Source organism: Coregonus clupeaformis, unplaced genomic scaffold (assembly GCF_020615455.1).
Source record: "Coregonus clupeaformis isolate EN_2021a unplaced genomic scaffold, ASM2061545v1 scaf0052, whole genome shotgun sequence".
Lineage (NCBI taxonomy): Eukaryota > Metazoa > Chordata > Actinopteri > Salmoniformes > Salmonidae > Coregonus > Coregonus clupeaformis.
This window is the reverse complement of record NW_025533507.1, coordinates 403832-475920: the sequence shown is the minus strand read 5'-3', so window position 1 is coordinate 475920 and position 72089 is coordinate 403832. Positions and strand designations below refer to the sequence as shown.

At 40.7% G+C, this 72089-nt stretch overlaps 3 protein-coding genes across 7 annotated transcripts in view; 2 read left to right on the top strand and 1 right to left on the bottom strand.

The window, feature by feature from the left end:
- LOC121567799 (glutamate receptor 4-like) overlaps positions 1-33864 on the top strand; it is a 135459-nt gene extending 101595 nt beyond the window's left edge. Inside the window, exons 15-18 of one of the 5 annotated variants that reach the window (XM_041878087.2) lie at positions 24314-24561; positions 28630-28744; positions 29723-29860; positions 32567-33864. In XM_041878087.2, coding sequence (XP_041734021.2) covers positions 24314-24561; positions 28630-28744; positions 29723-29860; positions 32567-32725 — 660 coding nt within the window. In that variant the 3' untranslated portion in view covers positions 32726-33864. Of the gene's footprint in view, positions 1-24313; positions 24562-26992; positions 27108-28629; positions 28745-29722; positions 29994-32566 lie in introns of all 5 variants that reach the window. The other 4 variants (XM_041878088.2, XM_041878091.2, XM_041878089.2 and 1 more) reach the window with 4 other exon arrangements.
- Positions 33865-41805: 7941 nt separating this feature from the next.
- On the bottom strand, positions 41806-53939 carry LOC121567798 (myb/SANT-like DNA-binding domain-containing protein 4). Its single transcript, XM_041878086.2, has 4 exons — positions 53852-53939; positions 52711-53338; positions 51694-51969; positions 41806-43936 (listed from the first exon to the last, which is right to left on the bottom strand). Exons 2-4 carry the CDS (start codon positions 53044-53046, stop codon positions 43196-43198), a joined length of 1353 nt encoding a protein of 450 aa, XP_041734020.2. The 5' UTR covers positions 53047-53338; positions 53852-53939; the 3' UTR covers positions 41806-43195.
- Positions 53940-55194: 1255 nt separating this feature from the next.
- On the top strand, positions 55195-70039 carry aasdhppt (aminoadipate-semialdehyde dehydrogenase-phosphopantetheinyl transferase). Its single transcript, XM_041878085.2, has 6 exons — positions 55195-55607; positions 56237-56468; positions 61448-61569; positions 65231-65392; positions 69328-69396; positions 69492-70039. Exons 1-6 carry the CDS (start codon positions 55464-55466, stop codon positions 69654-69656), a joined length of 894 nt encoding a protein of 297 aa, XP_041734019.1. The 5' UTR covers positions 55195-55463; the 3' UTR covers positions 69657-70039.
- The last annotated feature ends 2050 nt before the right edge of the window (positions 70040-72089 follow it).

Here is a 72089-nt window from a genome sequence, read left to right as displayed (position 1 = left end):
GAGAGAGAATAACACTTCATAACGTAGAGAGAGAATAACACTTCATAACGGAGAGAGGGAATAACACTTCATAATGGAGAGAGAGAATACCATTTCATAACAGAGAGAGTATAACATTTCATAACGGAGAGAGATAATAACACTTCAAAACGGAGAGAGAGAATAACACTTCATAACGTAAGAGAGAATAACACTTCATAACGGAGAGAGGGAATAACACTTCATAACAGAGAGAGAGAATACCATTTCATAACAGAGAGAGTATAACATTTCATAACGGAGAGAGAGAATAACACTTCATAACGGAGAGAGATAATAACACTTCAAAACGGAGAGAGAGAATAACACTTTATAACGTAGAGAGAGAATAACACTTCATAACGGAGAGAGGGAATAACACTTCATAATGGAGAGAGAGAATAACACTTCATAACGGAGAGAGAGAGAGAAAACACTTCATAACGGAGAGAGAGAATAACACTTCATAACGGAGAGAGAGAATAACACTTCATAATGGAGAGAGGGAATAACACTTCATAATGGAGAGAGAGAATAACACTTCATATCAGAGAGAGAGAATAACACTTCATAATGGAGAGAGGGAATAACACTTCATAATGGAGAGAGAGAATAACACTTCATAACGGAGAGAGAGAGAGAAAACACTTCATAACGGAGAGAGAGAATAACAATTCATAACGGAGAGAGAGGGAATAACACTTCATAATGGAGAGAGAGAATAACACTTCATAACAGAGAGAGGGAATAACACTTCATAACGGAGAGAGAGAATAACATTTCATAATGGAGAGAGAGAATAACACTTCATAACGGAGAGAGGGAATAACACTTCATAATGGAGAGAGGGAATAATACTTCATAATGGAGAGAAAGAATAACACTTCATATCAGAGAGAGAGAATAACACTTCATAATGGAGAGAGGGAATAACACTTCATAATGGAGAGAGAGAATAACACTTCATAACGGAGAGAGAGAGAAAAACACTTCATAACGGAGAGAGAGAATAACAATTCATAACGGAGAGAGAGGGAATAACACTTCATAATGGAGAGAGAGAATAACACTTCATAACAGAGAGAGGGAATAACACTTCATAACGGAGAGAGAGAATAACATTTCATAATGGAGAGAGAGAATAACACTTCATAACGGAGAGAGGGAATAACACTTCATAATGGAGAGAGGGAATAACACTTCATAACGGAGAGAGATAATAACAGTTCATAACGGAGAGAGAGGGAATAATATTTCATAACGGAGAGAGAGAATAACACTTCAAAACGGAGAGAGAGAATAACACTTCATAACAGAGAGAGAGAATACCATTTCATAACAGAGAGAGAATAACATTTCATAATGGAGAGAGAGAATAACACTTCATAATGGAGAGAGGGAATAACACTTTATAACGGAGAGAGATAATAACACTTCAAAACTGAGAGAGAGAATAACACTTCATAACGTAGAGAGAGAATAACACTTCATAACGGAGAGAGGGAATAACACTTCATAATGGAGAGAGAGGGAATAACACTTCATAACGGAGAGAGAGAATAACACTTCATATCAGAGAGAGAGAATAACACTTCATAACGGAGAGAGAGAATAACATTTCATAATGGAGAGAGAGAATAACACTTCATAACGGAGAGAGGGAATAACACTTCATAATGGAGAGAGGGAATAACACTTCATAACGGAGAGAGATAATAACACTTCAAAACGGAGAGAGAGAATAACACTTCATAACGTAGATAGAGAATAACACTTCATAACGGAGAGAGGGAATAACACTTCATAATGGAGAGAGAGAATAACACTTCATAACGGAGAGAGAGAGAGAAAACACTTCATAACGGAGAGAGAGAATAACACTTCATAACGGAGAGAGAGAATAACACTTCATAATGGAGAGAGGGAATAACACTTCATAATGGAGAGAGAGAATAACACTTCATATCAGAGAGAGAGAATAACACTTGATAATGGAGAGAGGGAATAACACTTCATAACGGAGAGAGAGAGAATAACACTTCATAACGGAGAGAGAGAATAACACTTCATAACGGAGAGAGAGAGGGAATAACATTTCATAATTTATAGAGGGAATAACACTTCATAACGGAGAGAGAGAATAACACTTCATAACGGATAGAGGGAATAACAGTTCATAACGGAGAGAGAGAGTATAAAACTTCATAATGGAGAGAGAGGGAATAACACTTCATAATGGAGAGAGAGAATAACACTTCATAACAGATAGATAGGGAAAAACACTTCATAACTGATAGAGGGAATAACAGTTCATAACGGAGAGAGAGAATAACATTTCATAATGGAGAGAGAGAATAACACTTCATAACGGAGAGAGGGAATAACACTTCATAATGGAGAGAGGGAATAATACTTCATAATGGAGAGAAAGAATAACACTTCATATCAGAGAGAGAGAATAACACATCATAATGGAGAGAGGGAATAACACTGCATAATGGAGAGAGAGAATAACACTTCATAACGGAGAGAGAGAGAGAAAACACTTCATAACGGAGAGAGAGAATAACAATTCATAAAGGAGAGAGAGGGAATAACACTTCATAATGGAGAGAGAGAATAACACTTCATAACGGAGAGAGGGAATAACACTTCATAATGGAGAGAGGGAATAACACTTCATAACGGAGAGAGATAATAACAGTTCATAACGGAGAGAGAGGGAATAATATTTCATAACGGAGAGAGAGAATAACACTTCAAAACGGAGAGAGAGAATAACACTTCATAACAGAGAGAGAGAATACCATTTCATAACAGAGAGAGAATAACATTTCATAATGGAGAGAGAGAATAACACTTCATAATGGAGAGAGGGAATAACACTTCATAACGGAGAGAGAGAATAACATTTCATAATGGAGAGAGAGAATAACACTTCATAACGGAGAGAGGGAATAACACTTCATAATGGAGAGAGGGAATAACACTTCATAACGGAGAGAGATAATAACACTTCAAAACGGAGAGAGAGAATAACACTTCATAACGTAGAGAGAGAATAACACTTCATAACGGAGAGAGGGAATAACACTTCATAACGGAGAGAGAGAAAATAACACTTCATAATGGAGAGAGAGAATAACACTTCATAACAGAAAGAGAGAATACCATTTCATAACGGAGAGAGAATAAAACTTCACAACGGAGAGAGAGAATAACACTTAATAACGGAGACAGAATAACACTTCATAACGGAGAGAGAGGGAATAACATTTCATAACAGATAGACGGAATAACACTTCATACCGGAGAGAGAGAGAATAATATTTCACAAACGGAGAGAGGGAATAACACTTCATACCGGAGAGAGAGAGAATAATATTTCACAACGGAGAGAGGGAATAACATTTCATAACGGAGAGAGACAGAATAACACTTCATAACGGAGAGTGGGAATAACATTTCATAACGGAGAGAGAAAATAACACTTCTTAATGGAGAGAGGGAATAACACTTCATAACGGAGAGAGAGAGAATAACACTTCATAACGGAGAGAGAGAATAACACTTCATAACAGAGAGAGAGAATACCATATCATAACGGAGAGAGAGAATAACACTTCATAAAGGAGAGAGAGAATAAGACTTCATAACGGAGAGAGAGAATACCACTTCATAAAGGAGAGAGGGAATAACACTTATTAACGGAGAGAGAATAACACTTCATAATGGAGAGAGGGAATAACATTTCATAACAAATAGAGGGAATAACACTTATTAACGGAGAGAGAATAACACTTCATAATGGAGAGAGGGAATAACACTTCATAATGGAGAGAGAGGGAATAACAATTCATAACGGAGAGAGAGAATAACACTTCATATCAGAGAGAGAGAATAACACTTCATAACGGAGAGAGAGAATAACATTTCATAATGGAGAGAGAGAATAACACTTCATAACGGAGAGAGGGAATAACACTTCATAATGGAGAGAGGGAATAACACTTCATAACGGAGAGAGATAATAACACTTCAAAACGGAGAGAGAGAATAACACTTCATAACGTAGATAGAGAATAACACTTCATAACGGAGAGAGGGAATAACACTTCATAATGGAGAGAGAGAATAACACTTCATAACGGAGAGAGAGAGAGAAAACACTTCATAACGGAGAGAGAGAATAACACTTCATAACGGAGAGAGAGAATAACACTTCATAATGGAGAGAGGGAATAACACTTCATAATGGAGAGAGAGAATAACACTTCATATCAGAGAGAGAGAATAACACTTTATAATGTAGAGAGAGAATAACACTTCATAACGGAGAGAGAGAATAACACTTCATAACGGAGAGAGAGAATAACACTTCATAACGGAGAGAGAGGGAATAACATTTCATAATTTATAGAGGGAATAACACTTCATAACGGAGAGAGAGAATAACACTTCATAACGGATAGAGGGAATAACAGTTCATAACGGAGAGAGAGAGTATAAAACTTCATAATGGAGAGAGAGGGAATAACACTTCATAATGGAGAGAGAGAATAACACTTCATAACAGATAGATAGGGAAAAACACTTCATAACTGATAGAGGGAATAACAGTTCATAACGGAGAGAGAGAATAACATTTCATAATGGAGAGAGAGAATAACACTTCATAACGGAGAGAGGGAATAACACTTCATAATGGAGAGAGGGAATAATACTTCATAATGGAGAGAAAGAATAACACTTCATATCAGAGAGAGAGAATAACACATCATAATGGAGAGAGGGAATAACACTGCATAATGGAGAGAGAGAATAACACTTCATAACGGAGAGAGAGAGAGAAAACACTTCATAACGGAGAGAGAGAATAACAATTCATAAAGGAGAGAGAGGAATAACACTTCATAATGGAGAGAGAGAATAACACTTCATAACGGAGAGAGGGAATAACACTTCATAATGGAGAGAGGGAATAACACTTCATAACGGAGAGAGATAATAACAGTTCATAACGGAGAGAGAGGGAATAATATTTCATAACGGAGAGAGAGAATAACACTTCAAAACGGAGAGAGAGAATAACACTTCATAACAGAGAGAGAGAATACCATTTCATAACAGAGAGAATAACATTTCATAATGGAGAGAGAGAATAACACTTCATAATGGAGAGAGAGGGAATAACACTTCATAACGGAGAGAGAGAATAACATTTCATAATGGAGAGAGAGAATAACACTTCATAACGGAGAGAGGGAATAACACTTCATAATGGAGAGAGGGAATAACACTTCATAACGGAGAGAGATAATAACACTTCAAAACGGAGAGAGAGAATAACACTTCATAACGTAGAGAGAGAATAACACTTCATAACGGAGAGAGGGAATAACACTTCATAACGGAGAGAGAGAAAATAACACTTCATAATGGAGAGAGAGAATAACACTTCATAACAGAAAGAGAGAATACCATTTCATAACGGAGAGAGAATAAAACTTCATAACGGAGAGAGAGAATAACACTTAATAACGGAGACAGAATAACACTTCATAACGGAGAGAGAGGGAATAACATTTCATAACAGATAGACGGAATAACACTTCATACCGGAGAGAGAGAGAATAATATTTCACAACGGAGAGAGGGAATAACACTTCATACCGGAGAGAGAGAATAATATTTCACAACGGAGAGAGGGAATAACATTTCATAACGGAGAGAGACAGAATAACACTTCATAACGGAGAGTGGGAATAACATTTCACAACGGAGAGAGAAAATAACACTTCTTAATGGAGAGAGGGAATAACACTTCATAACGGAGAGAGAGAGAATAACACTTCATAACGGAGAGAGAGAATAACACTTCATAACAGAGAGAGAATACCATATCATAACGGAGAGAGAGAATAACACTTCATAAAGGAGAGAGAGAATAAGACTTCATAACGGAGAGAGAGAATACCACTTCATAAAGGAGAGAGGGAATAACACTTATTAACGGAGAGAGAATAACACTTCATAATGGAGAGAGGGAATAACATTTCATAACAAATAGAGGGAATAACACTTATTAACGGAGAGAGAATAACACTTCATAATGGAGAGAGGGAATAACACTTCATAATGGAGAGAGAGGGAATAACATTTCATAACAAATAGAGGGAATAACACTTCATAATGGAGAGAGGGAATATCATTTAATAACGGAGAGAAAGGGAATAACATTTCATAACAGATAGAGGGAATAGCACTTCATAATGGAGAGAGGGAATAACATTTCATAACAAAGAGAGAGAATAACACTTCATAACGGAGAGAGAGAATAACACTTCATAACGGAGAGAGGGAATAACACTTCATAACGGAGAGAGAGAGAATAACACTTCATAACGGAGAGAGAGAATAACACTTCATAACGGAGAGAGAGAATAACACTTCATAACGGAGAGAGAGGGAATAACATTTCATAACAAATAGAGGGAATAACACTTCATAATGGAGAGAGGGAATAACATTTAATAACGGAGAGAAAGGGAATAACATTTCATAACAGATAGAGGGAATAGCACTTCATAATCGAGAGAGGGAATAACATTTCATAACAAAGAGAGAGAATAACACTTCATAACTGAGAGAGAGAATAACACTTCATAACGTAGAGAGAGAATAACACTTCATAACGGAGAGAGGGAATAACACTTCATAACGGAGAGAGAGAGAATAACACTTCATAACGGAGAGAGAGAATAACACTTCATAACGGAGAGAGGGAATAACATTTCATAATGGAGAGAGAGAATAACACTTCATAACGGAGAGAGGGAATAACACTTCATAATGGAGAGAGGGAATAACACTTCATAACGGAGAGAGATAATAACACTTCAAAACGGAGAGAGAGAATAACACTTCATAACGGAGAGAGGGAATAACACTTCATAATGGAGAGAGAGAATACCATTTCATAACAGAGAGAGTATAACATTTCATAACGGAGAGAGAGAATAACACTTCAAAACGGAGAGAGAGAATAACACTTCATAACGTAGAGAGAGAATAACACTTCATAACGGAGAGAGGGAATAACACTTCATAACAGAGAGAGAGAATAACATTTCATAACAGAGAGAGTATAACATTTCATAACGGAGAGAGAGAATAACACTTCATAATGGAGAGAGAGGGAATAACACTTCATAACGGAGAGAGAGAATAACAATTCATATCAGAGAGAGAGAATAACACTTCATAACGGAGAGAGAGAATAACATTTCATAATGGAGAGAGAGAATAACACTTCATAACGGAGAGAGGGAATAACACTTCATAATGGAGAGAGGGAATAACACTTCATAACGGAGAGAGATAATAACACTTCAAAACGGAGAGAGAGAATAACACTTCATAACGTAGAGAGAGAATAACACTTCATAACGGAGAGAGGGAATAACACTTCATAATGGAGAGAGAGAATACCATTTCATAACAGAGAGAGTATAACATTTCATAACGGAGAGAGATAATAACACTTCAAAACGGAGAGAGAGAATAACACTTCATAACGTAGAGAGAGAATAACACTTCATAACGGAGAGAGGGAATAACACTTCATAACAGAGAGAGAGAATACCATTTCATAACAGAGAGAGTATAACATTTCATAACGGAGAGAGAGAATAACACTTCATAACGGAGAGAGATAATAACACTTCAAAACGGAGAGAGAGAATAACACTTTATAACGTAGAGAGGGAATAACACTTCATAATGGAGAGAGAGAATAACACTTCATAACGGAGAGAGAGAGAGAAAACACTTCATAACGGAGAGAGAGAATAACACTTCATAACGGAGAGAGAGAATAACACTTCATAATGGAGAGAGGGAATAACACTTCATAATGGAGAGAGAGAATAACACTTCATATCAGAGAGAGAGAATAACACTTCATAATGGAGAGAGGGAATAACACTTCATAATGGAGAGAGAGAATAACACTTCATAACGGAGAGAGAGAGAGAAAACACTTCATAACGGAGAGAGAGAATAACAATTCATAACGGAGAGAGAGGGAATAACACTTCATAATGGAGAGAGAGAATAACACTTCATAACAGAGAGAGGGAATAACACTTCATAACGGAGAGAGAGAATAACATTTCATAATGGAGAGAGAGAATAACACTTCATAACGGAGAGAGGGAATAACACTTCATAATGGAGAGAGGGAATAATACTTCATAATGGAGAGAAAGAATAACACTTCATATCAGAGAGAGAGAATAACACTTCATAATGGAGAGAGGGAATAACACTTCATAATGGAGAGAGAGAATAACACTTCATAACGGAGAGAGAGAGAGAAAACACTTCATAACGGAGAGAGAGAATAACAATTCATAACGGAGAGAGAGGGAATAACACTTCATAATGGAGAGAGAGAATAACACTTCATAACAGAGAGAGGGAATAACACTTCATAACGGAGAGAGAGAATAACAGTTCATAACGGAGAGAGAGAGAATAACACTTCATAACGGAGAGAGGGAATAACACTTCATAATGGAGAGAGGGAATAACACTTCATAACGGAGAGAGATAATAACAGTTCATAACGGAGAGAGAGGGAATAATATTTCATAACGGAGAGAGAGAATAACACTTCAAAACGGAGAGAGAGAATAACACTTCATAACAGAGATAGAGAATACCATTTCATAACAGAGAGAGAATAACATTTCATAATGGAGAGAGAGAATAACACTTCATAATGGAGAGAGGGAATAACACTTCATAACGGAGAGAGATAATAACACTTCAAAACTGAGAGAGAGAATAACACTTCATAACGTAGAGAGAGAATAACACTTCATAACGGAGAGAGGGAATAACACTTCATAATGGAGAGAGAGGGAATAACACTTCATAACGGAGAGAGAGAATAACACTTCATATCAGAGAGAGAGAATAACACTTCATAACGGAGAGAGAGAATAACATTTCATAATGGAGAGAGAGAATAACACTTCATAACGGAGAGAGGGAATAACACTTCATAATGGAGAGAGGGAATAACACTTCATAACGGAGAGAGATAATAACACTTCAAAACGGAGAGAGAGAATAACACTTCATAACGTAGATAGAGAATAACACTTCATAACGGAGAGAGGGAATAACACTTCATAATGGAGAGAGAGAATAACACTTCATAACGGAGAGAGAGAGAGAAAACACTTCATAACGGAGAGAGAGAATAACACTTCATAACGGAGAGAGAGAATAACACTTCATAATGGAGAGAGGGAATAACACTTCATAATGGAGAGAGAGAATAACACTTCATAACAGAGAGAGGGAATAACACTTCATAACGGAGAGAGAGAATAACATTTCATAATGGAGAGAGAGAATAACACTTCATAACGGAGAGAGGGAATAACACTTCATAATGGAGAGAGGGAATAACACTTCATAACGGAGAGAGATAATAACAGTTCATAACGGAGAGAGAGGGAATAATATTTCATAACGGAGAGAGAGAATAACACTTCAAAACGGAGAGAGAGAATAACACTTCATAACAGAGAGAGAGAATACCATTTCATAACAGAGAGAGAATAACATTTCATAATGGAGAGAGAGAATAACACTTCATAATGGAGAGAGGGAATAACACTTCATAACGGAGAGAGATAATAACACTTCAAAACGGAGAGAGAGAATAACACTTCATAACGTAGAGAGAGAATAACACTTCATAACGGAGAGAGGGAATAACACTTCATAATGGAGAGAGAGGGAATAACAATTCATAACGGAGAGAGAGAATAACAATTCATATCAGAGAGAGAGAATAACACTTCATAACGGAGAGAGAGAATAACATTTCATAATGGAGAGAGAGAATAACACTTCATAACGGAGAGAGGGAATAACACTTCATAATGGAGAGAGGGAATAACACTTCATAACGGAGAGAGATAATAACACTTCAAAACGGAGAGAGAGAATAACACTTCATAACGTAGAGAGAGAATAACACTTCATAACGGAGAGAGGGAATAACACTTCATAATGGAGAGAGAGAATACCATTTCATAACAGAGAGAGTATAACATTTCATAACGGAGAGAGAGAATAACACTTCAAAACGGAGAGAGAGAATAACACTTCATAACGTAGAGAGAGAATAACACTTCATAACGGAGAGAGGGAATAACACTTCATAACAGAGAGAGAGAATAACATTTCATAACAGAGAGAGTATAACATTTCATAACGGAGAGAGAGAATAACACTTCATAATGGAGAGAGAGGGAATAACACTTCATAACGGAGAGAGAGAATAACAATTCATATCAGAGAGAGAGAATAACACTTCATAACGGAGAGAGAGAATAACATTTCATAATGGAGAGAGAGAATAACACTTCATAACGGAGAGAGGGAATAACACTTCATAATGGAGAGAGGGAATAACACTTCATAACGGAGAGAGATAATAACACTTCAAAACGGAGAGAGAGAATAACACTTCATAACGTAGAGAGAATAACACTTCATAACGGAGAGAGGGAATAACACTTCATAATGGAGAGAGAGAATACCATTTCATAACAGAGAGAGTATAACATTTCATAACGGAGAGAGATAATAACACTTCAAAACGGAGAGAGAGAATAACACTTCATAACGTAGAGAGAGAATAACACTTCATAACGGAGAGAGGGAATAACACTTCATAACAGAGAGAGAGAATACCATTTCATAACAGAGAGAGTATAACATTTCATAACGGAGAGAGAGAATAACACTTCATAACGGAGAGAGATAATAACACTTCAAAACGGAGAGAGAGAATAACACTTTATAACGTAGAGAGAGAATAACACTTCATAACGGAGAGAGGGAATAACACTTCATAATGGAGAGAGAGAATAACACTTCATAACGGAGAGAGAGAGAGAAAACACTTCATAACGGAGAGAGAGAATAACACTTCATAACGGAGAGAGAGAATAACACTTCATAATGGAGAGAGGGAATAACACTTCATAATGGAGAGAGAGAATAACACTTCATATCAGAGAGAGAGAATAACACTTCATAATGGAGAGAGGGAATAACACTTCATAATGGAGAGAGAGAATAACACTTCATAACGGAGAGAGAGAGAGAAAACACTTCATAACGGAGAGAGAGAATAACAATTCATAACGGAGAGAGAGGGAATAACACTTCATAATGGAGAGAGAGAATAACACTTCATAACAGAGAGAGGGAATAACACTTCATAACGGAGAGAGAGAGAATAACATTTCATAATGGAGAGAGAGAATAACACTTCATAACGGAGAGAGGGAATAACACTTCATAATGGAGAGAGGGAATAATACTTCATAATGGAGAGAAAGAATAACACTTCATATCAGAGAGAGAGAATAACACTTCATAATGGAGAGAGGGAATAACACTTCATAATGGAGAGAGAGAGAATAACACTTCATAACGGAGAGAGAGAATAACACTTCATAACGGAGAGAGAGAGAATAACACTTCATAACGGAGAGAGAGAATAACACTTCATAATGGAGAGAGAGAATAACACTTCATAACAGAGAGAGGGAATAACACTTCATAACGGAGAGAGAGAATAACATTTCATAATGGAGAGAGAGAATAACACTTCATAACGGAGAGAGGGAATAACACTTCATAATGGAGAGAGGGAATAACACTTCATAACGGAGAGAGATAATAACAGTTCATAACGGAGAGAGAGGGAATAATATTTCATAACGGAGAGAGAGAATAACACTTCAAAACGGAGAGAGAGAATAACACTTCATAACAGAGAGAGAGAATACCATTTCATAACAGAGAGAGAATAACATTTCATAATGGAGAGAGAGAATAACACTTCATAATGGAGAGAGGGAATAACACTTTATAACGGAGAGAGATAATAACACTTCAAAACTGAGAGAGAGAATAACACTTCATAACGTAGAGAGAGAATAACACTTCATAACGGAGAGAGGGAATAACACTTCATAATGGAGAGAGAGGGAATAACACTTCATAACGGAGAGAGAGAATAACACTTCATATCAGAGAGAGAGAATAACACTTCATAACGGAGAGAGAGAATAACATTTCATAATGGAGAGAGAGAATAACACTTCATAACGGAGAGAGGGAATAACACTTCATAATGGAGAGAGGGAATAACACTTCATAACGGAGAGAGATAATAACACTTCAAAACGGAGAGAGAGAATAACACTTCATAACGTAGATAGAGAATAACACTTCATAACGGAGAGAGGGAATAACACTTCATAATGGAGAGAGAGAATAACACTTCATAACGGAGAGAGAGAGAGAAAACACTTCATAACGGAGAGAGAGAATAACACTTCATAACGGAGAGAGAGAATAACACTTCATAATGGAGAGAGGGAATAACACTTCATAATGGAGAGAGAGAATAACACTTCATATCAGAGAGAGAGAATAACACTTCATAATGGAGAGAGGGAATAACACTTCATAACGGAGAGAGAGAGAATAACACTTCATAACGGAGAGAGAGAATAACACTTCATAACGGAGAGAGAGGGAATAACATTTCATAATTTATAGAGGGAATAACACTTCATAACGGAGAGAGAGAATAACACTTCATAACGGATAGAGGGAATAACACTTCATAACGGAGAGAGAGAGATAAAACTTCATAATGGAGAGAGAGGAATAACACTTCATAATGGAGAGAGAGAATAACACTTCATAACAGATAGATAGGGAAAAACACTTCATAACTGATAGAGGGAATAACAGTTCATAACGGAGAGAGAGAATAACATTTCATAATGGAGAGAGAGAATAACACTTCATAACGGAGAGAGGGAATAACACTTCATAATGGAGAGAGAGGGAATAACACTTCATAATGGAGAGAAAGAATAACACTTCATATCAGAGAGAGAGAATAACACATCATAATGGAGAGAGGGAATAACACTGCATAATGGAGAGAGAGAATAACACTTCATAACGGAGAGAGAGAGGAAAACACTTCATAACGGAGAGAGAGAATAACAATTCATAAAGGAGAGAGAGGGAATAACACTTCATAATGGAGAGAGAGAATAACACTTCATAACGGAGAGAGGGAATAACACTTCATAATGGAGAGAGGGAATAACACTTCATAACGGAGAGAGATAATAACAGTTCATAACGGAGAGAGAGGGAATAATATTTCATAACGGAGAGAGAGAATAACACTTCAAAACGGAGAGAGAGAATAACACTTCATAACAGAGAGAGAGAATACCATTTCATAACAGAGAGAGAATAACACTTCATAATGGAGAGAGAGAATAACACTTCATAATGGAGAGAGGGAATAACACTTCATAACGGAGAGAGAGAATAACACTTCATAATGGAGAGAGAGAATAACACTTCATAACGGAGAGAGGGAATAACACTTCATAACGGAGAGAGGGAATAACACTTCATAACGGAGAGAGATAATAACACTTCAAAACGGAGAGAGAGAATAACACTTCATAAACGAGAGAGAGAATAACACTTCATAACGGAGAGAGGGAATAACACTTCATAACGGAGAGAGAGAAAATAACACTTCATAATGGAGAGAGAGAATAACACTTCATAACAGAAAGAGAGAATACCACTTCATAACGGAGAGAGAATAAAACTTCATAACGGAGAGAGAGAATAACACTTAATAACGGAGAGAGAATAACACTTCATAACGGAGAGAGAGGGAATAACATTTCATAACAGATAGACGGAATAACACTTCATACCGGAGAGAGAGAATAACATTTCACAACGGAGAGAGGGAATAACACTTCATACCGGAGAGAGAGAGAATAATATTTCACAACGGAGAGAGGGAATAACATTTCATAACGGAGAGAGACAGAATAACACTTCATAACGGAGAGTGGGAATAACATTTCATAACGGAGAGAGAAAATAACACTTCTTAATGGAGAGAGGGAATAACACTTCATAACGGAGAGAGAGAGAATAACACTTCATAACGGAGAGAGAGAATAACACTTCATAACAGAGAGCGAGAATACCATATCATAACGGAGAGAGAGAATAACACTTCATAAAGGAGAGAGAGAATAAGACTTCATAACGGAGAGAGAGAATACCACTTCATAAAGGAGAGAGGGAATAACACTTATTAACGGAGAGAGAATAACACTTCATAATGGAGAGAGGGAATAACATTTCATAACAAATAGAGGGAATAACACTTATTAACGGAGAGAGAATAACACTTCATAATGGAGAGAGGGAATAACACTTCATAATGGAGAGAGAGGGAATAACACTTCATAACAAATAGAGGGAATAACACTTCATAATGGAGAGAGGGAATATCATTTAATAACGGAGAGAAAGGGAATAACACTTCATAACAGATAGAGGGAATAGCACTTCATAACGGAGAGAGGGAATAACATTTCATAACAAAGAGAGAGAATAACACTTCATAACGGAGAGAGAGAATAACACTTCATAACGGAGAGAGGGAATAACACTTCATAACGGAGAGAGAGAGAATAACACTTCATAACGGAGAGAGAGGAATAACACTTCATAACGGAGAGAGAGAATAACACTTCATAACGGAGAGAGAGGGAATAACATTTCATAACAAATAGAGGGAATAACACTTCATAATGGAGAGAGGGAATAACATTTAATAACGGAGAGAAAGGGAATAACATTTCATAACAGATAGAGGGAATAGCACTTCATAATCGAGAGAGGGAATAACATTTCATAACAAAGAGAGAGAATAACACTTCATAACTGAGAGAGAGAATAACACTTCATAACGTAGAGAGAGAATAACACTTCATAATGGAGAGAGAGAATAACACTTCATAACGGAGAGAGAGAAGATAACACTTCATAACGGAGAGAGAGAATAACACTTCATAACGGAGAGAGAATAACACTTTCATAATGGAGAGAGAGAATAACACTTCATAACGGAGAGAGGGAATAACACTTCATAATGGAGAGAGGGAATAACACTTCATAACGGAGAGAGATAATAACACTTCAAAACGGAGAGAGAGGGAATAACACTTCATAACGTAGAGAGAGAATAACACTTCATAACGGAGAGAGGGAATAACACTTCATAATGGAGAGAGAGAATACCATTTCATAACAGAGAGAGTATAACATTTCATAACGGAGAGAGAGAATAACACTTCAAAACGGAGAGAGAGAATAACACTTCATAACGTAGAGAGAATAACACTTCATAACGGAGAGAGGGAATAACACTTCATAACAGAGAGAGAGAATAACACTTCATAACAGAGAGAGTATAACATTTCATAACGGAGAGAGAGAATAACACTTCATAATGGAGAGAGAGAATAACACTTCATAACGGAGAGAGAGAATAACAATTCATATCAGAGAGAGAGAATAACACTTCATAACGGAGAGAGAGAATAACATTTCATAATGGAGAGAGAGAATAACACTTCATAACGGAGAGAGGGAATAACACTTCATAATGGAGAGAGGGAATAACACTTCATAACGGAGAGAGATAATAACACTTCAAAACGGAGAGAGAGAATAACACTTCATAACGTAGAGAGAGAATAACACTTCATAACGGAGAGAGGGAATAACACTTCATAATGGAGAGAGAGAATACCATTTCATAACAGAGAGAGTATAACATTTCATAACGGAGAGAGATAATAACACTTCAAAACGGAGAGAGAGAATAACACTTCATAACGGAGAGAGAGAATAACACTTCATAACGGAGAGAGGGAATAACACTTCATAACAGAGAGAGAGAATACCATTTCATAACAGAGAGAGTATAACATTTCATAACGGAGAGAGAGAATAACACTTCATAACGGAGAGAGATAATAACACTTCAAAACGGAGAGAGAGAATAACACTTTATAACGTGAGAGAATAACACTTCATAATGGAGAGAGAGAATAACACTTCATAACGGAGAGAGAGAGAAAAACACTTCACAACGGAGAGAGAGAATAACACTTCATAACGGAGAGAGAGAATAACACTTCATAACGGAGAGAGGGAATAACACTTCATAACGGAGAGAGACAGAATAACACTTCATAACGGAGAGTGGGAATAACATTTCATAACGGAGAGAGAAAATAACACTTCTTAATGGAGAGAGGGAATAACACTTCATAACGGAGAGAGAGAGAATAACACTTCATAACGGAGAGAGAGAATAACACTTCATAACAGAGAGCAGAATACCATATCATAACGGAGAGAGAGAATAACACTTCATAAAGGAGAGAGAGAATAAGACTTCATAACGGAGAGAGAGAATACCACTTCATAAAGGAGAGAGGGAATAACACTTATTAACGGAGAGAGAATAACACTTCATAATGGAGAGAGGGAATAACATTTCATAACAAATAGAGGGAATAACACTTATTAACGGAGAGAGAATAACACTTCATAATGGAGAGAGGGAATAACACTTCATAATGGAGAGAGAGGGAATAACATTTCATAACAAATAGAGGGAATAACACTTCATAATGGAGAGAGGGAATATCATTTAATAACGGAGAGAAAGGGAATAACATTTCATAACAGATAGAGGGAATAGCACTTCATAATGGAGAGAGGGAATAACATTTCATAACAAAGAGAGAGAATAACACTTCATAACGGAGAGAGAGAATAACACTTCATAACGGAGAGAGGGAATAACACTTCATAACGGAGAGAGAGAGAATAACACTTCATAACGGAGAGAGAGAATAACACTTCATAACGGAGAGAGAGAATAACACTTCATAACGGAGAGAGAGGGAATAACATTTCATAACAAATAGAGGGAATAACACTTCATAATGGAGAGAGGGAATAACATTTAATAACGGAGAGAAAGGGAATAACATTTCATAACAGATAGAGGGAATAGCACTTCATAATCGAGAGAGGGAATAACATTTCATAACAAAGAGAGAGAATAACACTTCATAACTGAGAGAGAGAATAACACTTCATAACGTAGAGAGAGAATAACACTTCATAACGGAGAGAGGGAATAACACTTCATAACGGAGAGAGAGAGAATAACACTTCATAACGGAGAGAGAGAATAACACTTCATAACGGAGAGAGGGAATAACATTTCATAATGGAGAGAGAGAATAACACTTCATAACGGAGAGAGGGAATAACACTTCATAATGGAGAGAGGGAATAACACTTCATAACGGAGAGAGATAATAACACTTCAAAACGGAGAGAGAGAATAACACTTCATAACGTAGAGAGAGAATAACACTTCATAACGGAGAGAGGGAATAACACTTCATAATGGAGAGAGAGAATACCATTTCATAACAGAGAGAGTATAACATTTCATAACGGAGAGAGAGAATAACACTTCAAAACGGAGAGAGAGAATAACACTTCATAACGTAGAGAGAGAATAACACTTCATAACGGAGAGAGGGAATAACACTTCATAACAGAGAGAGAGAATAACATTTCATAACAGAGAGAGTATAACATTTCATAACGGAGAGAGAGAATAACACTTCATAATGGAGAGAGAGGGAATAACACTTCATAACGGAGAGAGAGAATAACAATTCATATCAGAGAGAGAGAATAACACTTCATAACGGAGAGAGAGAATAACATTTCATAATGGAGAGAGAGAATAACACTTCATAACGGAGAGAGGGAATAACACTTCATAATGGAGAGAGGGAATAACACTTCATAACGGAGAGAGATAATAACACTTCAAAACGGAGAGAGAGAATAACACTTCATAACGTAGAGAGAGATAACACTTCATAACGGAGAGAGGGAATAACACTTCATAATGGAGAGAGAGAATACCATTTCATAACAGAGAGAGTATAACATTTCATAACGGAGAGAGATAATAACACTTCAAAACGGAGAGAGAGAATAACACTTCATAACGTAGAGAGAGAATAACACTTCATAACGGAGAGAGGGAATAACACTTCATAACAGAGAGAGAGAATACCATTTCATAACAGAGAGAGTATAACATTTCATAACGGAGAGAGAGAATAACACTTCATAACGGAGAGAGATAATAACACTTCAAAACGGAGAGAGAGAATAACACTTTATAACGTAGAGAGGGAATAACACTTCATAATGGAGAGAGAGAATAACACTTCATAACGGAGAGAGAGAGAGAAAACACTTCATAACGGAGAGAGAGAATAACACTTCATAACGGAGAGAGAGAATAACACTTCATAATGGAGAGAGGGAATAACACTTCATAATGGAGAGAGAGAATAACACTTCATATCAGAGAGAGAGAATAACACTTCATAATGGAGAGAGGGAATAACACTTCATAATGGAGAGAGAGAATAACACTTCATAACGGAGAGAGAGAGAGAAAACACTTCATAACGGAGAGAGAGAATAACAATTCATAACGGAGAGAGAGGGAATAACACTTCATAATGGAGAGAGAGAATAACACTTCATAACAGAGAGAGGGAATAACACTTCATAACGGAGAGAGAGAATAACATTTCATAATGGAGAGAGAGAATAACACTTCATAACGGAGAGAGGGAATAACACTTCATAATGGAGAGAGGGAATAATACTTCATAATGGAGAGAAAGAATAACACTTCATATCAGAGAGAGAGAATAACACTTCATAATGGAGAGAGGGAATAACACTTCATAATGGAGAGAGAGAATAACACTTCATAACGGAGAGAGAGAGAGAAAACACTTCATAACGGAGAGAGAGAATAACAATTCATAACGGAGAGAGAGGGAATAACACTTCATAATGGAGAGAGAGAATAACACTTCATAACAGAGAGAGGGAATAACACTTCATAACGGAGAGAGAGAATAACATTTCATAATGGAGAGAGAGAGAATAACACTTCATAACGGAGAGAGGGAATAACACTTCATAATGGAGAGAGGGAATAACACTTCATAACGGAGAGAGATAATAACAGTTCATAACGGAGAGAGAGGGAATAATATTTCATAACGGAGAGAGAGAATAACACTTCAAAACGGAGAGAGAGAATAACACTTCATAACAGAGATAGAGAATACCATTTCATAACAGAGAGAGAATAACATTTCATAATGGAGAGAGAGAATAACACTTCATAATGGAGAGAGGGAATAACACTTCATAACGGAGAGAGATAATAACACTTCAAAACTGAGAGAGAGAATAACACTTCATAACGTAGAGAGAGAATAACACTTCATAACGGAGAGAGGGAATAACACTTCATAATGGAGAGAGAGGGAATAACACTTCATAACGGAGAGAGAGAATAACACTTCATATCAGAGAGAGAGAATAACACTTCATAACGGAGAGAGAGAATAACATTTCATAATGGAGAGAGAGAATAACACTTCATAACGGAGAGAGGGAATAACACTTCATAATGGAGAGAGGGAATAACACTTCATAACGGAGAGAGATAATAACACTTCAAAACGGAGAGAGAGAATAACACTTCATAACGTAGATAGAGAATAACACTTCATAACGGAGAGAGGGAATAACACTTCATAATGGAGAGAGAGAATAACACTTCATAACGGAGAGAGAGAGAGAAAACACTTCATAACGGAGAGAGAGAATAACACTTCATAACGGAGAGAGAGAATAACACTTCATAATGGAGAGAGGGAATAACACTTCATAATGGAGAGAGAGAATAACACTTCATATCAGAGAGAGAGAATAACACTTCATAATGGAGAGAGGGAATAACACTTCATAACGGAGAGAGAGAGAATAACACTTCATAACGGAGAGAGAGAATAACACTTCATAACGGAGAGAGAGGGAATAACATTTCATAATTTATAGAGGGAATAACACTTCATAACGGAGAGAGAGAATAACACTTCATAACGGATAGAGGGAATAACAGTTCATAACGGAGAGAGAGAGAATAAAACTTCATAATGGAGAGAGAGGGAATAACACTTCATAATGGAGAGAGAGAATAACACTTCATAACAGATAGATAGGGAAAAACACTTCATAACTGATAGAGGGAATAACAGTTCATAACGGAGAGAGAGAATAACATTTCATAATGGAGAGAGAGAATAACACTTCATAACGGAGAGAGGGAATAACACTTCATAATGGAGAGAGGGAATAATACTTCATAATGGAGAGAAAGAATAACACTTCATATCAGAGAGAGAGAATAACACATCATAATGGAGAGAGGGAATAACACTGCATAATGGAGAGAGAGAATAACACTTCATAACGGAGAGAGAGAGAGAAAACACTTCATAACGGAGAGAGAGAATAACAATTCATAAAGGAGAGAGAGGGAATAACACTTCATAATGGAGAGAGAGAATAACACTTCATAACGGAGAGAGGGAATAACACTTCATAATGGAGAGAGGGAATAACACTTCATAACGGAGAGAGATAATAACAGTTCATAACGGAGAGAGAGGGAATAATATTTCATAACGGAGAGAGAGAATAACACTTCAAAACGGAGAGAGAGAATAACACTTCATAACAGAGAGAGAGAATACCATTTCATAACAGAGAGAGAATAACATTTCATAATGGAGAGAGAGAATAACACTTCATAATGGAGAGAGGGAATAACACTTCATAACGGAGAGAGAGAATAACATTTCATAATGGAGAGAGAGAATAACACTTCATAACGGAGAGAGGGAATAACACTTCATAATGGAGAGAGGGAATAACACTTCATAACGGAGAGAGATAATAACACTTCAAAACGGAGAGAGAGAATAACACTTCATAACGTAGAGAGAGAATAACACTTCATAACGGAGAGAGGGAATAACACTTCATAACGGAGAGAGAGAAAATAACACTTCATAATGGAGAGAGAGAATAACACTTCATAACAGAAAGAGAGAATACCATTTCATAACGGAGAGAGAATAAAACTTCATAACGGAGAGAGAGAATAACACTTAATAACGGAGACAGAATAACACTTCATAACGGAGAGAGAGGGAATAACATTTCATAACAGATAGACGGAATAACACTTCATACCGGAGAGAGAGAGAATAATATTTCACAACGGAGAGAGGGAATAACACTTCATACCGGAGAGAGAGAGAATAATATTTCACAACGGAGAGAGGGAATAACATTTCATAACGGAGAGAGACAGAATAACACTTCATAACGGAGAGTGGGAATAACATTTCATAACGGAGAGAGAAAATAACACTTCTTAATGGAGAGAGGGAATAACACTTCATAACGGAGAGAGAGAGAATAACACTTCATAACGGAGAGAGAGAATAACACTTCATAACAGAGAGAGAGAATACCATATCATAACGGAGAGAGAGAATAACACTTCATAAAGGAGAGAGAGAATAAGACTTCATAACGGAGAGAGAGAATACCACTTCATAAAGGAGAGAGGGAATAACACTTATTAACGGAGAGAGAATAACACTTCATAATGGAGAGAGGGAATAACATTTCATAACAAATAGAGGGAATAACACTTATTAACGGAGAGAGAATAACACTTCATAATGGAGAGAGGGAATAACACTTCATAATGGAGAGAGAGGGAATAACATTTCATAACAAATAGAGGGAATAACACTTCATAATGGAGAGAGGGAATATCATTTAATAACGGAGAGAAAGGGAATAACATTTCATAACAGATAGAGGGAATAGCACTTCATAATGGAGAGAGGGAATAACATTTCATAACAAAGAGAGAGAATAACACTTCATAACGGAGAGAGAGAATAACACTTCATAACGTAGAGAGAGAATAACACTTCATAACGGAGAGAGGGAATAACACTTCATAACGGAGAGAGAGAGAATAACACTTCATAACGGAGAGAGAGAATAACACTTCATAACGGAGAGAGAGAATAACACTTCATAACGGAGAGAGAGGGAATAACATTTCATAACAAATAGAGGGAATAACACTTCATAATGGAGAGAGGGAATAACATTTAATAACGGAGAGAAAGGGAATAACATTTCATAACAGATAGAGGGAATAGCACTTCATAATCGAGAGAGGGAATAACATTTCATAACAAAGAGAGAGAATAACACTTCATAACTGAGAGAGAGAATAACACTTCATAACGTAGAGAGAGAATAACACTTCATAACGGAGAGAGGGAATAACACTTCATAACGGAGAGAGAGAGAATAACACTTCATAACGGAGAGAGAGAATAACACTTCATAACGGAGAGAGGGAATAACATTTCATAATTTATAGAGGGAATAACACTTCATAACGGAGAGAGAGAATAACACTTCATAACGGATAGAGGGAATAACAGTTCATAACGGAGAGAGAGAGAATAAAACTTCATAATGGAGAGAGAGGGAATAACACTTCATAATGGAGAGAGAGAATAACACTTCATAACAGATAGATAGGGAAAAACACTTCATAACTGATAGAGGGAATAACAGTTCATAACGGAGAGAGAGAGAGAATAACGCTTCATAACAGAGAGAGAGAATAACACTTCATAACGGAGAGAGAGAATAACACTTCATAACGGAGAGAGAGAATAACACTTCATAACGGAGAGAGAGAATAACACTTCATAATGGAGAGAGGGAATAACACTTCATAACGGAGAGAGAGAGAATAACACTTCATAACAGAGAGAGAGAATAACACTTCATAACGGAGAGAGGGAATAACATTTCATAATTTATAGAGGGAATAACACTTCATAACGGAGAGAGAGAATAACACTTCATAACGGATAGAGGGAATAACAGTTCATAACGGAGAGAGAGAGAATAAAACTTCATAATGGAGAGAGAGGGAATAACACTTCATAATGGAGAGAGAGAATAACACTTCATAACAGATAGATAGGGAAAAACACTTCATAACTGATAGAGGGAATAACAGTTCATAACGGAGAGAGAGAGAGAATAACGCTTCATAACAGAGAGAGAGAATAACACTTCATAACGGAGAGAGAGAATAACACTTCATAATGGAGAGAGGGAATAACACTTCATAACGGAGAGAGAGAGAATAACACTTCATAACAGAGAGAGAGAATAACACTTCATAACGGAGAGAGAGAATAACACTTCATAACGGAGAGAGAGAATAACACTTCATAACGGAGAGAGAGGGAATAACACTTCATAATGGAGAGAGAGAATAACACTTCATAACGGAGAGAGAGAATAACACTTCATAACGGAGAGAGAGAATAACACTTCATAATGGAGAGAGGGAATAACAATTCATAACGGAGAGAGAGAATAACACTTCATAATGGAGAGAGAGAATAACACTTCATAACGGAGAGAGAGGGAATAACACTTCATAACGGAGAGAGAGAATAACACTTCATAACGGAGAGAGAGAATAACACTTCATAACGGAGAGAGAGGGAATAACACTTCATAACGGAGAGAGAGAATAACACTTCATAACGGAGAGAGAGAATAACACTTCATAACGGAGAGAGAGAATAACACTTCATAATGGAGAGAGGGAATAACACTTCATAACGGAGAGAGATGGAAAAAATACAGGATAAAAACAAAGGAGTAACAAGACGGTTGTGGAGAAGACAGTTTGTTCCCCAGCTTGTTATTTTCATCCTTCACTACACCCAGCACACACACACACACACACACACACACACACACACACACACACACACACACACACACACACACACACACACACTGCAGCACACCAAGGTAATCATAAAGTTGTGTGTGTATAACAGTGTCTGTTTAGAGACAGACAGTATCCCTCCCTGTCTTCACAGAGACAGCAGCACCACTCCCTAAAGCTATAGCACAATTTACAATATTACACTGTCCACTAGCAGTTGGTTTCATGCTTTTCTCATTTCCATGCTGCTTAGATCATTTCTCATTCTCTCACTACATTCAAATGAATGCCCTGTGAACAGCAGCTGCAGATGACCATAAATATTTCTAGACCAGTGATCATTGCAGCAGTGAGGACATGTCCCAATAATTCAGCTTTACACATCATCTGGATGGATGGATGGATGGATGGATGTATGGATGAATAAAAGGATGAATGGATGGATGGATGGATAACTAACCCTAACGCTAACCTCTCACCTCTTCTCTCTGCCTTTCCTTTTCTCAGAGGTCAAAGATCGCGGTATATGAGAAGATGTGGTCTTATATGAAGTCTGCTGAGCCTTCTGTCTTCGCTAAGACCACAGCGGAGGGCGTGGCTCGCGTCCGCAAGTCCAAAGGGAAGTACGCTTTCCTCCTGGAGTCCACCATGAATGAGTACACGGAACAACGCAAGCCCTGCGACACGATGAAGGTTGGAGGCAACCTGGACTCCAAGGGCTATGGCATCGCTACACCTAAAGGCTCACAGCTAAGGTGGGTGGAGTAGTATAACGATGGTAGTCCCCAACTCAACTGTTGTTATGGTATTCCACCTACCCTGGTGTGCCTTTTATATGGATCACTTAGTAGTGTCTTAGTCTGGTCTATTTCTGTTCCCCTTTCTTTCTTTCTTTCTTTCTTTCTTTCTTTCTTTCTTTCTTTCTTTCTTTCTTTCTTTCTTTCTTTCTTTCTTTCTTTCTTTCTTTTTCTTTCTTTCTTTCTTTCTTTCTTTCTTTCTTTCTTTCTTTCTTTCTTTCTTTCTTTCTTTCTTTCTTTCTTTCTTTCTTTCTTTCTTTCTGTCTGTCTGTCTGTCTGTCTGTCTGTCTGTCTGTCTGTCTGTCTGTCTGTCTCTCTCTCTCTCTCTCTCTCTCTCCTTAGTTTATTTTTCTTTCTCTCTTTCTCTCTCTCTCTCGTTAGTTTATTTCTCACCCTCTCTCTCTCCCTCTCTCTCTCCCTCCCTCTCTCTTGATCTCTCTCTCATTAGTTTATTTCTCTCTCTCTCTCTCTCTCTCTATCTCTCTCTCTCTCTCTCTCTCGATGTTGTGTTGAGTTCTTTGTGCCTGTTAGCTCCATTGCTCTGTTGTTTTGCTGTCTCTCCATCTCTACATCCATCCATCTCTGTCTGTTGTTCTTTCACTCACTCTCTCTCTTCACAGGGCCACCGATCAGGTAATCTGTCCACTCGTTTGTTGTCTTTACTGTCTCATTCCTTCATTCTCAGATATAGAGTGTACTGTAGATACTATCTGTTTTTGGACAGGCTGATTGTGAATGAAGTTACTAACGGTGATGCCGTGGGGAGGGGCGGTCACCGTGGCATTGCCATGACTCCCAGAGCCACCCAGGGGAATTTATAGACACACAGGAAACAGGACTTTGAAGGGCCTGGCCAATGGGGGGAACAAAAAGCTATCAAATTATTTCATAACATCCCAAAATACAGATCAAATCAATCAAATCAAATCAATCAAAACAAAAAAAATCACACAATCCAATGAATTGATGATGCCCTGAAACATGATCAAATGTGTGTGTGTTTGTGTGTGTGTGTGTGTGTGTGTGTGTGTGTGTGTGTTTGGACCAAGAGGAGTCCCATCTATAGCAGCAGGAATACTGACACCCTTTCTATAACTTTTCCTATAACTTCCCCCTGTGCACTGTGCAAAGAAGTCCACCCACTCCCCTGCCCCTTTACGAGGGTTCCTCTTCCACTCAGATAAATGGTTTTCTGTTTCCGAGGGAAAAGTGACAGCCAGTGGACGATAGTCCCCACCTGGCCCCTCACTATTCTGGGACTATCGACTGCTGTCTATGGCTTCTCCTTATCATCGGAAAACCTACCGGGACCATGCACGTGGATGGGAGAGCGCACGTCAGGCGAGAGCCCCTGCTCGCGGCAAGCCGTTCAAAGCACAGATTTAAGTTGATGATGATGATAATGATTTTGATAAAGCTTATTATTAGTAGTAAGATGTCTACTTAATACTATATGTAGGGAATTAATATGATAATATATATTGCTTATATAATTCTAATTATTTTCCATGTTTGGGAGATGTCTATATAGCCTTATTCCTTTCCCCTAACCTTCTTATGTTGGTGATATTTTCCATGGCTTGCAGCCCACCCAGGAGAACTCTCTCTCTCTCTCTAGCCTCTGAGCCAAGAGGCAGCTCAGTGTACAATAACAAAATAATGACTGTCTGTCTTTCTGACTCTCTGTCTGTCTGTCCAAACCCCCCCCCCCCCCCCCCCCCCACCTCCTCCCTCCCTACACACACACACACACACACACACACACACACACACACACACACACACACACACACACAGTGCCAGTGCCAGTGCCAGTGTGAGTATGTGCTATTTTAGCCCTCTGTGTCCATGGTCTGTTTTTGGAGGTCGTTTCCTGTCAGGGGTGTGAGGTGGAGAGCTGCAGGGGAGGAGGGCAGGAGTGGTAGGGACCAGAACACCAGAAGCAGGGTATTAGCTCTGTGTCAGCAGGGGACTAAGATAGGCTTTAACACAACATTTAACCAGGGCTCCACCACTCCCCTTTACCCGCCCTGCTGCACATCATTCAGACAATAGCGGTAAAGGTGAACTGAATGAAAGGGGTTTGGGCTATTTGGCTCTGTTGGTTCTCTCTCTGTAGGCTCTATGTGTTGATTTAGCAACAGAAAACTGGCATAACCATTCTAAGGGTGTGCTTTCAATGTTGCAAAGATATCTCTATAATAAGGGGGGATGTAAATGCTGGAAGAGAGAGAGAGAGAAAGAGAGAGGGTTGTCTGGAGGGTTGTGCATGTCCACTAATCTGATGCCTTCCAACCACTCACCGACGTTCTTTTTCCTCATCCCATTGGCTCATCATTGGCTGATACTCCATCCCTCCTCTGACCAACTATGTTTTATCCCTCTGAAGAAATGCGGTCAACCTGGCCGTGTTAAAACTCAACGAGCAGGGCCTGTTGGACAAATTGAAAAATAAATGGTGGTACGACAAGGGAGAGTGTGGCAGCGGGGGAGGGGACTCCAAGGTTAGCCTCTCTGTCTCCAAACGCGGTTCAACCGTGTTCGGGAAGTAATGCGTGCATCTGCCCCAGCCACACAGATCACTGATGAACATGACCACATCATGCCACTTCGACTCCCCTCGGTCTGAAACGAGGGAGGAAGGAAGGAGAGGAGGGGAGTGATGGAGAGAGAGATAGGAGAGCAATTACTGTCAAAGCAGGAATAGTGGTCCTCTAGTGGATGCTCTGGAGAGAGGAGTGTGGACCAGAAGGCTGTCAGAACATAGAGCAGGGTTCCCCAACTGGCCAGCGGGTGGTTTTATTTGGCCCCCCAAGTTTTCTGAGCAAAAAAAAAATATTTTATTTTATTATTTAAAAAAAAAAATTGAATTATCATTGTAGGACATAAAAGACTGTAAAAACACCAGGAAATCAGCTCCAAGTGATTTTAATTTTGGAAATCTGTTCCCAAGTATTCCCACGCATAATAGAGAGACATATGTCATCGTATACAAATAATAATCATTCAGAATAATTGATTGGATTTATATAGCACTTTTCTACCAACTGAGGTACTCAAAGCGCTTTACATAGTAGGGGGAAACTCACCTCATCCACCATCAATGTGTAGCACCCACCTCAGTGATGCACAGCAACCATTTTTGTGCCAGAACGCTCACCACACATCCACTATCAGGTGGAGAGGTGAGGAGGGATATATGTCAATTAGGAATGAGGGGGAGGATTAGGTGGCCACGATGGAATGGGGCCAGGTTGGGAATTTAGCCATGACACCGGGGTGAACACCCCTACTCTTACAATAAGTGCCATGGGATTTTGAATGACCACAGAGACACAAGACACCCGTTTTAACGTCCCATCCAAAAGACGGCACCCTACACAGGACAATGTTCCCAAATGTAATTGAGGTTTGAAATTATTATGGTTTAGTCAAATATTATATCTGTTTAGGCTTCTTGTGGTCAATTTGCAGTATAAAAATATATATTTGTATTATGTTCCGGCCCACCAACCATCTGCTCAAGAAAGAATTGGCCCGTGGCTGAATCTAGTTGATGATCCCTGACGTAGAGGGAGAGATAGAGAGGAGGACGTAGGAATGAAATAGAGAGATGATGTACTTTATGTTTTCTGCCTTTTAGATTCCTCTTCAGATCTCTTACCCAGAGCTTGTTAATGACGTGCAGTAAATTGTCCAATGCAGTCCCCTCTCTCCCAGTGTGAGCAGGCCCTGCCAATAGTCCTGCGTTCACAGTAATTGCCTCTGCTTGTGGAGCACCGGCTGGGGCAGTATGGGCACGTTACCTGAAGTGATGCAGGGGGGTCCCACTCATATGTCTGTAGCTCGCTTAGCCCTCACCCCCCTCAGCCCCCCAACGAGCATACACACATGTACTCAGTGGGACCCAGACTGGGTCACTTTTACCAAGCAGTGCCATTGATGTGACAGTTCTGACTGTATGTGACCTAATAACATAAAATAACATGACCTATGATGTTATTTATGTTATTTTTACACGCCAAGAACCCCGGTAAACCTTGCGGTTTTGAAACTGAGTGAAGCAGGCGTCTTAGACAAACTGAAAAACAAATGGTGGTACGATAAGGGCGAGTGTGGACCCAAGGACTCGGGAAGTAAGGTCAGTGTCGCGGGCAGAGTGGGGGACCAAACACCCTCACTGTGTGACAGACAGGCACGCCTCTAGATTAGCATGGAGACTAGGATTAGCATTAGGATTAGCATCAGTTATATTTTTATATAATATAATAATATATTATTTGATTGATTACTGTTGAATACCTTTCTAGTTCTATCACTGTTAGTATTCTGCCTATGCAACATCTGCCTGTATAATGTGATTTCGAAGAAAAATATATACTATAAAAAATATATAAAATGTATACTTTGTAATTTCTGGAAAATGGATTATGGCCTTCATAATAATGGCCTTAGTCTCCGAATACCATTCAGTTTACTATTCTCTGTGTTACTCTGTGTAGAAGAAAAGTCAAAGAGTCTTATGAAGTCATGAGTCTTATAAAACTACAGATAATCTTACAACATCTAAGATGTCCTTAGAACACTACAGATGTCTTTAGAAGAACACTAGAGAGATTCTTAGAACATCAGAGAACTCCTAAGAATGCCAGTGAAGTTCTTAAAATACCGGGGACCTTCACCAAGAGTGTCTGAATAGAATACTTTTTCATCACTCATCCAAAAGCCTGACTAATACGATGACTGAATATATTTTAATTGGTATGATGTACTAGTCATCCTCGACTCAATACTTAATACTTGTAGCAATATTAAAATGTTTATTTACTTAAATTGTAGTCATGCATTAGTAGTAGATATGTAGTCGATGTAGTAGTACTGTCATAGTAGTAATAATAGTTGTAGTATATGCACTAGTAGATAATAAGCTTTAATGATGGTAGTAGTAGAAATGCTTACCCTAGTAGACTAGTCATAGTAGTGGTAGATGCTGTTGTTGTTCGTAGAAGTAGACGTTTTTCTGCTAAAAAATAAATAACTAAGCTGCCCTGTTCTGTGTCTCACTAGCTTCACTGTCTCTCTCTCTCTCTAACCCTGTGCTGTCCGTCCCCCCTCCCAGGACAAGTCCTCCCAGGCCCTGAGCCTGAGCAACGTGGCCGGGGTCTTCTACATCCTGGTGGGGGGTCTGGGCCTGGCCATGCTGGTGGCCCTGGTCGAGTTCTGCTACAAGTCGCGTGCCGAGGCCAAGCGCATGAAGGTGGACCTTAGCCCCCCTCACTGCCCCAGCCCCTCTCCCAGCACCCAGAATTTAGCCACTTATAGAGAGGGGTACAACGTATACGGCTCCGAGGGGGTCAAGATATAGGGGTAGGACTTAGGGTCTCCTATAGGTGGGCTGGTGTGAAGTTTCTTGTGCGTGTAGCCTCTAGCAACAGCAGACCAGTGTTGTTGTGTCTGTGGTGAAGCATTGTGGAACCAACGTGCTTTAGTTTTCCCCTTTGTTTTCCTGTTGCGACAGCTTCTTATGCTTCAGTTTTTTGTTTGTTTTTCTGATCGTTGCTGTGTAGCGCTTCACCCCAGAGCATTCTGGGGGCAGGTGGCAGATTGGTTCCATCGTCTTTGGCTGCAGATGATGATGATGTTATACACCTGCATTCTGTCCATACTCAGTGTATCACACATACAGCACATAATACATTAGAACATTGGTGCATATCTCCTGTCCTCAAGGCCCGCACTGTCTGCTGGTTTTAACACTGTTCTAACAAGTGATTGATTTAGACCTTGGTAAGCAGGTGTATGGACCATCTCTCTATTCAATCAATAACATTGATCGACCAGTTAGGTACCGGGGAGAACAGAAAACCAGCAGGACTGCTTCATTGGAGGACTGGAGTTTTACAGACAAGTTAAGCCCCCTGTCAGAGTTGTAGAATTGTAGATGCCCGAACATTCCCAAATGAGGTAGAGTTAGAGAAGAATCCACTCAAATCAACCAAACACTTTATAGAGGATGTCTGCTTATTGATGTTAACCCTAAAAGCGACAACATATTTTTGGCTTAAAAGTGCCAACATGGATCATTTTTTACCCCAAATTGGTAATTATTGCTGTCTAGCAGTAAAAAAAATGTTTATTAACCTTTTGTAACAAAAAGAAAATGGTTTAAATTCCCCCAAAAAAATGTAAGCACACATTTATAGTCAAATTTGATGTTTCAAAATATATGTTTTTGTATGTTGTATTTTTTTATAATATTTTTATCAATTTCATCCATAGCCACTTGTTTTGAAAGAAATTATGTTATTCATTCAAAGTGTTGTGTTTCTGTGATACTCAGTGGCTGAAAAAATTGGCGATTGAGCTAATCTGACATACTGGTATGACCTAAGATGGCCACCGATATGGCTGATATAGGCGATAAGGGCGCCGGTGCCATCAAACTTTTAGTTCCAATTGTATCTGAAAGATGAGACTCTCGACCTGGAACAGAGACGTTGACTGGAAGCTAAATATGTATTTACATTTGTGAGTTCTTTTTTTTGTTATAGTGGCTGCCATGCCCACCACGGGTCAAATCTGGGGTGGCTCCATATCTACTGTATATCTCTTCAGGGTACATACATCTACCTCCGTGCCAAATTTGGTGCTTTATCACAAAGTGTACTATTGAGTTCACATTTTTACCACTAGTATAAAAAAAAGAGAGATTATTTTTAATTCCTCCATATTAACACAGAAAACGTGGTAAATTTAGCTTTTTTTCTTGGTAACCAGTTGCTTGACAAAATCCCAAAATGTCTGAAGGATTTTAAAAAAAGGGATTTGAAAATATTACGTTTTTTGACCGCTGTTGGTGCTTGAAGTGTTAATGCAAAAGAGATAAACATAACATTTCCAAAGGAAACATTAGGAACATTGTATATCACTGAGTAGTGTATTCCTATAAAGTGTTGCCCATGACAAAACAGTCAGTCAGTCTCTCTCTATAATTCTAAATCTGTGAAACACCCCTCACTTCCCCTTTTCCTCACCTTACAAAACCCCACCTTACTGTACAAAAAAAACTCACCTTACTGTAAAAAAACTCACCTTACTGTAAAAAAAATCATCTTACTGTACAAAACCCCAGAAATGCATGGTCACCTTGAAATGCAGATGTCTCACCCAAACGTATTTGAAATGTATCCTGAGCATCTGTGTGTTTGTTGTTGCCTGCCTTTTTTATACAATGTTAGTTTAAGTAGTCATATACAGGTAACTGCCAAAATAAAGGAAACACCAACATAAAGTGTCTTAATAGGGTGTTGAGCCGCCAGAACAGCTTCAATGCACCTTGGCATAGATTCTACAAGTGTCTGGAATTTTATTGGAGAGATGTGACACCACTCTTCCTCGAGAAATTCCATCGTTTGGTGTTTTGTTGATGTTGGTGGAAAACGCTGTCTCAGGCGTCGCTCCAGAAACTCCCATAAATGTTCAATTGCGTTGAAATCTGGTGACACACCCTTTAAACCCCCTATGCTCCTTTGAGACCCAAATTCACTGAGATATCTTCTAGCCATGGTAGCCAAAATAATGGGAACTGGGCATTTTTATACATACCCTAAGCATGATGGGATGTTAACTGCTTAATTAACTCAGGAACCACACCTGTGTGGAAGCACCTGCTTTCAATATACTTTGTAGCCCTCGTTTACCCAAGTTTTCCCTTTATTTTGGCAGTTACCTGTATGTTCCAATTCTTATGCTGGTGTGTGTGTGTGTGTGCATTCATTCGTGCTTATGAGCATATGAACATGTATTTGTATGTTCCTATGTTTTCAAAGTGAATGATCAATTTGATTCATTAGGGTCATATTACAAAAACTCATAACTGTTTATTTCTTTCCTCTTTTCCCATTGCCCCTCCCTCTCTAATCACCCCCCTCCCCCTCCCCCTCCTCTGGCTCTTCCCCTCCAGCTGCCCTTCACAGAAGCCATGCGGAACAAGGCTCGGCTGTCAATCACAGGCAGTGTGGGTGAGAATGGGCGTGTCTTAACCCCGGACTGCCCTAAGGCCGTCCATGCTGGCCACTCCCTCAGACACCCAGGGTTTATCCTACCCTCGGGCCTACCCTGAAAACCAAAAACACACACTGTGCCTTAACCACACACACACACGGCTACGTCATTACCACCCCGACACCACACACACACACACACACACACAGACCAGAGACCGCCAGCAAGCTAACAGCAACTACAGGGAGAGAGGAGGGACAAATATAACGCTCACCATCACACTAAAATCCTAATTTGAGTGTAAACTTTGGGAGATCCATGAAACAAGGACAACAAGGTGACAAACTGACAGTGAGAAAGAACAAATTATGATGATGATGAAGAGGACTTTGGGCACTGTCATGAGCAGACAGACGTGACTTTATCTGCTCCGATGTGATAGACTGCGTCCTCTAACAAGCCACACCCCTGATCCCCTACCAGGAAACAATGCTTCAGGACAAACACCATCATCATCATCAACATTTTCATCATCTTCACTTGCCTGCAAAGAATAAGAACCAGGAGAATCACTTATAAGACCAGAAAACTGTAAACCTGAAAACGTTGGACTGTACAAACCTGCTCTTTCGCCATTAACTATTCAGACGAACTTGCTTTCTTACAACGCTTTGGTCAGCGTCTCGCAAACACAACGCAGAGATCACTGAAGTTACAGTAATAGACGACAACTCAACGGATATCTCCAAACTCATATGGCTAACACGACCGTAGGATTCACAGTGGTTTATGAAAAAAATAAAAAATAAAAATGTAATAGTTATTAACAACTAGACTTATCACTTCTCTGGGCAGGGAACAGAGGTGAAGCTGTACATTCTGTGAAAAGTTAAGAAAACTTATCAAAGTAAATTCCCCATATAAGGCATTATTTTTGACCAGGTCCACATTTAACCATCTAGAGCTCTGGTCAAAGGTAGTGTGCTATATGGGGGATAGGGTATAATGTGAGACATGGCCATATTGTGTTCCAGTGGAGAGGGAAGGTACTGACTGTATCAGAAGCTTGCTTTTTAAACTGTTGTAAATAACTGTGTAGCAAAACTGAACTCACCTCTCTTTTTTAACCATCTTAGGTAATAATTCATTGCAATAATGAATATAAGAAAATGCCACATGTAATTATGAATACATCTTTTTATAAATACATATTATATACAATACAAATGAATATATATATATATATATATATATACAGTGAGGGAAAAAAGTATTTGATCCCCTGCTGATTTTGTACGTTTGCCCACTGACAAATAAATTATCAGTCTATAATTTTAATGGTAGGTTTATTTGAACAGTGAGAGACAGAATAACAACAAAAAAATCCAGAAAAACGCATGTCAAAAATGTTATAAATTGATTTGCATTTTAATGAGGGAAATAAGTATTTGACCCCTCTGCAAAACATGACTTAGTACTTGGTGGCAAAACCCTTTTGGCAATCACAGAAGTCAGACGTTTCTTGTAGTTGGCCACCAGGTTTGCACACATCTCAGGAGGGATTTTGTCCCACTCCTCTTTGCAGATCTTCTCCAAGTCATTAATGTTTCAAGCCTGACGTTTGGCAACTCGAACCTTCAGCTCCCTCCACAGATTTTCTATGGTATTAAGGTCTGGAGACTGGCTAGGCCACTCCAGGACCTTAATGTTATTCTTCTTGAGCCACTCCTTTGTTGCCTTGGCCGTGTGTTTTGGGTCATTGTCATGCTGGAATACCCATCCATGACCCATTTTCAATGCCCTGGCTGAGGGAAGGAGGTTCTCACCCAAGATTTGACGGTACATGGCCCCGTCCATCGTCCCTTTGATGCAGTGAAGTTGTCCTGTCCCCTTAGCAGAAAAACACCCCCAAAGCATAATGTTTCCACCTCCATGTTTGATGGTGGGGATGGTGTTCTTGGGGTCATAGGCAGCATTCCTCCTCCTCCAAACACGGCGAGTTGAGTTGATGCCAAAGAGCTCGATTTTGGTCTCATCTGACCACAACACTTTCACCCAGTTCTCCTCTGAATCATTCAGATGTTCATTAGCAAACTTCAGACGGGCCTGTATATGTGCTTTCTTGAGCAGGGGGACCTTGCGGGCGCTGCATGATTTCAGTCCTTCACGGCGTAGTGTGTTACCAATTGTTTTCTTGGTGACTATGGTCCCAGCTGCCTTGAGATCATTGACAAGATCCTCCTGTGTAGTTCTGGGCTGATTCCTCACCATTCTCATGATCATTGCAACTCCATGAGGTGAGATCTTGCATGGAGCCCCAGGCCGAGGGAGATTGACAGTTCTTTTGTGTTTCTTCCATTTGCGAATAATCGCACCAACTGTTGTCACCTTTTCAACAAGCTGCTTGGTGATGGTCTTGTAACCCATTCCAGCCTTGTGTAGGTCTACAATCTTGTCCCTGACATCCTTGGAGAGCTCTTTGGTCTTGGCCATAGTGGAGAGTTTGGAATCTGATTGATTGATTGCTTTTGTGGACAGGTGTCTTTTATACAGGTAACAAGCTGAGATTAGGAGCACTCCCTTTAAGAGTGTGCTCCTAATCTCAGCTCGTTACCTGTATAAAAGACACCTGGGAGCCAGAAATCTTTCTGATTGAGAGGGGGTCAAATACTTATTTCCCTCATTAAAATGCAAATCAATTTATAACATTTTTGACATGCGTTTTTCTGGATTTTGTTGTTGTTATTCTGTCTCTCACTGTTCAAATAAACCTACCATAAAAATTATAGACTGATAATTTCTTTGTCAGTGGGCAAACGTACAAAATCAGCAGGGGATCAAATACTTTTTTCCCTCACTGTATATACATCTATAGAGAGCTATAGAAAATGATGTGATCACCATTGAGTGAGGCCATGGCATATGTTCTGTTAAAGGGTGTTTTGATAATGACAATGATTATGTTCCACGGTCTTTGTATGTACTAATCCACACTGAATGTCAATCTGACACTCACAAACAAATCTACAAACACGAACACACATCGTCACTTACACAGGGTCAACTCTTACGGAGCGATCTTTGGCACCACACGAGATGTTCCTTTTTTTCTCGTTTGTTTGTTCCCCGTTTAGTTTAGTTTCTTTTGTCCACCATTTTGAGAACATAGCCTTTGTTCGTACAATAGTCCCAGTCCTGTAAAAAGGTTATTTTGTCTGACCGTCTTCTGTTTTAAAGGCTGCTGTCTGGAGGAAGAGGAAAGGGAGAAAGAAAAAGGGTTTATTTTTCACGTTTAAAATGAAAGACTTCTAACTGAATCACCGGTGGTGTCTGGTGGCATTGACAGCAGTTGCGTGGGTAGTATTGCCTTGGCCCTGGCATTTTGAGCACTGTGTATCTCCTCATCTACTCTCCTCTCCTCCCACTGACAGGGTCCCGCCTAAGCTGAGTGTCAATGCACACAGAGTCACCTTGGCCTAACCCCTGACATTAAACCTTTGACCTTCTCTAGCTTTGACCTTTCGACTCTTTGACCTTTCGACTCTTTGAGGCACTGACACGACCAGTCAGCCTTTAAACTCTCACTCGGAACCCTAGGTTTTATTCTCTCTCCCTCTCCTAACCCTCCCTCTAGAGTTTACAAGATATTTAGATTATTTTTTTATTTTTCAATCTCCCACCAAATGAACTAACCCCCAGGCAGGCAGTCCTATCTGCGTATCATTGAAGCAGACAGGCTTACTGCTGGCTGGCTACTAACCAGCTCAGCTTTTTCTGGGTTTAACACAATCTTTCTTTGTATTAGGTTTCTTTTTCTAGTAAAATATCAACCCCTCTTTTCTCTGCGTATTTCTTTAACTGACAGCATATTCGGTTGTATGTACTGTGTGTGACGTCAAGATGATAGTTTCTCTCGGTAGAGTTCTTGGAGAAGACCCTTCCAGAAATATGGTGTAGATACACATTTTCCACATAAATTATGACAATGACAATATTGGCAATAACTAAAGATATCATTGACATTTACATGACATTTATATTGCCATTTGCACAATACACTGAGTGTACAAAACAGTAGGAACACCTGCGACACTTTCCACGACACAGACTGACCAGGTGAATCCAGGTGAAAGATATGATCCCTTATTGATGTCACCTGTTAAATCCACTTAAATCAGTGTACAGTCGTGGTCAAAAGTTTTGAGAATGACACAAGTATTGGTCTTCACAAAGTTCGCTGCATCAGTGTTATGATATATTTTTGTCAGATGATACTATGGTATACTGAAGTATAATTACAAGTATTCCATAAGTGTCAAAGGCTTTTATTGACAATTACATTAAGTTTATGCAAAGAGTCAATATTTGCAGTGTTGACCCTTCTTTTTCAAGACCTCTGCAATCCGCCCTGGCATGCTGTCAATTAACTTCTGGGCCACATCCTGACTGATGGCAGCCCATTCTTGCATAATCAATGCTTGGAGTTTGTCACAATTTGTGGGTTTTTGTTTGTCCACCCGCCTCTTGAAGATTGACCACAAGTTCTCAATGGGATTAAGGTCTGGGGAGTTTCCTGGCCATGGACCCAAAATGTCGATGTTTTGTTCCCCGAGCCACTTAGTTATCACTTTTGCCTTATGGCAAGATGCTCCATCATGCTGGAAAAGGCTTTGGTCATCACCAAACTGTTCTTGGATGGTTGGGAGAAGTTGCTCTCGGAGGATGTGTTGGTACCATTCTTTATTCATGGCTGTGTTCTTAAGCAAAATTGTGAGTGAGCCCACTCCCTTGGCTGAGAAGCAACCCCACACATGAATGGTCTCAGGATGCTTTACTGTTGGCATGACACAGGACTGATGGTAGCGCTCACCTTGTCTTCTCTGGACAAGGTGTTTTCCGGATGCCCCAAACAATTGGAAAGGGGATTCATTAGAGAAAATGACTTTACCCCAGTCCTCAGCAGTCCAATCCCTGTACCCTTTGCAGAATATCAGTCTGTCCCTAATGTTTTCCTGGAGAGAAGTGGCTTCTTTGCTGCCCTTCTTGACACCAGGCCATCCTCCAAAAGTCTTCGCCTCACTGTGTGTGCAGATGCACTCACACCTGCCTGCTGCCATTCCTGAGCAAGCTCTGCACTGGTGGTGCTCCGATCCCGCAGCTGAATCAACTTTAGGAGACGGTCCTGGCGCTTGCTGGACTTTCTTGGGCACCCTGACGCCTTCTTCACAACAATTGAACCTCTCTCCTTGAAGTTCTTGATGATCCGAAAAATGGTTAATTTAGGTGCAATCTTACTAGCAGCAATATCCTTGCCTGTGAAGCCCTTTTTGTGCAAAGCAATGATGACGGCACATGTTTCCTTGCAGGTAACCATGGTTAACAGAGGAAGAACAAGATTTCAAGCACCACCCTCCTTTTAAAGCTTCCAGTCTGTTATTCTAACTCAATCAGCATGACAGAGTGATATCCAGAATTGTCCTCGTCAATACTCTCACCTGTGTTAACGAGAGAATCACTGACATGATGGCAGCTGGTCCTTTTGTGGCAGGGCTGAAATTAAGTTAATTTTCATGGCAAAGAGGGACTTTGCAATTAATTGCAATTCATCTGATCACTCTTCATGACATTCTGGAGTATATGCAAATTGCCATCATAAAAAACTGAGGCAGCAGACTTTGTGAAAATTAGTATTTGTGTCATTCTCAAAACTTTTGACCACGACTGTAGATGAAGGGGACGAGACAGATTAAAGAAGGATTTTTAACATGAGAAAATTGAGACATGGATTGTGTATGTGTGCCATTCAGAGGGTGAATGGGCAAGACAACAGATTTGTCTTTGAACGGGGTATGGTAGTAGGTGCCAGGCGCACCGGTTTGAGTGTGTCAAGAACTGTAACGCTGCTGGGTTTTTCACGCTCAACAGTTACCCATGTGTATCAAGAATGGTCCACCACCCAAAGGACATCCAGCCAACTTGACACAACTGTGGGAAGCATTGGAGTCAAGATTGGCCGGCATCCTTGTGGAATGCTTTCGACACGTTGTAGTCCATGTCCCGACGAATTGAGGATGTTCTGAGGCCAAAAGGAGGGGGTTCAACTCAATATTAGGAAGGTGTTCCTAATGTTTGGTACTCTCAGTGTAGATCCTACCTCTATCCTCTCCCTGTCTCTCACTCTATCCCTCCTACCTCTATCCTCTCCCTGTCTCTCACTCTATCCCTCGCTCTATACCTCCTACCTCTTTCCTCTCCCTGTCTCTCACTCTATCCCTCACTCTATACCTCCTACCTCTATCCTCTAACCTGTCTCTCACTCTATCCCTCTTACCTCTATCCTCTCCGTCTCTCACTCTATCCCTCCTACCTCTATCCTCTAACCTGTCTCTCACTCTATCCCTCACTCTATCCCTCCTACCTCTATCCTCTCCCTGTCTCTCACTCTATCCCTCACTCTATCCCTCCTACCTCTATTCTCTCCCTGTCTCTCACTCTATCCCTCACTCTATACCTCCTACCTCTATCCTCTCCCTGTCTCTCACTCTATCCCTCACTCTATACCTCCTACCTCTATCCTCTCCCTGTCTCTCACTCTATCCCTCCTACCTCTATTCTCTCCCTGTCTCTCACTCTATCCCTCGCTCTATACCTCCTACCTCTATCCTATCCCTGTCTCCCACTCTATCCCTCCTACCTCTATCCTCTCCCTGTCTCCCACTCTATCCCTCCTACCTCTATCCTCTCCCTGTCTCTCACTCTATCCCTCACTCTAAACCTCCTACCTCAATCCTCTCCCTGTCTCTCACTCTATCCCTCACTCTATCCCTCCTACCTCTATCCTCTCCCTGTCTCTCACTCTATCCCTCACTCTAAACCTCCTACCTCAATCCTCTCCCCTTTGTATCTTTCTCTCTCTCTCTTTCTAGCTCTCTCTGCTTCTCCTTCTCTATCATTCTCTCATTTCCCCTCCTTTCCTTTCCTCTCATCCATCTTCCTCTCTCTCTGCACCAGAGGTGGTACTTTTTAATTCTGTCCCTCGGGCTTCTCACAGCATTCTGCTACATCACTACTGTCTCTCCTAAAAATACTGTCACACCTTTTTATCTTCTCACCCCTTCCTCTTTTATCTCACCAACCCTCTACTCCTCTTAACCTCCCCTCTGTCACCCATCTCTCCACCTTCCCTCTCCTCACCCCATCCCTCTCTCTCCATTCTGCGCCTTGTCTTGATCCAAAAAGCTGTTAAAAGGCCATCTTTGATAATAAAGATGGTGTTCAAGAGTATGCTTGTTTAAGATGCTGCCACTCATGTAAAGCTAAACAATTACGTGTGACAGGGTACATTCAAGAGTCCAAATGATTCATGTGGTAATACGATTTGTCATGTTAAATATTCATGAAGTCTGTTTGATTCTGGAGCCATAGTGCTGCCTTTGACAGAAATGATAACCAGTAGGTATTTTACTGGACAGATATGGAGGATGTTTACTGTTTTTCCACAGCTGAGGAGCCAAACTGCTGCAATTATTTTGTATTCAGTCACACGTACACGCCTCGTTGTTTATTTAGTTATTTAAACTTAATTCAAGACACGTTTCACCAGTGAAAAAGGACCATTTAAAAAAACAGAATTTGACGTAGAAACCTAAGCGAGTCAGCAGCTGAAGCACATCCTTTCATATAGGCTTTCCTTGCAGAAACAGAAAATCCCAAAGTTGAAAAAAAGCCTAGTCTTTGTGATTTGAACGGCCTGCTCTCTGTGTGTGTGTGTGTATATATATATATATATATATATATATATATATATATATCACACACACACACAATGAATTCAGAATGTATTCAGACCTCTTGACTTTTTCCACATTTTGTTACGTTATAGCCTTATTCTAAAATGGATTAAATTATTATTTCCCCTCATCAATCTACACACAATACTCCATTATGACAAAGCAAGAAATATCACATTTACAGTGCATTCGGAAAGTATTCAGCCCGCTTGACTTTTTCCACATTCTGTTACGTTACAGCCTTATTCTAAAATTGATGTAAAAAATTTAACAAATCCTCAGCAATCTACACACAATACCCCATAATGTCAAAGCGAAAACAGGTTTTAAGAAATGTTTGCAAATGTTTTAAAAATTAAAAACAGAAATACCTTATTGACATAAGTATTCAGACCCTTTGCTATGAGACTCGAAATTGAGCTCTGGTGTATCCTGTCCTGTTTCCATTGATCATCCTTGAGATGTTTTTACAACTTGATTGGAGTCCGTTCATCTTTCACTCGATCCTGACTAGTCTCCCAGTCCCTGCCGCTGAAAAACATCCCCACAGCACGGTGCTACCACCACCATGCTTCACCGTAGGGATGGTGCCAGGTTTCCTCCAGACGTGACGCTTGGGATTCAGGCCAAAGAGTTCAATCTTAGTTTCATCAGACCAGAGAATCTTGTTTCTCATGGTCTGAGAGTCCTTTAGGTGCCTTTTGGCAAACTCCAAGCGGGCTATCATGTGCCTTTTACTGAGGAGTGGCTTCCGTCTAGCCACTACCATAAAGACCTGATTGGTGGAGTGCTGCAGAGATGGTTGTCCTTCTGGAAGGTTCTCCCATCTCCACAGAGGAACTCTGGAGCTCTGTCAGAGTGACCATCAGGTTCTTGGTCACCTCCCTGACCAAGGCCCTTCTCCCCCGATTGCTCAGTTTGGCTGGGCGGTCAGCTCTAGGAAGAGTTGTGGTGGTTCCAAACTTCTTCCATTTAAGAATGATGGAGGCCACTGTGTTCTTGGGACCTTCAACGCTGCAGACATTTTTTGGAACCCTTCCCCTCGACACAATCCTGTCTCAGAGCTCTACGGACAATTCCTTCAACCTCATGGCTTAGTTTTTGCTCTGACATGCAGTCAACTGTGGGACCTTATATAGACAGGTGTGTGCCTTTCCAAATCATGTCCAATCAATTGAATTTACCACAGGTTGACTTCAATCAAGTTGTAGAAACATCTCAAGGATGATCGATGGAAACAGGATGCACCCGAACTCAATTTCGAGTCTCATAGCAAAGGGACTGAATACTGATGTAAATAAGATGTTTTTTATTAATTTTTTTAATTTGCAAAAATTTCTAAAAACCTGTTTTCCCTTTGTCATTATGGGGTAGTGTTTAGATTGATGAGGAAAAACATTTAATCACTTTTAGAATAAGGCTCTAACATAACAAAATGTGGAAAAAGGGAAGCAGTCTGAATACTTTCTGAATGCACTTTGTGTCTATATCAGGTGATTTAAGTGTGAATGTGGGGTCACACCAGATGCATTCTTAAAAACAGGAAGAATAAAGAAAAAACACCCTATTCATTTATATCCTTTGAGTCTTAAAGGCAATGCAGAAAACATATAGGCAAAAACATAATACATCTCTTTTTTTTTTTACTTTTAAATAGTTATTCAACTCTTTCCTTGGACAACGGGTGAACCAGCAGAGATATTCAACTATTTCCTTGGACGACTGGGTTATTATAGAACACCACACAAAACATTCCATCATAGTACCAAACCACACCAACTATCAAAATAAAACTATTATAAAAGAAAACGGTTTGGTAAAAAAAAAAAAAAAACATCTCTGTAAGGCCTGATATGACACTGGTTTGAACAGTCACACATAGAGCATTTTGTGCTTTGAGTTTACAGCTATTCTACATTACATTCACTTCCTGTGCAGTACATGGATGGTACTACTGAGCTACACACAACTTTTCCAGGGACAAAACAGTTTCTCCCAGTACACAACCACTCACTTTATACAAAAACACACATTGTACAGACACAGATTATCTTTGTTAAATTAACCGCTCTTTTGAATTGAAAGAATCCCCCTTTTAATGCAACAAAGTCCACAGACATAACAGAATAATTGGCAGTGAGATTTGTTTATGTGGTTGGACGAGGCTACTGAGTTTGAGTGGCAGTTTCAGTCTTGGTCCCGCCTCTACAGGAAATAAAACTGGATAAAATCCTCTGTCATCAACCTGGAGATGTATGAAGACGCCCTGCTGATCTAAGGTCAGTTTGATTGTCTGATTGGTTGAGCTGTGCACCTCATTTCAACCATTGTGGATCAGACTGAACAGTAACAAGCCCTTGGAGCTGTCAGAAACAGACAGGAGAGGGAGGAGAGAGCCTCACTGGACCATGGAGATAACCGCTCATAGAGGCTGATATCTGGCCTGCCTACACTGAGATAAACCCCCCCCTTCTTTTGCTCTTCCTCCAGGTACTTATCTCGTAGATATCCCTTAATGCTCACCACATACGCTGCTGCTACAGTTTACTATCTGTTACTTCATTCCTAGTTATATGTACATATATACCTCAATTACCTCGTACCACTGCATATCGACTCGGCACTTGTACCCCTTGTATATAGCCAAGTTTTCTTTACTCATTGCGTATCTATTATTACGTGTTACACTTTTCTATTTTCTTTCTCTCTGCATTGTTGTGAAGGGCCCCTAAGCATTTCACCGTTAGTCCACACCTGTGACAAATACAATTTGATGCTATCCTTCCTCTCTCTCCCTCTCAGTGACTTTGATCCTTGTGAAGCTGCATTCTCTCCCTCTCCACCTCTAGTCTCTCCCTCTCTATCTGCAGTCGTCCAGACTCAAACTTAAAGAACTGCAGCCTCTCTTTCTCTAACTGCAATCTCTCCTTCTCCAGCCTCAGTCTCTCGCCCTCCAGATCTATCATAGAAAGCCAGGGTTTATTCCCCTTTCTCTCATTCTGTCCAGCCACAGCAGAGGAAGAGGTGGTGTTAGGGGTGGGGGTGGACGAGGAGGGAGGGCTTTGCTGGGGGGGAGCAGCGGCCCGTTCTGATTGGTTCATGAGCAACACCCGAAGTTGCTCTTTCTCCAGCTGCAATCGCTCTTTCTCCAGCTGCAACCTCGCTCTCTCCACATCCGATTGACTCAGTCTCTCCTTCTCCAGTAGGAGGCGCTCCCTCTCCACCGCTAGCCGCTCCGTTTCCACAGCCAGACGCTGCTTCTCAAGCTCCACACGCTGCTTCTCCAAGGCAACCAGAAGTCCCGCACTCTCATGATTGGCCAGTCCTAAGCCAGCAAAGCCCAGTCCACCCAGGCCGGTCAATGAGAGGTCCCGATTCATTGAGGCCGCCGCCCCCTTTGAGGCACTGAGCATTCCGAACTCATCAATGTGTGAAAAGACTTCAGGGGTGCGTCCATCGCGCTCGCCCATGTCAGGCAGGAGGGAGGGGAAACAATCTTCATCATCCTCTACCTCACCCTCTCCGCTATCACCCTCCAGCTGACAGATAGAGAGAGACAAAGACTCTGATCATTGACATACTGATTAATACAATACAAACATATTGACACGCAGACTAGTGATGCATGGGTCAGCTGTTTGTTAACCCACACCTGCCCGCAATTGCGAATAACCCATTCACCTCCCGACTATATGTGATAAAGTGAAAATCTGCGGGCCGCACCCGACCGTAACCCACAATATAGAAAATGTGCTGTACAGTCAGATGGCGGAATTCTTTTGTTGACAGGCCTTTTAGATAGTTTTTTAGGGGGTAGATCAGCTTTAATGTTGCAGATAGATTGTAGGCCTCCTGTAGCTCAGTTGGTAGAGCATGGCGCTTGCAACGCCAGGGTTGTGGGTTCGATTCCCACGGGGGGGCCAGTATGAAAAAAGTATGAAACAAATAAAAAAATTAAGGAAAATGTATGCACTCACTAACTGTACGTCGCTCTGGATAAGAGCGTCTGCTAAATGACTAAAATGTAATTGTAACTTCCATCAATGTAATTGTCTGCATCACTTCCAATCCCCCATATGGTTTTTTTCCCCCCTCGCGCACACACACACTTTTTAAAAATATATTTCCCTTTATTACTTTCCAACTCCACCACCCCTTCCCTAATTGGAGTAAACTAGTGAACAACAACGCTTAGGCCTCTACTTCCAGTTTATACATACTATATACATTTTATGGGCACAGTCAATTTTACAATAATTCTATTTTGTTTGTTTTTACTCCTGAACTTCCTCCACCCTCATCCTCTCCGATCATTTTCATGATGTCCATCCGGTTTGCTTCTATATGCCATATCTTTCTAACTGTGCTCTTTCCCAAAAGCTCCCAACATACAACCTATATACTTATTATGGACACAGTATGCTTACATTATTAGTTATCTTGTTATTAGTTGTGTTAGTTGTTATTAGTCCCAACTCCATTCAACACCACCCATCTATCTCTTAACACCATCCATATTGGATTTCTATTTGCCATATATTTTTCAACTGTACTGTGATGTTTTACAAAAGTTCTGAACCTTTCTATTCTCATTGTTTCTACAGATCGTAAATTGAAAATAAACATTTTTGCTAAAAGTATTATTATATTATTGATCGATTGACTATGACTTTTCAGATCACCCAGTAATGCTATCTGCAGGTAAATATTGCAATCCTTTAGCCATTCCTGGACCTGTGTCCAAAAACAAGCTACAAATGGACAGTCCCAAAACAAATGATCTAATGATTCTGTCTCTTCGTCGCAAAATCTGCAGAGCTGGGAAGATTGTATCCCCCATATAAATAACATTCTATTGGTAGCAAGAATTTTATATACTAATTTAAATAGAAAAAAAAAAAAGTTTTGAATCCAGCGTCGTTTGGCGTATCAGTTCATAAACACTATGCCATGGGATCGGTATGTAAAAAAATCTCTTCCCAACTATTTTGCAATCTATATGGGACGGCTGTCAATCCTTTGGTCCTTAAATGAAACTGGTATACTTTTTTATTTATCACAGTTTTCTTTAACCAATTATGTTCTTTAATGCAAGGCCGACAGACAAGTTCCTTACTTTTTCCCCCTTCCGCTTTCCGCTTCCATTTTTGCGGTAATGCTGCAATTATTTGGTTGTAATTTTGGGTAGAGCAGACATTTCCATATGTTTTTGTTAGCTGCATGTGCGACATAACTCCACCAGTCCTACCGATGATATCATTTACGAAGATTAAACCTTTTTTAAACATTCTGTCAAAAAATAAAGGTTTTTTGTCAATTAGTATATTTGAATTTAACCACAATATTTGTTGCATTATTTGTTCTGTCGTTTCTGGAGGATTAAATTGAAATTGCAACCAACTTTCTATGGCTTGTTTTAGAAATAGTGATATTTGGGAGATGATTTCCTTTTCAAATAACTTAAAGTGAGAGGTTGTAATCTGAATAAAGGGAAAAAGGCCATTCTTGAACATTGGGTGAGACAATCTTACTAATTTGCTAGAGAACCAGTTCGGATTTAAGTATAACTTTTGTATGACTGAAGCTTTTAGTGATAGGTCTAATGCTTTAATATTTGATAATTTCTGTCCTCCGAATTCATATTATAAATAGGCCCGTTTAATTTTGTCTGGCTTGCCGTTCCAAATAAAATTGAATATTTTTCTCATATAATTTTAAAAAACTGTTCGCTAAGCGTAGGCAAGACCATAAGCAAATAGGTAAACTGGGATAATACTAAAGAGTTAAATAAGGGTGATTTTTCCACAAATTGACAGGTATTTACCTTTCCATGGTAGCAAGATCTTATCTATTTTTGCTAACTTTCTATTAAAATTTATTGGAGTGAGATCATTTATTTCATTTGGGATATTTATTCTGAGTATACCCACATCACCATCAGACCATTTTTATTGGTAAACTACATGGTACTGTAAAATTTTTATTTTTTTGTGATCCAATACATAATATAGTACATTTATCATAATTTGGTTGTAATCCAGAGGGGTTAGAAAATGTATCTAGATCCTCTATGAGGCTGTGGAGGGATTCTAGTTGTGGATTTAAAAGAAAACATGAATCATCAGCATACAATGACACCTTTGTTTTTAAGCCCTGGATTTCTAATCCCTTGATATTATTGTTGGATCTGATTTTAATAGCCAACGTCTCGATGGCCATAATTAATAGATATGCCGATAGTGGACAACCTTGTTTCACTCCTCTTGACAGTTTAAAACTTTCTGAGAAATAGCCATTATTTACTATTTTACACCTAGGGTTACTATACATGATTTTAACCCATTTTATAAGACATTCTCCAAATTTGAAATGCTCCAGGCATTTATATATAAACCCCAGTCGTACTTTATCAAATGCCTTTTCGAAGTCTGCCATGAATACCAGGCCTGGTTTCCCAGATTTTTCATAGCGTTCTTTTGTTTCCAGTACTTGTCTTATATTATCTCCAATGTATCTTCCATGTAAAAAACCTGTCTGATTAGAATGAATAATGTCCGACAATACCTTTTTAATTCTATGCGCTATACATTTTGCATCACCACACTGAAGTGTAAGGGGCCAACAATTTTTTTAATGGACTCGATCTTTATATTTTCCACTTCTATCCTGTTTCAGTAATAATTAAATCAACCTTATTCTTGAGTGTCTGATAACCTACCATTTACATAGGAGTGGTTACAACATGCTAATAACGGTCCTCTGAGTATATCAAAAAAAGGTTTGGTATACCTTGACTGGTATGCCATCCAACCCTGGAGTTTTCCCAGACATAAAGTCTTTAATTGCATCCAGAAGTTCCTCCTCTGTAATTTCACCTTCACATGAGTCTTTCTGTATGGCTGTTAATTTTACATTATCAATAGAAAAAAAATCTCTACAATGAGCTTCAGTTAGAGGAGATGAGGCGACTGAAACGAAAACATATGCTTAAAGTACTTTGTTTCCTCCTTCAAAATATAATTTGGTGAATCATGGGTGACTCCTTCATTTGTAACCAGTTTCAGTTAATTATTTATGGTAGCATTCCTATGTTGAAGATTAAAAACGAATTTGGTGCATTTTTCCCCATATTCCATCCAGTTTGCTTTATTTTTTATAATATATTACACTTGATCTTTCTTGAATAAGTTTCTCCATTTCTTTTTGTTTTTCCTCTAATTTATTCTGAGCCTCTATGTTACAGTTTTTATTGCTATCTATCTGTTCTGTTAGACCTTCTATTTCCTTTGTTAGTATGGACTCTTTTGACCTAAATTGCTTTTGTTTTCCCATGTGGAAATTCAGTAAGAGTAATGTATATGCCAATTATATGATGGTCCGACCGCATTCTGTCCCCTATCAACACTTTTTAAACTTTTGGTGCCAACGAGAATGACATAAGAAAGAAGTCAAGACGACTAGCTTGATTGAGTCTCCGCCATATATATATTACACACTAGATCAGGATATTTAAGCCTCCATATATCTACTAGTTCTAATGCATCCATGACATTCACGATTTCCTTTAGAGCATAAGGGTGATTGTTTGTAGTGTGATTTCCTTTATGGTCCATTGAGCTATTTAAAACGGTATTATATTCTCCCACCATAATAATAGAGTCTTGAATTGCTTCCAGGGTTGATAATTTATATTGTCAAAGAAGTGTGGATCATCATTATTTGGTCCGTAAAGGTTAATGAGCCATATCTGTTTATGGTCCAATAACATATTTAAAATAATCCACATACATTTGCACATTCGGATCGAAATTACTGTTAATTAATATCATCACCACTTTTGAGTTTCTTTGCCCATGGGAGAAGTATATTTCGCCCCCCCATTCCTTTTTCCACGCAACTTCATCTAGAATTGTTGAATGAGTTTCCTGTAAACAATAGATATTATATTCCTTCTCTTTGAACCATGTAAATATTGTTCTTCTTTCGTTATTTGCTAAGCCATTACAATTATAACTGGCTATACTTATTTCACCATGTACCATAATGAGATACAAGTTTCAAATCTATTTATCATTATATACGTTTGTAAATTTACCAATAAAAAATACCATAGTGATTGAGTGTCCATATACAGTGGGGAAAAAAAGTATTTAGTCAGCCACCAATTGTGCAAGTTCTCCCACTTAAAAAGATGAGAGAGGCCTGTAATTTTCATCATAGGTACACATCAACTATGACAGACAAATTGAGAATTTTTTTCCAGAAAATCACATTGTAGGATTTTTTAATGAATTTATTTGCAAATTATGGTGGAAAATAAGTATTTGGTCACCTAGAAACAAGCAAGATTTCTGGCTCTCACAGACCTGTAACTTCTTCTTTAAGAGGCTCCTCTGTCCTCCACTCGTAACCTGTATTAATGGCACCTGTTTGAACTTGTTATCAGTATAAAAGACACCTGTCCACAACCTCAAACAGTCACACTCCAAACTCCACTATGGCCAAGACCAAAGAGCTGTCAAAGGACACCAGAAACAAAATTGTAGACCTGCACCAGGCTGGGAAGACTGAATCTGCAATAGGTAAGCAGCTTGGTTTGAAGAAATAAACTGTGGGAGCAATTATTAGGAAATGGAAGACATACAAGACCACTGATAATCTCCCTCTATCTGGGGCTCCACGCAAGATCTCACCCCGTGGGGTCAAAATGATCACAAGAACGGTGAGCAAAAATCCCAGAACCACACGGGGGGACCTAGTGAATGACCTGCAGAGAGCTGGGACCAAAGTAACAAAGCCTACCATCAGTAACACACTACGCCGCCAGGGACTCAAATCCTGCAGTGCAAGACGTGTCCCCCCTGCTTAAGCCAGTACATGTCCAGGCCCGTCTGAAGTTTGCTAGAGTGCATTTGGATGATCCAGAAGAGGATTGGGAGAATGTCATATGGTCAGATGAAACCAAAATAGAACTTTTTGGTAAAAACTCAACTCGTCGTGTTTGGAGGACAAAGAATGCTGAGTTGCATCCAAAGAACACCATACCTACTGTGAAGCATGGGGTTGGAAACATCATGCTTTGGGGCTGTTTTTCTGCAAAGGGACCAGGACGACTGATCCGTGTAAAGGAAAGAATGAATGGGGCCATGTATCGTGAGATTTTGAGTGAAAACCTCCTTCCATCAGCAAGGGCATTGAAGATGAAACGTGGCTGGGTCTTTCAGCATGACAATGATCCCAAACACACCGCCCGGGCAACGAAGGAGTGGCTTCGTAAGAAGCATTTCAAGGTCCTGGAGTGGCCTAGCCAGTCTCCAGATCTCAACCCCATAGAAAATCTTTGGAGGGAGTTGAAAGTCCGTGTTGCCCAGCGACAGCCCCAAAACATCACTGCTCTAGAGGAGATCTGCATGGAGGAATGGGCCAAAATACCAGCAACAGTGTGTGAAGACTTACAGAAAACGTTTGACCTGTGTCATTGCCAACAAAGGGTATATAACAAAGTATTGAGAAACTTTTGTTATTGACCAAATACTTATTTTCCACCATAATTTGCAAATAAATTCATTAAAAATCCTACAATGTGATTTTCTGGAATTTTTTTTCTCATTTTGTCTGTCATAGTTGACGTGTACCTATGATGAAAATTACAGGCCTCTCTCATCTTTTTAAGTGGGAGAACTTGCACAATTGATGGCTGACTAAATACTTTTTTTCCCCACTGTAGCTGTACCATGATATTTGCATTGCTACTAAGTAACCCTCCATTTGTTCTCCACTAATTCCCCCGCTAAAGTCCCTCCCCATCCCAAATTGGGCCGTCATCCCAGTGATCGGCATCCAACCCCCATCCCTCCGGATCCCTAGGGCCCCTAACATCCTTACCCCCTTGCAACAGATGTGGGATAAACACACACGCACACTCTAACACAATCAACCATAAAATCAGATGCTCAACAGTTGTTACATCCCAGAGCCCAACTCAAGAAAGGACCTGATTTACAAATGCATACATGAATGCATATACAGTTACAGCTGTTTGAGAAAGCATGCAAGATTGAGCAAAAATGGACAACAATGTGAGATTTGATTAATCTATTTAATCTATGTCAAGTCCTAGGTGATGGAGATCAGATCCACCCTCTAGGCCTATGTTTTCGCTTAAAATGTATGACATTTTGGTAGGCAATTTGTTAGTCAATAATTAGATACTTGCAGCTTCTCTTCGGTCACTGCTTGTTACCCTAGAAGACTAAATAAACCATTGATCACCAGAATAATGTCATAACTCTATAGAATGAATGCTTCTATCTAGTTGACGTCGGTAAAGTTTGTTTTCTCTTTACTCTTTCATCTCTGCTTCCCTCAAGCAGCAAAGACGTTTAGGGACTGGGAGAAAACGCTCTATAAAAAAAAAAAAAAGAAGAAAACTGAAAAGATTCTCCATGCAAGATTTCCAAATGACATCAGTTTGACCGGTTTTAAGGAAATTAATAGCTTTTAAAAATGACCCAACATATTTTTGATAAGATTTCAGTTCGGCTTGGATGCATATTTTAAGTGGTTGAAATACTATCAGCTTTTAAGGTGCAGCACCCCCACCTTTACAGACAGTCCCTAACCTCGCATTCACTCGCTCAAGATGCTGAAATAAATCAATGATATTTCTCCACTCCTGTTCCGGAGTCAAAATTCAGTGTATAATTTTACTGCAAGAAATGCTTAATTCTGCTGGAGTTAATATTACATTAGGCTATATGAGTTGTAGACCGACAGTCAGTGTCCAGATTTCAGTGAGGCTACTATTCCATTTAACCCATCTGAACAGTACAGTTCACTTGATGTGCCATTTTGAAGTCCCCGTCTTGTGACTGTCGAATTTGTATAGCGACCACAATCACACATAACATAGGGACCTGCCATCATCCTCTTTTACCACTTCAGCAAATCTTTAAAATGTGAAGTGTCCTCCCTTCTATTTTTTTAACTCTCCATTTCGCAGCTTTTCCTCTTATTTAATTAAACTCAGACATTGTCTTTTTTGCCCCAGTGGATCGATGTAAACTTTTTCTGCCCAAGTTCCCAAAAGCATTTGGCAGTTGGTGTGTATTCGGCTTCCTACAGTTAGACCCTATAGCTTAGGCTACACACTAACGCCAGATAAAAATAATTTAACAAAAACCTCAATGGATATGGATTGCACAAGAATTCTACAATTATGGATTTTCTTATGCATCGTGTTCCCTTTATTCAACCCACAAATCAATAACGCGCACACAAACACAGAGATCCTCACCCTGTATCCATTGGCCTCCTCCTCCTCCTCCATCTTAACCCCCGTGGACATTGAGTGTCCGCTGGGCTCTCCAAGATCTGCCAGGTCCTGCCAGTCGCACTGGGACTCCTTGGGAAAGCCAGAGAGGTCGAGCGACTGGTCCCCTGAGCCCAGTGAGGCGTCGTGTTCAGGGGAGGAGGGATCATACTCTGCCTTGAGCCCTGTGGAAAGAGACCGCTCAGCACGGAGCTGGTTCCTCTTCATTAGCGACCGCCAGTCCAGGTAACGCCGCTTCACCTGGAACCACACACAACCATTACAATGAGTGGTGATGTCACAACTCAAGATTCTTCAGGAAGTATAGTTAAATCAGCACTGGGAAGTGAGAGCCCAATGGAACTCCTTCCAGTGAATGGGGCTGAATTAAACTATTGAAATGCGGCCCTTGTATGTAGGATACTTCCTGAGCTCTTTTCAGTGTTGTGTTCGAGGCCACCTAAAGCGAGGACAAATAGAGAGCCACTACAAATTATCACTAACCCAAACAGGTGTATAATAAATAAAACTACAAAATATGTTACAACTTCCCCTGGTCTCCCCTTACTAATAGTGAGCTTGCAACTTTCAAACAATTACCCCCACTCTTCCCTCCCAGCGAATCAAGGAAACTCTGTAACAAAGTTTGAGGATATTTTTCAACCAAAGTAAAGGGACAGTATACGATCAAAGTAGGAAGCCCAATTTCAATAGGCGATAAGATATGAATGTGTCATGAAAGCAGTGTGGATATTTGGGCTTGCGAAGCAGTTTTATGCGCTGACAATGGGCTGATAATTATGAGTTTTTTACGCCGCTGGTATCGGGAAGAAATTACGAGTCCTCATTGTCCGAGACCAAGTCAAGACAGAGTACAAAAGTATCCGACACGAGACACTCAATATGTGGCCTAGAGACCGGACTCGAGACCGGACTCTCTTTCAGAACATAATTTGTCACTATGGAAGTCCCCTCCACACACACACACACACACACACACACCTCTGAAGCTGTGCGTAGTTCGCCCTCTCCCAGTGCGTTGACGCCTCCTGCTACCTCCTCCCAGGCTCGTCTCTTCAGTTCGTTGATGGCGGTGTTCTGCTGGCGGGAGAACAGCACGTCTCGTCTCTTGTGGATCTCCCGGATCAGCGTCTGCGTCTCACGAACGCTGTAGTTACTCTTCCTCTTCCTCTTCAGCTGTTTCATCTGCAGGAAATCCAGCCTGGCGGTCAGGAGGGGCGCGCACGCAGACGGAGAGCGAGACAGATCAAGGAGGGATGGCGAGAGGGATGGAGAGACAGAAGTCTTACAGAGGGACTCTGAAAGGGAGAGGGACATAATTGGGCAGAGGCATAGAGAAGTGTGAAAGAGGGAGAGCGGGATGGATGAAGGGGGGGGGAGAGATACAGAGAGAAGGGGGGAGAGAGCAGTCAGGCCAGCTTGGACTTCAAGAAGTGAGTGTTGTAGATCGCTGGATGAAGGACTGCTGTTGAGAAGAATCCCACTGTCCTGCCTCAGGTGACACACTCCCTTAGTTCACTCAAAGGCCAAAGGTCACACAGCACAGGTAAGTGCTAAAGCAGGTGTGTCCTCAGGCAACCAGAGCACCAGGACAGGGCTCAGCTTCCTCCTGAAAGACAAACAGGAGCAGAGCGCAACCAAAGAGTGATTATTTGATTCAAAATGGTGGTAAACTTATCTTCAATAAAACTCTAAATGGGTCTGTTCTGTATCTTGATCTGTCACAGGACTAGTGCATGCTTTGACAGACCAAAGACTTCATGTAAGAAGACTGCTGTATATTGACCTTATGAGTATCGCAAAAACAAAGATTTATTTGCAGGCAACCATAATTTCAAACCATGCCACAATCATGTTGTTTTTCATTTATTTGAGCCCACGATTGACGATGGGGGAACAGCTAGTTATCATATCTGTCTCTCTATTTTCTGAAGTGAGACGGGGGATCAGCTAGTTTGGTAACGTAGCCTAATTGGCGTTGTTTGTTGAACCGTTACTTTAGCTAGCTAGCACACCAGCACCGTAAAAACTCAAACCCCCACAGATCCTTTTTATTGAACCGAAATGGCCACGCTCTCCTACGTAATGTAATGCTATTTATGATCATCGTAAAATAACTCACTTATCAATTGTAGAGAATAAATCAGATGCTCATCAACGCCAAAATCTGAATCGGAAAGACACCTTTAGGCGACGCAACGTAAACATCCTTCCCATTGGTCCATCTTCTTCTTCTTCTGTGGGTTTTATGGCGGACTACATCCAAAAGTTGTATTGCCGCCACCAACTGGACGGTTTTAAACCACAAAATATATCAAATAAAAAATAAATCCATACTTACTAGTGCTACTAACTTACTCCACCCTAATAAAAATAGTACATTGCCAAAACAAACAAAAACTCCAACTTCTTCCTTTTAGTTCTCCACATCTCCCTTCTCAGGCTCTACGACCTGATAGAGTGATACGGCTTTTGCCAATATTCCATGTAACAAAAGAAAATCCATACATAATAGGGAAACTAACTAAATCCACCCGAATAAAATAGTACATTGACAAAACAAAACTCCCATTTCTTCCTTTTAAATCTCCATATCTCCCTGCTCAGTCTCTAGGGCCTGAGATTGTAGTACGGCTTTTGACAATATTCCATAACTCTTTTGCAGAGAAATCTTGCAGCCCCAGGAACCGTTCCGCCTCAACCACAATGATTTCTATCTTCCTGGACCTTTTCTCCACCTTGGCAGTGGTATTAATCACCATTTAAAATATCAGGATCATCTTGCTGCAACCCCTGCAGCATTGAAGGCCTATCCACCACCATGGACCCTTCAGGAGCACCATTCAAACCCTCAACCCTTTTAACCGCTGCTGCATAGGAAATGCAATGTACAACCCTAACTTTGGCCACCTCATTTTCTTTCACCCTTGTCGGGCATTCAAAAGACGTGGTTCATTGTTCCCACCTCAATTGCAACATTTCATTTTTTTCATCACTTTTATAACACATTAAATGATATTTTCCACAACGTGGACATCTCGGTTTCTCCCTTCTGCAAACCCTTGACACTTGACCAAAAGCTTTAAAGTGATCACACTGTATGGGTCAAGGGATAAATGCTCTGACTTTGTAGTTTATATACCCCAACTGCACTTGAGTAGGGAGAGACTCCATATCAAAAAACGAAAGAACAGATAAACTCTTCACTTTTTCATCATTCCCCAATCGATTCATCCGACGTTAATCAAACACTACAGGAATATTTTATCTCTTTAACATCGACTTCCCACAAGACGCAAGATATTACCCCCTTGATGGGTGCCCTGTTCGGAAGAGACAGACGCTACACGTCAAACATTTCAAATCCGGAGAGCCGCAACAAACGTTCCATTGGTCCATCCATTGCCACACCCACTTATGACGTATCACGTTCCACCAGTTTTTCCGGATGTGCGTCAACACGTCATGTGTTATAGCTAGCATGTTCTTAAAGTGAAGCAAACACTACTGTTCAGGAGGTGACATTCTGTGTTATCAAGCGCTCATGCGTTGCTAGCTAACTATGTTTTTTGGTTTGCGGCATTTACAGTGCTTAAAATGCCGACACACTTACCTCACAGCTAGTTAACGTTACTCCACAAAGCTGTCAGTGTTAGCCAGCTGCATTACGAGAGGTAACGTTAGCTAAAAGCGGAACGTCGGTCTACGCGTTCTTAGCACTGAAACTGGCCGTCATGGGAGGCGTGCGCTGGGCGTTCCGGTGTGGTTCGTGGACGCCGACCCGCTCTGAGTGGCTGCTGGCGGCCCGGTGTGTGCAGCACGAGGAGAAAGAGCGAATCGGACAGTTCATGTTTGCCAAAGATGCCAAATCAGCCATGGTGCGTTGACCGTGTTATTCCGATATAAAGTAGTCACTGTGCCATATTCTCCCTTGATTATCAAATAGCAATTTCAATGCACTAGGTTTTTGTAACTTCCCAGCAGTGACACACCTGATTCTACTAATCATCAGGCCTTGATTAATCATATCAACTAGGTGTGTCAGGCAAGGGTGAGATTGGGACACATATAGTACGTTGAAATTGGTGGGGAAACATCCAACTGGGAGGTGTGATCATTGTCAGGAGGAGATGGAGGCAGTGGAACATGTTATATTTCAGTGCCAGAAATATGGGAGGGAAAGGGAGCGATTGTTATTAGATTTGAAGAGTAATGGGGTTGAAGAGCCAAGATTAAGTTAACTGCTGGGGAAATCTTCCGGGGATCTAGTATTTAATTATGTATTTCGTTTCCTTAGGGAGACGAATATTCGGTAGGATTTAGACCTTCCCTGTCGCTGGTCCACACTCCAGTCCAGTTGGTGGCGATAATTCACCTTAAAGTTGGTTGCCAATGGCCAAAGAAATCCACAGAAGAAGATGATGCGTCAGAGTTACCGTTCACTGGAGAGAGGAGTGGCAGCAGTGCCCACCCTTATTGACGCTCTCTTTCTTCCCTGCTCTCCCAGGCTGGCAGGTTGTTGTTGAGGAGGTTGGTGTGTGACAGGATGGGTGTTCCATGGGCTGACATCCGCCTGGAGCGTTCTCCCAGAGGAAAGCCCTACCTGGCCAGCCCAGCCTGCTCCAGCCCTGAATCCGTGGGCTGGAGTTTTAACATCTCCCACCAGGGTGACTATGCTGTGCTGGCTGCAGAGCAGGGGCTGCAGGTCGGGGTCGACGTGATGAAGACCAACATGCCAGGTGTGTGTGTCTGCGCGTGCGTGCACATTGGCTTTCTTTAGTGCTTTGTGTGTCAGTTTGATTAAATGAGCAGCATTGAGAAGAGCTCACTCTGACAGTAAACTGTCTTACTGCCTCCTGAACCTGTTTTGTGTGTATGCGAGAGAGAAGTAACCCTCTTATCCTGTATAACTCCCCTGCTTGAGTCTCTCTATTTCACCCTTCTCACCACATCTCATTTGGCGTCCTCCTCTCCAAGCCTTCTGGACGCTAATCTGCTAACCCAGTCCTGTCACTCACCCAGACCTTCTCCCAAATTCCCCTTTATAATCACCAAATCCCCTTAAAATAGGCCTAGACCTCTTCATCTGAAATGGTTGAGCATTCTACATAGCCTCCTTCCCTGGAGAAAAAGAATAAGGACGACGATACCTTAAAGCACTTACCTTCCACATTGCCCCCCAGGGAGAATAGCTAGCTAGGCCCTTTAAACCTTATCGATGGGCTGTCATTCACAAATCCCTATATAAAGTCAGGGGACTTTAATGCAGGGAAACTTAAATCTGTTCTACCTAATATCTATCAGCATGTTAAATGTGCAACCAGAGGAAAAAAAACTCTAGACCACCTTTACTCCACACACACAGATGCATACAAAGCTCTCCCTCGCACTCCATTTGGCAAATCTGACCATAACTCTATCCTCCTGATTCCTGCTCACAAGCAAAAACTAAAGCAGGAAGCACCAGTGACTCGGTCAATAAAAGAGTGGTCAGATGACACAAAGCTAAGCTACAGGACTGTTTTGCTAGCACAGACTGGAACATGTTCCGGGATTCTTCAGATAGCATTGAGGAGTACACCACATCAGTCACTGGCTTCATCAATAAGTGCATCGATGACGTCGTCCCCACAGTGATCGTACGTACATACCAGAAGCCATGGATTACAGGCAACATCCGCACTGAGCTAAAGGCTAGAGCTGCCGCTTTCAAAGAGCGGGACTCTAACCCGGAAGCTTATAAGAAATCCCGCTATGCCCTTCGACGAACCATCAACCAGGCAAAGTGTCAATACAGGACTAAGATTGAATCGTACTACACCGGCTCTGACGCTCGTCGGATGTGTCAGGGCTTGAAAACTATTACAGACTACAAAGGGAAGCACAGCCGCGATCTGCCCAGTGACACAAGCCTACCAGATGAGCTAAATCACTTCTATGCTCGCTTCGAGGCAAGCAACACTGAAGCATGCATGAGAGCACCAGCTGTTCCGGATGACTATGTGATCACGCTCTCCGTAGCCGATGTGAGTAAGATTTTTAAGCAGGTCAACATTCACAAGGCCGCAGGGCCAGACGGATTACCAGGACGTGTACTCCGAGCATGTGCTGACCAACTGGCAAGTGTCTTCACTGACATTTTCAACATGTCCTTGACCGAGTCTGTAATACCTACATGTTTCAAGCAGACCGCCATAGTCCCTGTGCCCAAGAACACCAAGATAACCTGCCTAAATGACTACCGACCCGTAGCACTCACGTCTGTAGCCATGAAGTGCTTTGAAAGGCTGGTCATGGCTCACATCAACACCATTATCCCAGAAACCCTAGACCCACTCCAATTTGCATGCCTCCCCAACAGATCCACAGATGATGCAATCTCTATTGCACTCCACACTGCCCTTTCCCATCTGGACAAGAGGAACACCTATGTGAGAATGCTATTCATTGACTACAGCTCAGCGTTCAACACCATAGTGCCCTCAAAGCTCATCACAAAGCTAAGGATCCTGGGACTAAACACCTCCCTCTGCAACTGGATCCTGGACTTCCTGACGGGCCGCCCCCAGGTGGTAAGGGTAGGTAACAACACGTCTGCCACGCTGATCCTCAACACAGGGGCCCCTCAGGGGTGCGTGCTCAGTCCCCTCCTGTACTTCCTGGTCACCCATGACTGCATGGCCAGGCACGACTCCAACACCATCATTAAGTTTGCAGACGACACAACAGCGGTAGGCCTGATCACCGACAACGATGAGACAGCCTATAGGGAGGAGGTCAGAGACCTGGCCGTGTGGTGCCAGGATAACAACCTCTCCCTCAACGTGATCAAGACAAAGGAGATGATTGTGGACTACAGGAAAAGAAAGAGGAACAAGCACGCCCCCATTCTCATCGACGGGGCTGTAGTGGAACAGGTTGAGAGCTTCAAGTTCCTTGGTGTCCACATCACCAACGAACTATCATGGTCCAAACACACCAAGACAGTCGTGAAGAGGGCACGACAAAACCTATTCCCCCCCAGGAGACTGAAAAGATTTGGCACGGGTCCTCAGATCCTCAAAAAGTTCTACAGCTGCACCATCGAGAGCATCCTGACTGGTTGCATCACCTCCTGGTATGGCAACTGCTCGCCCTCCGACCGCAAGGCACTACAGAGATAGTGCGTACGGCCCAGTACATCACTGGGGCCAAGCTTCCTGCCATACAAGACCTCTATACCAGGCTGTGTCAGAAGAAGACCCTAAAAATTGTCAAAGACTCAAGCCACCCTAGTCATGGACTGTTCTCTCTGCTACCGCACAGCAAGCGGTACCGGAGCTCCAAGTCTAGGTCCAAAAGGCTTCTCAACAGTTTCTACCCCCAAGCCATAAGACTCCTGAACAGCTAATCGTGGCTACCCAGACTATTTGCAAATGGCTACCCTCTCTTTTACGCTGCTGCTACTCTGTTTACTATTTATGCATAGTCACTTTAACTCTACCCACATGTACAGTGGGGAAAAAAGTATTTAGTCAGCCACCAATTGTGCAAGTTCTCCCACTTAAAAAGATGAGAGGCCTGTAATTTTCATCATAGGTACACGTCAACTATGACAGACAAAATGAGGAAAAAAAATCCAGAAAATCACATTGTAGGATTTTTTATGAATTTATTTGCAAATTATGGTGGAAAATAAGTATTTGGTCAATAACAAAAGTTTCTCAATACTTTGTTATATACCCTTTGTTGGCAATGACACAGGTCAAACGTTTTCTGTAAGTCTTCACAAGGTTTTCACACACTGTTGCTGGTATTTTGGCCCATTCCTCCATGCAGATCTCCTCTAGAGCAGTGATGTTTTGGGGCTGTCGCTGGGCAACACAGACTTTCAACTCCCTCCAAAGATTGTCTATGGGGTTGAGATCTGGAGACTGGTTAGGCCACTCCAGGACCTTGAAATGCTTCTTACGAAGCCACTCCTTCGTTGCCCGGGCGGTGTGTTTGGGATCATTGTCATGCTGAAAGACCCAGCCACGTTTCATCTTCAATGCCCTTGCTGATGGAAGGAGGTTTTCACTCAAAATCTCACGATACATGGCCCCATTCATTCTTTCCTTTACACGGATCAGTCGTCCTGGTCCCTTTGCAGAAAAACAGCCCCAAAGCATGATGTTTCCACCCCCCATGCTTCACAGTAGGTATGGTGTTCTTTGGATGCAACTCAGCATTCTTTGTCCTCCAAACACGACGTGTTGAGTTTTTACCAAAAAAGTTCTATTTTGGTTTCATCTGACCATATGACATTCTCCCAATCCTCTTCTGGATCATCCAAATGCACTCTAGCAAACTTCAGACGGGCCTGGACATGTACTGGCTTAAGCAGGGGGACACGTCTGGCACTGCAGGATTTGAGTCCCTGGCGGCGTAGTGTGTTACTGATGGTAGGCTTTGTTACTTTGGTCCCAGCTCTCTGCAGGTCATTCACTAGGTCCCCCCGTGTGGTTCTGGGATTTTTGCTCACCGTTCTTGTGATCATTTTGACCCCACGGGGTGAGATCTTGCGTGGAGCCCCAGATCGAGGGAGATTATCAGTGGTCTTGTATGTCTTCCATTTCCTAATAATTGCTCCCACAGTTGATTTCTTCAAACCAAGCTGCTTACCTATTGCAGATTCAGTCTTCCCAGCCTGGTGCAGGTCTACAATTTTGTTTCTGGTGTCCTTTGACAGCTCTTTGGTCTTGGCCATAGTGGAGTTTGGAGTGTGACTGTTTGAGGTTGTGGACAGGTGTCTTTTATACTGATAACAACTTCAAACAGGTGCCATTAATACAGGTAACGAGTGGAGGACAGAGGAGCCTCTTAAAGAAGAAGTTACAGGTCTGTGAGAGCCAGAAATCTTGCTTGTTTGTAGGTGACCAAATACTTATTTTCCACCATAATTTGCAAATAAATTCATTAAAAATCCTACAATGTGATTTTCTGGAATTCTTTTCCTCAATTTGTCTGTCAAAGTTGACGTGTACCTATGATGAAAATTACAGGCCTCTCATCTTTTTAAGTGGGAGAACTTGCACAATTGGTGGCTGACTAAATACTTTTTTCCCCCACTGTACATATGACCTCAATTACCTCGACTAGCCGGTGCCCCCGCACATTGACTCTGTACCGGTACCCCCCCTGTATATAGCCTCCCTACTGTTATTTTATTTTACTGCTGCTCTTTAGCTATTTGTGTTTATTTTCTATTTTTCTTTAATTTACACTTTATTTTAAATTTTTATTTTTAAAAACTGCATTGTTGGTTAAGGGCTTGTAAGTAAGCATTTCTTTGTAATGTATACACCTGCTGTATTCGGCGCATGTGGCAAATACATTTTGATTTGATCCATTGTACAAAGTCATCTAAAGGATTTCTTCCAAGTGTCCTGCAGATCCTTTCTTTACCACATGATGCCGCTGTTGTCTTTCGTATTCCCTGAGAGCAATTTGGCAGCGCTCCAACACAGGGATCTCCTGCCTCTTCCCATTCCGTCTGTGTGTTTTAAAGATGGTTGGAGGAGAAAAAGTCATGATCCCAAACAAAGTAGGAGTGTCTGTGTTGCTTTTCTCTCCATTTCAACCTCTTCTCCCTCAACTTTTCCTTACTGTCAGAGCTCAAACCCTCAGGTTTGTGTTTATTTTATTATAAACAGTTTTTTCCCTGTACCCCACTCTCTCTCCCTCCCTCTGTCTCCAGGTAGCAGTTCTGTCCCAGAGTTTTTCCGTATCATGACGAGGCAGTTTACGGAGTATGAGTGGATTGTTATCCGCGGAGCAGGATCAGAATGGGAGCAACTGACCATGTTCTACAGACACTGGGTAACCATGGCGATACATGCATCACTCTCACATCCATGGTGATATATGATACACACGCTAGACTTGCACACTGAGTCATACACATTACATGCAGGGGCAGGGACCCCCCCAGTCGAGAAGTTGTCAGATTGAGAGAGAGCAGCACAAGGACATCAAGTACTGATATCATCGCTGTTGACTAATCTTACTGCTTTCCCGTTGCCATAGTGACTTGCCTTGTAATCCTGTTACTGTGGCTTGCCTTCGTGTAACAAGGTTTGTTTGACTTCAGAGACTCATCCACACACACCATGATCATCACACATAGAACCCTGTGTCATTGCCTGGACTTCCGAGACACATCCACACACACACACCATGATCATCACACACAGAACCCTGTGTCATTGCCTGGGACAGGGAAAGTGTTCAACCTGATAAGTGATGGTTTTGAATGCCTTATGGGTACACCAATGGTTGTTCACCATTTAAAATTATTATTGTGTACAGGCAGTGCCTTCAGAAAGCAATCATACCCCTTGACTTATTACACATTTAGTTGTTACAGCCTGAATTCAAAATGAATTAAATTGTTTTTTTCCCTCACACAGTACACCATAATGAAAAAGTGAAAACATGTTTTTAGAAATGTTAGCACATTTATTGAAAATGAAATGCAGAAATATCTCATTTACATAAGTATTCACACCCCTGAGTAAATACAGTCGTGGTCAAAAGTTTTGAGAATGACACAAGTATTGGTCTTCACAAAGTTCGCTGCTTCAGTGTTATGAGATATTTTTGTCAGATGTTACTATGGTATACTGAAGTATAATTACACGCATTCCATAAGGGTCAAAGGCTTTTATTGACAATTACATTAAGTTTATGCAAAGAGTCAATATTTGCAGTGTTGATCCTTCTTTTTCAAGACCTCTGCAATCCGCCCTGGCATGCTGTCAATTAACTTCTGGGCCACATCCTGACTGATGGCAGCCCATTCTTGCATAATCAATGCTTGGAGTTTGTCACAATTTTGGATTTTTGTTTGTCCACCCGCTTGAGGATTGACCACAAGTTCTCAATGGGATTAAGGTCTGGGGAGTTTCCTGGCCATGGACCCAAAATTTCGATGTTATGTTCCTCGAGCCACTTAGTTATCACTTTTGCCTAATGGCAAGGTGCTCCTTCATGCTGGAAAATGCATTGTTTGTCACCAAACTGTTCTTGGATGGTTGGGAGAAGTTGCTCTCGGAGGATGTTTTGGTACCATTCTTTATTCATGGCTGTGTTCTTAGGCAAAATTGTGAGTGAGCCCACTCCCTTGGCTGAGAAGCAACCCCACACATGAATGGTCTCAGGATGCTTTACTGTTTCTCCGGACAAGGTGTTTTCCGGATGCCCCAAACATTTGGAAAGGGGATTCATCAGAGAAAATGACTTTACCCCAGTCCTCAGCAGTCCAATCCCTGTACCTTTTGCAGAATATCAGTCTGTCCCTGATGTTTTTCCTGGAGAGAAGTGGCTTCCTCGCTGCCCTTCTTGACACCAGGCCATCCTCCAAAAGTCTTTGCCTCACTGTGCGTGCAGATGCACTCACACCTGCCTGCTGTCATTTCTGAGCAAGCGCTGCACTGGTGGTGCCCCAATCCCGCAGCTTAATCAACTTTAGGAGACGTCCTGGCGCTTGCTGGACTTTCTTGGGTGCCCTGAAGCCTTCTTCACAACAATTGAACCTCTTTCCTTGAAGTTCTTGATGATCCGATAAATGGTTGATTTAGGTGCAATCTTACTAGCAGCAATATCCTTGCCTGTGAAGCCCTTTTTGTGCAAAGCAATGATGACGGCACGTGTTTCCTTGCAGGTAACCATGGTTAACAGAGGAAGAACAATGATTTCAAGCACCACCCTTCTTTTAAAGCTTCCAGTCTGTTATTCTAACTCAATCACCATGACAGAGTGATCTCCAGCCTTGTCCTCATTGACACTCAGCCCTGTGTTAACGAGAGAATCACTGACATGATGTCAGCTGGTCCTTTTGTGGCAGGGCTGAAATGCAGTGGAAATGTTTTTGGGGGATTAAGTTCATTTTCATGGCAAAGAGGGACTTTGCAATTAATTGCAATTCATCTGATCACTCTTCATAACATTCTGGAGTATATGCAAATTGCCATCATAAAAACTGAGGCAGCAGACTTTGAAAATGTATATTTGTGTCATTCTCAAAACTTTTGACCATGACTGTTAGAATCCCCTTTGGCAGTGACTACAGCTGGGTAAGTCTTTCTGGGTAAGTCTCAAAGAGATTTGCACACCTGGATTGTACAATTTTTGCACATTTATTATTTTTACAATTCTTCAAGCTCGGTCAAGTTGGTTGTTGATCATTGCTAGACAGCCATTGTCAAGTCTTGCCGTAGATTTTCAAGCAGATTTAAGTCAACTGTAACTAGACCACTCAGGAACATTCAATGTAGTCTTGGTAAGCAACTCCAGTGTATATTTGGCCTTGTTTTAGGTTATTGTCCTGCTGAAAGGTGGATTTGTCTCCCATGGTCTGTTGGAAAGCAGACTGAACCAAGTTTTCCTCTAGGATTTTGCCTGTGCTTAGCTCTATTCCATTAACTTTTATCCTAAAAAAAAACTCTATAGTCCATGCCGATAACAAGCATACCGATAACATGATGCAGCCACCACTATGCTTGAAAATATGAAGAGTGGTACTCAGTGATGTGTTGTGTTGGATTTGCCCCAAACATTCAGAACAAAGTTATTTTCTTTGCCACATTTACGCAGTTTTACTTTAGTGCCTTTAGTGAGTTTTTTTGGAATATTTTTAATCTGTACAGGCTTCCTTCTTTTCACTCTGTCAATTGTCTTAGTATTGTCGAGTCACGACAGTGTTGTTGATTTATCCTAAGTTTTCTCCTATCACAGCCAATAACTCTGTAACTGTTTTAAAGTCACCGTTGGCCTCATGGTGATATCCCTGAGCGGTTTCCTTCCTCTCCGGCAACTGAGTTAGGAAGGTTGCCTGTATATTTTTATTGACTGGGTGTATTGATACACCATCCAAAGTGTTAATAACTTCACCATGCTCAAAGGGATATTCAGTCTCCCTTTTTTGTTTTGTTTACCCATCTACCAATAGGTGCCCTTCTTTGCGAGTCATTGGGAAACCTCCCTGGTCTTTGTGGTTGAATCTGTGTTTGAAACTGCTCGACTGAGGGACCTTACAATTATCTGTATGTGTGGGGTACAGAGATGAGGAAGTCAATCAAAAATCATGTTGAACACTTTAATTGCACACAGAGTGAGTAGACTTGTGACTTGTTAAGCAAATTTGTACTCCTGAGCTTATTTAGGCTTGCCATAACAAAGGGTTTAAATACTTATTGACTCAAGACATTTAAAGCTTTTCAGTTTTAATTAATTTCAAAACATAATTCCACTTTGACATTATGGGGTATTGTGTGTAGACCAGTGACGCAATCTCAATTTAATCCATTTTATATTCAGGCTGTAACGCAAACATTTTGGGGAAAAAGTCAAGGGGTGTAAATACTTTAAGGCACCGTGTAATCTCTCTTATATATAATAAGATCACTTTAACTGTATTCTTTTTACTCTTCGTCTGATATAATTTCGTGGCTCTGATTGGTTGTCTTTCCTGTCCGTCAAGGCGTTGAAGGAAAGCTTCATCAAGGCGATTGGCACAGGGCTGGGCTTTAACCTACAGAGGGCAGAGTTTCACCTCTCACCTGAGCCAATAGCAGAGGGCAAGGTGTGTCGCCGGACCACAATGCACCTGGACGAAGAGGAAGAGGAGGTCTGGACCTTCGAGGTGAGCAGGGTCCAGTGGTTGTGGAGGGAAGGAGATGGGATCAGGAAGAGTAAAGAATGTTCAAGAGTATCCAACCATCTCCTGCTCTTTTCTGTGTATCCAACACACTATCACAGATTATCGCAAAATAGACACAAATTACTTATTCGAAATTCGTGACAGGCACACACATTTTTTTCGTGTCCACCACACCATTTTCTTCATAACGAGTTCGTGTCCAGTACACAATTTTCTTGTTGTGGTAATGTTAGCTAGGTTAGGGGTTAAGGTTAGGTATGAGAGGTAGGGTTAGCTAACATGCTAGCTAAGTAGTTAAAAAGTAGTAAGTAGTTGCTAAAATGCTAAAGTTGTCATAATATGATTCGAACAAGCAACGGTTGGGTTGCTCGACCTTCGCGTTATATGCCCACCCATCCTCCACGATCGTTTCTGTATTAAGTAACCTACTGCCTTCATCAGTGATTGAAATGCACTGTATACAAAATCGTGTGGTGAACATTAACATTTGTAAAAATATATATATATATATAATGCGTGTCGCTGTCACGAATTTCCCAAAAGTCTATTTCACTATAATTTGTGATTAGTGGGTTTATGTATTACAGACACGCTAAGCAGCAGGTGGTTTATAGTAATCTTATTTTTGGCAGCAGCTCAAACGCCGTTCCAATTCCACTAACAGCAGCTTGGCGGGGTCTCTTTAGCAGCTATAGCTTACACTATACCTCTTCAATTTAATCAGTTAGCTTCAACGTTTCCCACTAAAGCTAATGCTATCCTGCTCCAATGTCATCAGTTAGCATTAACGTTACCCACTAAAGCTAATGCTATCCTGCTCCAATTTAATCACTTAGCTTTAGCATTACCCAGTAAAACTAATGCTATCCTGCTCCAATTTCGTCAGTTAGCTTTAGAGTTACCCACTAAAGCTATTGCTATCCCTATTGCCACTAACAGATTAGCAAGGTCTTGTTAGCGGCTAATATCGCGTATGGCAATCTCTTTGTCTCTTTGTGATTGGGATCTTAGCATACGCACAAACACGTACTCTGGCACTCCCTCTGTCTCAGAATCTTTGAATTCTCTAACAATGTATCCTTGAAAGCATTTGTAAAGTGCTTTTCTAGGAAATACTGGAGACTAGGATGGTGTCAGTACCTCTCACACCAAGGCTTTAGAGTTGTACAAAGTGACCTCCTTTCCTTGTCTCCTTTCCTCATCTCCTTCCTTTCAGCCACACTAGTCTGAAAAGCTACTGTATGTCAGGGGAAAGCAGTATTTTGAAAACCTATTGGGTGGGTTGGATCTCACCTATAAAGCTGAAAAGAATGAATGGTCCATAACAGAATTCGCTCTTTCCTCTTTGGACTGGTTTGTCGGCATAATGGTGTTTTGGTGTTTCTGTTGTGAGACTTCTGTCACCAGAGAATATCAACACAACTATTGATCGCCAGCTCAGGGACAGTACAGCTGCACTATGGATCTGCTTCTGAGATGTTTTCTAAATGGAAGAGGGAGGGGGGGACGGACGGACGGACGGACGGACGGAGCGAGCGAGCTAGCTAGGGAGGACTGGGAGAAAACTAACTGCCCAATTTAGGGAGCACCAGAGACAAGGTTTCAGTACTCGTACCAAGGGATCAAAATCATCACATTTTGACCTGTCACTGTTTGCTGGGTCAAGCGCGCACAAACACTTTTTTACCTGAGTGAGCTGTTAAGTTAATGTTTTAAGTATCCCTATATTTCTGTTATTACGGTGCTATCACTCTGTTGTTAGTATGCCTGCGCGGTAGTCTCACTGTTGATGGACCTGGCCTGAGTGCGATGGCAACCATGTACTGTGGAAATACGGTAAAGTCAACGTTGTTAAACTGGAACCTAGTCGTTGTCATTTTGAAGTTAACATTTGTAGCAGAGGATGGTTCATAACTACATTGTGCCACCTCGCTTTGACGAGAAGAGGTCGTACGAAAGTTGTAAAAATGAACTTGGAACCTGGACACGGGTTACTAATCTGGACGAGAAAAAGCAAGCACTTGCGGTGGTATTATCGCTCGAGGGAAGAGAGAGAGATACAGCACTGGAAATATCCCTTGATATGGAACCTAGTCGTTGTGTCATTTTAAGTTAACATGAGCAAGAGGAGAGAGAGAATGTCCTTGTCCCCCCCCCCCCTCCTCTCTCTCTGCCATATTGATAAGAGTAATGAGATACAACTAGGATGCTAGACTTCACATCTGCTAAGGTCTGCAGAATAAATGTTTGTTCCAGATAGGGTGAATAACTCCACAGAAACACCTGTCACATACACACACACACACACACACACACACACACACACACACACACGACAGACGCAGAATTAACATACAGATGAGGCAAGCAGCAGTGCTCACCTGGTGCCATCTGACCCCTGAACGCTGCGTATTGATTGGCTGGCTAAATGAGGTGGCGACCCAGGTCTTTCCACTTCCTGGTGACCCTGTGTAATGTCACGACCCCACTGTGTCATAATGAGGTCATGACATTTGGTAGTGAGGGAATTAACAAGAGGACTCACGAACAGTGGTGGAAAAAGTACCCAATTGTCATACTTGAGTAAAAGTAAAGATACCTTAAAAGAAAATGACTCAAGTGAAAGTCACCCAGTAAAATACTACTTGAGTATAAGTATTTGGTTTTAAATATACTTAAGTATCAAAAGTAAAAGTATAAATCATTTCAAATTCTTTATATTAAGCAACCCATACGGCACAATTTTTTATTTTATTTATTTTACAGATAGCCAGGGGCACACTTCAACAGCCAGACATAATTTAAAAACGAAGCATTTGTGTTTGGTGAGTCTGCCAGATCAGAGGCAGTAGGGATGACCAGGGATGTTCTCTTGATTAGTGGGTGAATTAGACAATTAGACAAGTACTTTTGGGTGTCAGGGAAAATGTATGGAGTAAAAAGTACATTATTTTCTTTAGGAATGTAGTGAAGTAAAAGTTTTTAAATATAAATAGTAAAGTACAGATACCCCAAAAAACTACTCGAGTAGTACTTTAAAGTATTTTTACTTAAGTACTTTACACCACTGCTCAAGTACACAGAAACACACAGAGGGTTTATTACAACTCATACATGTACACAGACAAATACACACAAACACACTGTCACAATTATTTAACTCTTATCTGGACAGTTAAAGATGGGCAGTAGGGAAACGGCGCCCCTGTCCGCCCCACCACCTTCATTGTTTTTGCTTTGTCTGGGAGAGAGAAAAAGTCTGTTTGCAGTAACTTCTTTGTTGTAGTATCACAAACGGACGTGGCAGGGAGTCGTCCTTCCATAAATGTCGATAAAAAAATAAAATAAATGAACAGGAGATACAGATGGAGGTTCTTAATTTGAGCCAGTTTGCTACAGCAAGAAAATAATCCTGGTGTAACAGGAAATGTGGATTATAATTAATGGACATTTTTGTAGTGGTTGATACATTTCAAAGTGCAAATTACAAACTTCAGAAGCCTTTTTAAACCTCAAATACACCACAAGTTTTAAATGTCCTGCATTGCAGGAAAGTTATCCTGCAACAGGGTGATCAAATTTAGATCCTACACCTGTAACCTCCCTCCCCTTAAAAAGTAAAGGAGTGAGGCTGTCCGACTGGGCCTATGATTAGGGCCAACTGTGTGGAATGAAAGCGGGAGAGGGGAACCGGGATGATAAATAGCCAGTATTAGGACACTGATGTGTTAGAATGGAGAGAGGAGAGGTGTGTGGCTGGATGCATGCGTGAGCCTTTCGGTAAAGGAGAGCTATTTGTCACCTTAATCACTCGTATAAGCCAACACCTATAACCTCATTCTGTTTGTATGTTGTGTATATGTGTGTATTTCATGTAAACATTTGTGTGTTTGTTTAACTGCTCCTGTCCTCTTCAGGAGAGTGTGTTGGGTAAGGACCACCATGTAGCTGTGGCACTGGGACCAAACCATACAGTCAGATCTGTGGTGAGTCATAGGAGTGTGTGTGTGGGAATGTAAGTGAGACTGTATGTTTTCAGTACAATGAAGTAGATTACTAACCTCCCCTTCTTTTTCCTTAGACTCCCCCTGCCCTCACCTCTCCTCCCCCCTCCTTCACCTTCCTCTCCTTCAGTGACCTCATCAGCATGGCCACACCCCTCTTTGAAGAAGACTCCGCCTACTGGGAGAGCTTCCAGAATAAGGCTGAAGCCCCGGAAAGACAGAGACTCACGCCTATAGTATGAGGAAGACAGGTTAGGGTAGGACTGTGGGTAGAGTAATCTGATCCTAGATCTGTGGTTAGTGGAGACATCAACCTGACCATGGAAACAATTGTACTGGTGAGGTGGAGTGGTCAATGGGCGGATAGGTGATGTCACTCCTGTTGATCTCCATGCAGGATCGTACGGGAACAGTCAGTGAACAGCAGGGTTGGTGTTACTGAGGTACCTGGAGGTGCTGGCCACTTACACAACAAATCAGGTTTAAGCATTAAAATAACGTTGGTCCACAGACCAACCCCAGAGTCAATGTGTTAGTCAAATGCCAGTGATGAGAAATGTTCCACTACTACCAATTGCTCTTAATCATGGTATTTGATGATAATAAAGCCATCACAGTAATACTATTTAAGATCTGTGTGTGTGTGTGTGGGGAAGGGGGTATTGATTTTGTAGGTTGCAATCACCTGAATTGATTGTGATCATCTGTCAATACTACAAAGTTGTTGACCAACCTCCCTGTAATGTGATTAAAGGTTTGTATAGCTTCTTACTATAGGCTTTGCTGACCTCCTTCCCTATCCAGTCATGTCCATTCCTGTATGGCTCAGTCGGTAGAGCATGGTGCTTTCACCGCCAGGGTTGTGGGTTCGATTCCTGGGGCCACCCATACATAAAGTCGCTTTGGATAAAGCGTCTGCTAAATGGCATATACTGAACAAAAATATAAATGCAACATTTCAAGGATTTTACTTAGTTACAGTTCATATAAGGAAATCAGTAAATTGAAATAAATTCATTAGGCACTAATCTATGGATTTCACATTACTGGGAATAGAGAGATGCATTTGTTGGTCACAGATACCTTTAAAAAAAGGTAGGGGTGTGGATCAGAAAACCAGTCAGTATCTGGTGACCATTTGCCTCATGCGGCGCGACATCTCTTTCGGAGAGTTGATCAGGCCACTCCTCTTCAATGGCTGTGCGAAGTTGCTGTATATTGGTGGGAACTGGAACATGCTGTCATAAACGTTGATCCAGAGCATCCCGAACATGCTCAATGGGTGACATGTCTGGTGAGTATGCAGGCCATGAAATAACTGGGACATTTTCAGCTTCCAGGAGTTGTGTACAGATCCTTGCGACATGGGGCCGTGCATTATCATGCTGAAACATGAGGTGATGGTGGCGGATTTATTTTATTTTATTTTTTATTTCACCTTTATTTAACCAGGTAAGCCAGTTGAGAACAAGTTCTCATTTACAACCGCGACCTGGCCAAGATAAAGCAAAGCAATGCGATAAAAACAACAACACAGTTACATATGGGGTAAAACAAAACATAAAGTCAAAAATACCACAGAAAATATATATACAGTGTGTGCAAATGTAGCAAGTTATGGAGGTAAGGCAATAAATAGGCCATAGTGCAAAATAATTACAATTAGTATTAACACTGGAATGATAGATGTGCAAGAGATGATGTGCAAATAGAGATACTGGGGTGCAAATGAGCAAAATAAATAACAATATGGGGATGAGGTAGTTGAGTGGGCTAATTTCAGAAGGGCTGTGTACAGGTGCAGTGATCGGTAAGCTGCTCTGACAACTGACGATTAAAGTTAGTGAGGGAGATGAGTCTCCAGCTTCAGATATTTTTGCAGTTCGTTCCAGTCATTGGCAGCCAAAGGAGGTGTTGGCTTTGGGGATGACCAGTGAGATACACCTGATGGAGCGCATAATATGGGTGGGTGTTGCTATGGTGACCAATGAGCTAAGATAAGGTGGAGATTTGCCTAGCAGTGATTTATAGATGGCCTGGAGCCAGTGGGTTTTGCGACGAATATGTAGTGAGGACCAGCCAACAAGAGCGTACAGGTCACAGTGGTGGGTAGTATATAGGGCTTTGGTGACAAAACGGATGGCACTGTGATAGACTACATCCAATTTGCTGAGTAGAGTGTTGGAGGCTATTTTGTAAATGACATCGCCGAAGTCAAGGATCGGTAGGATAGCATGTTTGGCAGCATGAGTGAAGGAGGCTTTGTTGCAAAATAGGAAGCCGATTCTAGATTTCACTTTGGATTGGAGATGCTTAATGTGAGTCTGGAAGGAGTTTACAGTCTAACCAGACACCTAGGTATTTGTAGTTGACTAGACCCGTCGAGAGTAGTGATTCTAGTCAGGTGGGCGGGTGCCAACAGCGTTCGATTGAAGAGCATGCATTTAGTTTTACTAGCATTTAAGAGCAATTGGAGGCTACGGAAGGAGTGTTGTATGGCATTGAAGCTCGTTTGGAGGTTGTTAACACAGTGTCCAATGAAGGGCCAGATGTATACAAAATGGTGTCGTCTGCGTAGAGGTGGATCTGAGAGTCACCAGCAGCAAGAGCGACATCATTGATATACACAGAGAAAAGAGTCGGCCCAAGAATTGAACCCTGTGGCACCCCCATAG

Coding starts and splice junctions, on each gene's coding strand:
- LOC121567798 (XM_041878086.2), bottom strand. CDS start 53,046: ATGTCCCTCTCCCTTTCAGAGTCCCTCTGTAAGACTTCTGTCTCTCCA. Junction 51,970..52,710: donor AACTACGCACAGCTTCAGAG/GTGTGTGTGTGT, acceptor GTGTGGTTCCAG/GTGAAGCGGCGTTACCTGGA. Junction 43,937..51,693: donor AGGAGGCCAATGGATACAGG/GTGAGGATCTCT, acceptor TCTATCTGTCAG/CTGGAGGGTGATAGCGGAGA.
- aasdhppt (XM_041878085.2), top strand. CDS start 55,464: ATGGGAGGCGTGCGCTGGGCGTTCCGGTGTGGTTCGTGGACGCCGACC. Junction 61,570..65,230: donor CCATGTTCTACAGACACTGG/GTAACCATGGCG, acceptor CTGTCCGTCAAG/GCGTTGAAGGAAAGCTTCAT. Junction 65,393..69,327: donor AGGAGGTCTGGACCTTCGAG/GTGAGCAGGGTC, acceptor TGTCCTCTTCAG/GAGAGTGTGTTGGGTAAGGA.